The sequence below is a fragment of the Odocoileus virginianus genome, chromosome 17 (assembly GCF_023699985.2).
Source record: "Odocoileus virginianus isolate 20LAN1187 ecotype Illinois chromosome 17, Ovbor_1.2, whole genome shotgun sequence".
Lineage (NCBI taxonomy): Eukaryota > Metazoa > Chordata > Mammalia > Artiodactyla > Cervidae > Odocoileus > Odocoileus virginianus.
Genome location: NC_069690.1, coordinates 6739315 through 6799957, shown reverse-complemented (window position 1 = coordinate 6799957; position 60643 = coordinate 6739315). Strand labels below are relative to the sequence as shown.

Below are 60643 nucleotides of genomic sequence, written 5' to 3'. Positions count from 1 at the left end.
AAGTAGTTGTTTGTTGTTGTTCAGTCACTAAGTTGTGTCTGACTCTACGTGACCCCATGGACTGCAGCATGCCAGGCTACACTGTCCTTCACTGTCTCCTGGAGTTGCTCAAACCCATGTCCATTGAGTCGGTGATGCCATCCAACCATCTCATCCTCTGTCATCCCCTTCTCCTGCCCTCAATCTTTCCCAGCATCAGGGTCTTTTCCAATGAGTCAGTTCTTCACATTAGGTGGCCAAAGTATTGGAGTTTCAGCTTCAGCATCAGTCCTTCCAATAAATACTCAGGACTGATTTCCTTTAGGATGGACTCGTTTGATCTCCTCACTATCCAAGGGACTCTTAAGAATCTTCTCAAGCAGCACAGTTCAAGAGCATCCATTCTTCAGTGCTCAGCCTTCTTTACGGTCCAACACTTATATCTGTGGAAGTAGAGCATGCCTATTATGGCATAAAGTAAAGAGTATCCCCAGCTTTCAGTTAGTTCCAGTTAAGATAGAGACTCACAGGCTTAGATTCGGCAACCGTTATGGTTGCCACTGGGGAAGGATGGGGGGAAGGGCTAGTACAGAGTCTGGGATGGACATGTATACACTGCTATACTTAAAATGGATAACCAACAAGGACTTACAGTATAGCACAAGGAACTCTGCTCAACGTTATGTGAAAGCCTGGTTGAGTGGCTGGTAGGGAGAAGTTTAGGGGAGAATGGATACATGTATATGTATTGCTGAGTCCCTTTGCTGTCCACCTGAAACTATTAAATATTGTTAATTGGTAATACTCTATTATAAAATAAAAAGTTAATAGTTCCAGTTAGATCACTTTGCTTTCACAAGTCCTACATTAGTACATTAATATGGCAATGACTATTTTTCATAAGAACAAAAATTCTTTTCAGATGTCTCCAAGTTGTTGAAAACAGGGACTAAGGTAGGTGTTTTGTAAAAGCAAAATAGTGTAGCGTGAACTTCCAGAAATTGAGAGATACCTGTAATCTCATCTCCTTGGCTTTCACGATACTTCACTTCTTTCCTTTCCTGGTATTTGTCACTTTGTCCGTTGTTGATTCTCCCTAGTCACTCTCCCCTAAAGTAGAGTGTTCTCCTCAAAGTCCACCGTTTTTGTTATTCTCACCTGAGTATTCTGATTTCCAAGAATTCACCCTCTTTCTTCATCATCATCATCATCATCATTGCAGACATTTATTTCTACTTACTGTGTTCTTATGTTCCTTGTAATGCACCACAGTTGATAAACATATCAGGATGTTGCCTTTGGAGGCAATGAGCAGAAAATCCAACTTTTAAAAAATAAGGAAGATGGCAGAGGAGTAGGTGGATGTGGAGTACATCTCTCTCCATGGATGCATCAGGAATACACCTTCAGACATAGAAGTGCGTGCAGAACACCAGCTGAAAGCAGACAGGAGTACCTGACCATGGAAAAGAATATATAGAACCATGCAAAACTCAATAGGATGAAGGAACTAGGGGGAAAAACAGGAGTGTTAGTAGGACTGGACTTGTTCTCTGAGGGTAGGGGAACGGAAGCAGGTGTCCCATCCCCACATCGGGGCAATTGTCTTGAGTCAGAGGAGAAACATTTAAGGTTGAGAGTGAAACAGCTGATCTGTGGCAGCCTAAATGGAATGAGATACAGAGGGTCCTTGCCACAGCCATACATACCTCGGACAGGGACATAGGTCCCGTGGAAGGCACAGTGGCTGGGAGCTAGAGTTTGGGGATTGTGGGGCAATCCCAGGATGAGTGCTGCTGTTGACTGCGGATTGAGGGGATGTCAGGGAGGAGATGTGGTGGGAAATGCCTGTGGAGGAAAGCCAGGAACCGTGATAGCAAAGTGATACTGCTGACTCATGAGTAGGGGGTGGCGCCATCACCATAGTCTCTCTCTCTCCAAATGGCCAGAATGGGCAATTGAACAATAGAGAGGCTGGCCCATCAAACGTCTGATGCACTGAACTACAGAGTAGGACCCCAGCCAGGGTGCCTCTTTAGTGCGTGATGCACTGCTCTACAGAGTAGGACCCCAGCCAGGGGGGCCCCTCTGTGTGCCTGATGCACCGAACAGAGAAGGACCCCAGGCAAGGGAGCCCTCTAGGTGCCTGAATGGGCAGAGCAAGGAGAAAGACTGGCCAAAGACGCCTTCTGATCACCAATACAAGAGGCTAGAAAAAGACTCTGATTGGGCCACAACTCCTGGGGTGGAGGCAGTCCGTGTCCTTGCACACTTGGCGCCACCAGGGTCCCCACAAGCCAAGCAGCTGTGCCACCTTCACACTCAACCCTCACTAGGACAGAGCTGCCACAGGCAAAAAATGTCTTGCATCTACATGCACAGGGACGCGTCAGGCGTGTCCGACTCTTTGCGACCTTGTGGACTGTGGCCTGCCAGGCTTGTCTGTCAGGGGGGTTCTCCGGGCTAGAATACAGGAGCGTATTGGCCGATACTGGCTGCCATACCCTTCTAGAGCACTATAGTCCCATCTTCCTTAGCCGCCAACTCCGCTGAGTACCTGATGCTACCAGAACCCCTGCAGCCTAAGCAGCTGCCCCACCTCCACAGCTGGCCCTCACAGGGGCAAACCCACGTCCTCCAGGGCAGCCTCAGGAGCAAATCCCAGTGGACGACCCCCATGCAGAGGCAGAAATAAAACCACAATTGAAACCCAGGGGCAGTGTGGCTAAGGATAAAGACCCAAAACCTTCCCATTAGCTGTACAAGCTGTAGATTAAATCCACACGATCAACTAGGCAGACTGTGTCTATGGAATATATAAAAGATCATTGGGAGCTGCCACAAAAGAAAATGCACTAGTTCTCATAGCTGTGGACATTGGAGGCAAGAACACACAGGAGTAGGACCAGATTAGAGTCTGAGCTGCCCCCACAGCAGGTCCAGAGATCAGCACAGTGTGGGAGGGCATCCCAGGGAGTTGAGGTGGACTGTGACTCCCAGCGAGGGAAAGGTCTCTTGAAACATTTATTATTATTATGTTTTGACTTGTTCTGTAGATTCTTTCAATTTTTTTCTTTCTCAATCCCTCTCCTTTTCTCCCTCTGTTTTAGTTGTCGATTTTATTGGCACTATGAAATCTAATTAAGCTTCTGAGGTTTTTTTTTTCCTCAGTCACACTATTTATTGTCATAAACCTCTGCCTCTATGCTGGGCTTTTGCAGTTCTGGGGAGTTTTCCTTTTTTTTCTTTCTTTACTCTTTTTTCAATTTAAAATTTTAATTTTTTAAATCTATTATTACTTTTTCTACATTTCTTTCTTTCTTTTTTTCTATTCCTGAACTCATATAAGTCAGCTTTATTGAATTTTTAAACAGGAACGCAACTTTGCTTTCTTTGTTTTTGTTTTTTTACTCTCAAGCAGCATTTTATTTCTGCATTGTAAAGTTTTGATATCATCAGGGCATGAGTTTCCCATAAATTAATTTTCCAATAACAGCACTTATTCTTCTTTGATAGAAAGCTTAGTAATGTTACCTCTGTATTCCTCAGCATTCTTTTTTTTTTTAATTTTTAAAAAATTAATTTATTTTACTTTACAATATTGTATTAGTTTTGCCATACATTGACTTGAATCCACCATGAGTGTACATGTATTCCCCATCCTGAACACCCCTCCCATCTCCCTCCCCATCCCATCCCTCTGGGTCATCTCAGTGCACCAGCCCTGAGCACCCTGTATCATGCATCAAACCTGGACTGGTGATTTGTTTCACGTATGATAATTTACATGTTTCAATGCGATTCTCCCATATCATCCCGCCCTTGCCCTCTCCCACAGAGTCCAAAAGACTGTTCAATACATCTGTGTCTCTTTTGCTATCTCTCATACAGGGTTATCGTTACCTTCTTTCTAAATTCCACATATATGTGTTAGTATACTGTGTTGGTGTTTTTCTTTCTGGCTTACTTCACTCTGTATAATAGGCTCCAGTTTCATCCACCTCATTAGAACTGATTCAAATGTATTGTTTTTAATGGCTGAGTAATATTCCATTGTGTATGTACCACAGCTTTCTTATCCATTCATCTGCTGATGGACATCTAGGTTGCTTCCATGTCCTGGCTATTATAAACAGTGCTGCGATGAACATTGGGATACATGTGTCTCTTTCAATTCTGGTTTCCTCAGTGTATATGCCCAGCAGTGGGATTGCTGGGTCATATGGCAGTTCTATTTCTAGTTTTTCAAGGAATCTCCACACTGTTCTCCATAGTGGCTGTGCTAGTTTGCATTCCCACCAACAGTGTAAGAGGGGTCCCTTTTCTCCACCCCCCTCTCCAGCATTTATTGCTTGTAGACTTTTGGTAGCAGCCATTCTGACTGGTGTGAGATGGTACCTCATTGTAGTTTTGATTTGCATTTCTCTGATAATGAGTGATGTTGAGCATCTTTTCCTGTGTCTGTTAGCCATCTGTATGTCTTCTTTGGAGAAATGTCTGTTTAGTTCTTTGGCCCACTTTTTGATTGGGTCTTTTATTTTTCTGGAATTGAGCTGCAGGAGTTGCTTGTATATTTTTGAGATTAACTCTTTGTCCGTTGCTTCATTTGCTGTTATTTTCTCCCATTCTGAGGGCTGTCTTTTCATCTTGCTTATAGTTCCTTTGTTGTGCAGAAGCTTTTAAGTTAAATTAGGTCCCATTTGTTTATTTTTGCTTTTATTTCCAATATTCTGGGAGGTGGGTCATAGAGGATCCTGCTGTGATTTATGTCGGAGAGTGTTTTTCCTATGTTTTCCTCTAGGAGTTTAATAGTTTCTGGTCTTACATTTAGATCTTTAATCCATTTTGAGTTTATTTTTGTGTATGGTGTTAGAAAGTGTTCTAGTTTCATTCTTTGATAAGTGATTGACCAGTTTTCCCAGCACCACTTGTTAAAGAGATTGTCTTTTCTCCATTGTATATTCTTGCCTCCTTTGTCAAAGATAAGGTGTCCATAGGTACATGGATTTATCTCTGGGCTTTCTATTCTGCTCCATTGATCTATATTTCTATCTTTTTGCCAGTACCATACTCTCTTGATGACTGTGGCTTTGTAGTAGAGTCTGAAGTCAGGCAGGTTGATTCCTCCAGTTCCATTCTTCTTTCTCAAGATTGCTTTGGCTATTCGAGGTTTTTTGTATTTCCATACAAATTGTGAAATTTTTTGTTCTAGTTCTGTGAAAAATACAATTGATAGCTTGATAGGGATTGCATTGAATCTATAGATTACTTTGGATAGTATACTCATTTTCACTATATTGATTCTTCTGATCCATGAGCACAGTATATTTCTCCATCTGTTTGTGTCCTGTTTGATTTCTTTCATGAGTGTTTTATAGTTTTCTATATATAGGTCTTTTGTTTCTTTAGGTAGATATATTCCTAAGTATTTTATTGTTTTCAATGCAATGGTGAATGGAATTGTTTCCTTAATTTCTCTGTTTTCTCATTGTTAGTGTATAGGAATGCAAGGGATTTCTGTGTGTTAATTTTATATCCTACAACTTTACTATATTCATTGATTAGCTCTAGTAATTTTCTGGTGGAGTCTTTAGGGTTTTCTATGTAGAGGATCATGTCATCTGCAAACAGTGAGAGTTTTACTTCTCCTTTTCCAATGTGGATTCCTTTTATTTCTTTTTCTGCTCTGATTGCTGTGGCCAAAACTTCCAAAACTATGTTGAATAGTAGTGGTGAGAGTGGGCACCCTTGTCTTGTTCCTGACTTTAGGGGAAATGCTTTCAGTGTTTCACCATTGAGGATAATGTTTGCTGAGGGTTTGTCATATATAGCTTTTATTATGTTGAGGTATATTCCTTCTATTCCTGCTTTCTGGAGGGTTTTTATCATAAATGGATGTTGAATTTTGTCAAAGGCTTTCTCTGCATCTATTGAGATAATCATATGGTTTTTATTTTTCAATTTGTTAATGTGGTGTATTACATTTATTGATTTGCAGATATTAAAGAATCCTTGCATTCCTGGGATAAAGCCCACTTGGTCATGATGTATGATCTTTTTAATATGTTGTTGGAGTCTGTTTGCTAGGATTTTGTTAAGGATTTTTGCATCTATGTTTGTCAGTGATATTGGCCTGTAGTTTTCTTTTTTTGTGGCATCTTTGTCAGGTTTTGGGATTAGGGTGATGGTGGCCTCATAGAATGAGTTTGGAAGTTTACCTTCCTCTGCAATTTTCTGGAAGAGTTTGAGTAGGATAGGTGTTAGTTCTTCTCTAAATTTTTGGTAGAATTCAGCTGTGAAGCCGTCTGGTCCTGGGCTTTTGTTTGCTGGAAGATTTCTGATTACAGTTTGAATTTCTGTGCTTGTGATGGGTCTGTTAGGCTTTTCTATTTCTTCCTGGTTCAATTTTGGAAAGTTGTACTTATCTAAGAATTTGTCCATTTCTTCCAGGTTGTCCATTTTATTTGCATATAGTTTCTGATAATAGTCTCTTATGATCCTTTGTATTTATGTGTTGTCTGTTGTGATCTCTCCATTTTCATTTCTGATTTTGTTGATTTGATTTTCTCCCTTTGTTTCTTGATGAGTCTGGCTAATGGTTTGCCAATTTTATTTATCTTCTCAAAAAACCAGCTTTTGGTTTTGTTGATTTTTGCTATGGACTCTTTTGATTCTTTTGCATTTATTTCTGCCCTAATTTTTAAGATTTCTTCCCTTCTACTAACCCTGGGGTGCTTCATTTCTTCCTTCTCTAGTTGTTTTAGGTGTAGATTTAGGTTATTCATTTGACTTTTTTCTTGTTTCTTGAGGAAAACCTGTATTGCTATGAACCTTCCCCTTAGCACTGCTTTTACAGTGTCCCATAGGTTTTGGGTTGTTGTATTTTCATTTTCATTTGTTTCTATGCATATTTTGATTTCTTTTTTTATTTCCTCTGTGATTTGTTGGTTATTCAGCAGCGTGTTGTTCAGCCTCCATATGTTGAAATTTTTAATAGTTTTCTCCTGTAATTGACATCTAATCTTACTGCATTGTGGTTAGAAAAGATGCTTGGAATGATTTCATTTTTTTGAATTTACCAAGGCTAGACTTATGGCCCAGGATGTGATCTGTCCTGGAGAAGGTTCTGTGTGCACTTGAGAAAAAGGTGAAATTCATTGTTTTGGGGTGAAATGTCCTAGATATCAATTAGGTCTAACTGGTCTATTGTATCATTTAAAGTTTGTGTTTCCTTGTTAATTTTCTGTTTAGTTGATCTATGCATAGGTGTGAGTGGGGTATTAAGGCCTCCCACTATTATTGTGTTAATTGTTAATTTCCCCTTTCATACTTGTTAGCATTTGTCTTACATATTGTGGTGCTCCTATGTTGGGTGCATATATATTTATGATTGTTATATCTTCTTCTTGGATTGATCCTTTGATCATTATGTAGTGTCCATCTTTGTCTCTTTTCACAGCCTTTGTTTTAAAGTCTATATTTTATCTGATATGAATATTGCTACTCCTGCTTTCTTTTTGTCTCTATTTTCAAGGAATATCTTTTTCCAGCCCTTCACTTTCAGTCTGTATGTGTCCCTTGTTTTGAGGTGGGTCTCTTGTAGACAGCATATATAGGGGTCTTGTTTTTGTATACATTCAGCCAGTCTTTGTCTTTTGGTCGGGGCATTCAACCCATTTACATTTAAGGTAATCATTGATAAGTATGATCCTGTTGCCATTTACTTTGTTGTTTTGGGTTCGAATTTATACACCCTTTCTGTGTTTCCTGTCTAGAGAAGATCTTTAGCATTTGTTGGAGAGCTGGTTTGGTGGTGCTGAATTCTCTCAGCTTTTGCTTGTCTGTAAAGCTTTTGAATTCTCCTTCATATCTGAATGAGATCCTTGCTGGGTACAGTAATCTGGGTTGTAGGTTATTTTCTTTCATCACTTTAAGTATGTCCTGCCATTCCCTTCTGGCCTGAAGAGTTTCTATTGAAAGATCAGCTGTTATCCTTATGGGAATCCCTTTGTGTGTTATTTGTTGTTTCTCCCTTGCTGCTTTTAATGTTTGTTTTTTGTTAATTTGATTAATATTGTGTCTTGGGGTATTTCGCCTTGGGTTTATCCTGTTTGGGACTCTGGGTTTCTTGGACTTGGGTGATTATTTCCTTCCCCATTTTAGGGAAGTTTTCAACTATTACCTCCTCAAGTATTTTCTCATGGTCTTTCTTTTTGTCTTCTTCTTCTGGGACTCCTATGATTCGAATGTTGGGGCGTTTCACATTGTCCCAGAGGTCTCTGAGGTTGTCCTCATTTCTTTTAATTCTTTTTTCCTCTCGGTTTCATTTATTTCTACCATTCTGTCTTCAACCTCACTTATCCTATCTTCTGCCTCCGTTATTCTACTGTTGGTTCCCTCCAGAGTATTTTTTATCTCATTTATTGCATTATTCATTATATATTGACTCTTTTTTATTTCTTCTAGGTCCTTGTTAAACCTTTCTTGCATCTTCTCGATCCTTGTCTCCAGGCTATTTATCTGTAATTCCAATTTGCTTTCAAGATTTTGGATCATTTTCACTATAATTATTTGGAATTCTTTTTCAGGTAGACTCCCTATCTCCTCCTCTTCGGTTTGGTTTGGTGGGCATTTATCATGTTCCTTTACCTACTGAGTATTTCTCTGCCTTTTCATCTGTTTATATTGCTGTGTTTGTTGTGGCCTTTCCGTATTCTGGCAGTTGGTGGTTCCTCTTTATTGTGGAGGTTCCTCGCTGTGGGTGGGGTTGGATGGGTGGCTTGTCAAGGTTTCCTGGTTAGGGAAGCTTGTGTCGGTGTTCTGGTGGGTGGAGCTGGATTTCTTCTCTCTGGAGTGCAATGAATTGTCCAGTAATAAGTTTTGAGATGTCAGTGTACTTGGTGTGACTTTGGTCAGCCTGTATATTGAAGCTCAGAGCTATGTTCCTGCGTTGCTGGAGAATTTGCGTGGTATGTCTTGCTCTGGAACCTGTTGGCCCTTGGGTGGTGCTTGGTTTCAGTTTAGGTATGGAGGCTTTTGATGAACTCCTATCGAGTTCTCTGGTGTTCGTATCAGAAGTTCTCTGGTGTTCTCAGGATTTGGAATTAGGCCTCCTGCCTCTGGTTTTCAGTCTTAATCTTACAGTAGCCTCAAGACTTCTCCATCTATACAGCACCGATGATAAAACATCTAGGTTAATGATGAAAAGTTTCTCCACAGTGAGGGATACCTGGAGACGTACCCAGAGTTACATGGAGAAGAGGAGAGGGAGGAGGGAGATAGAGGCGACCAGGAGGAGAAGAGGGGGAATCAAAAGGGGAGAGAGCAAGCTAGCCAGTAATCACTTCCCTATGTGCTCTCCACAGTCTGGACCCCTCAGAGATGTTCACGGAGTTACACAGAGAAGAGAAGAGGGAGGAAGGAGACCGAGGTGGCCAGGAGGATAAAAGGGGGGATCAAAAGGAGAGAGACAGATCCATGCCAGTAATCAGTTCCCTAAGTGTTCTCCACAGCCTGGAACACACAAAGAGATTCACAGAGTTGGGTAGAGAAGAGAAGGGGGAGGGAGGAGATAGAGGTGACCTGGTGGAGAAAAAGGAGAGTCCAAAGGGGGAGAGAGTAATCAGGCCAGTGACCCTGCTCCCAAGTAAAAATGGGTACTGAAGATTGGGTTCTTAAAGGTACAAAGTTGATAACATACACCAAAAAGCAAAGATTAAAAATCTTGAGTAGAGGTTAGATTCTCAAAAGTACAATATTTGAAAAAAAAAAAACCAAAAAAACAAAAAGACAAAACAAAAACAAACAAAAAACACCACAAAGGCACAGAAATTATAAAATATATATATATATGAAGTTTGCTTTAAAAATAGGGTCTTTTTTAAAATTTTTTTTGCAAGGTAATAGCAGGTTATAAAAATGAAAATTAAAGGAGTAATGGAGACAAAAATAAAAAATAATTTGTTTTTATTTTTTTTAATTAAAAGAATGATAATAGTAAAAATATATCTAAGGCTTTCTCTGGAGTTGTTGTGGGCAGTGTGGGCTCAGTTCATTTTCAGATAGTTCTTTGGTTCAGCTTGTACTTCTCATGGTCTGTAGGCCCCTTCCTATGTGGTTGGTGGTAACTACAGGGTTTTAATCTATTGCACCTGTCGCTTCCAAAGTGGTTCCCTCTGTTTATTTTAGCTTCTTCTGTTTTCTGGTCTCTTCAGTGTCTAATTTCCACCTTGACATAAGGGGTGCAGTGGTGGTCACTTTTGTTTTTGTTTTTTTTAGGCTAGCTTGTTCAGTCGTGCTGTGGGGAGGGAGGAAGACTACAAACAAATATCACCGGCGTGTGTGGGCCGTGCTCACAGTGTCTGGGCCACACTGGGTTTGCCCCTGCTCACGGCGTGTGAGCTTTCCCAGTCTACACTGCTCAGGCTCCAGGTTGCTCTGGCAGGAACTGTCTGATGCAGGCTCTGGTTTACATGCACTTCCCAGGTCTAAGCCACTCAGGTTCAGGTTCTCGGGTACTCCGCAAAGGCGCAGACTTGGTTGGGCCTGCCTTTTGTACCCGTCCCAGGTTCAAGCCGCTCAGGTGACCAGATTCTTGGCGCACATAGTCGCCCCCAGTTGAAGGCTGTGACATCTCCCCTCCCTCGTCCCAGCCTTTCGGTTTTCTGGGTGTACAGCGGTCGCACTTTCTTCTGGGAAGCTGATCTCTGGCTGCGAGCCTCCCGGCAGGTGGCGGATGTCGACCGTCCAGAATCCCAAGAAGTCTTGGTTAGCAACGAAGTCTGCTTGCGATTTGGTGTAGGATGCCTCTCTGGGTCCACGATTGCCCCCTTCTGGCTCTGGCTGCCCTTGCCTGCCCCAGTCCGCTAGCTCTGCTCAGTCCTTTGTTCTGTGAGCCTGCCTGGAGGTGTCTTAGGTTAGGGCTTTTTGCGGGATCACGGGATAGCTATCCCACAGTCTGGGTTGCTGTCGCAAGCTAGTTCCCTCAGATTGCCCTCAGGGCATTCAGGCCTGGTCCTTATCCTAAGCAATACCGCCCGCTCCTCCCTATCCCTCCCCCACTTGCTAGTGGGGGATGTGAGCATCTGGGCTGTTGCACCGCTAGGAGTTGCTGTTAGGCACTTAATGTGTGGGTTTTAATTATTTATTTATTTTTCCTCCTGGTTATTTTGCCCTCTGAGATTCCAAGGCTCGCCACAGATCCACCGGAGAGAGTGTTTCCTGGTGTTTGAAAACCTCTCTTTTCAGAGACTCCCTTCCCAGGACGGATCTCTGTCCCTACCTCTTTTGTCTCTCTTTTTATCTTTTATATTTTGTCCTACCTCCTTTTGAAGACAATGGGCTGCTTTTCTGGGTGCCTGATGTCCTCTGCCAGCATCCAGAAGTTGTTCTGTGGAATTTGCTCCGTGCACAAATATTCTTTTGATGAACTTGTGGGGGAGAAAGTGGTTTCCCCATCCTATTGTTTTGCCATCTTAGAACCGCCCTCTACATTTATTTCTTTGTTTGCTTTTCCTACTGATCTTGTCCCCTTGCAGTTAATCTTTAAAGTATATAAATCTTCTTCATATACCTCTATTTAACTTTGCATATGTATTTTTTCTTTCCTTTCCTCTCAACTTATTTGTTAGTTTTATTTTCACTGCTTTATTCTCCACTTGACACCTTGCTTTAGTTTTGCTTTCCAGTTTGTGCTTTAGTTAGTTTTGTTCTGGTAGACATAATTTTGGTTTCCTTTTTTTTGCTGGGTCAATCCATTGTACTTTGCTTTTGTTGGGCTGTTTTGATTTTTCTCATAGGTGTATATGTATATGTCTATGTTCAGTCACACCTTTTATTGTTGTTATACACCTCTGCCTTTATGTTGGGCTTTTGCGGTTCTGTGGAGTTTTCCTTTTTTCCCCTTTTTTCTTTCTTCTTCCATTTTTTTTCTCTTTTTATACTTTTAATTTTTTAAACCTATATTTTTCCTACATTTGTTCCTTTGTTTGCTTTTCCTACTGGTCTTTTCCCCTTGCAGTTAATCTTTAATGTATGTAAATCATCTTCATCTACCTCTATTTAACCTTGCATATCTATTCTTCCTTTCTTTTCTTTCTCTCCTTTCCTCTCAATGTACTTGTTAGTTTTATTTTCATTGCTTTATTCCCCACATGGCAACTTGCTTTAGTTTTGTTTTCCAGTTTGTGCTTAAGTTACTTTTGTTCTGGTAGACATAATTTTTGGTTTCCATTTTTTGCTGGGTCAGTCTATTGTACTTTATTTTTGCTGGGTTGTTTTGATTTTTCTTATGGGTGTATATGTATATGTGTATATTCAGTCACACTTTTATTGTTATAAACTTCTGCATGTACGTTGGGTTTATGCAGTTCTATGGAGTTTTCCTTATTTCCCTCTTTTTTCTTTCTTCTTTCCATTTTTTTGTTTTCTCTTTTTTATAATTTTAACTTCTAATTTTTTAAACCTATCATATTTTTTCTACATTTATTCCTTTGTTTGCCTTTCCTACTGATCTTTTCCCCTTGCAGTTAATCTTTAATGTATATAAATTTTATTTATCTACCCCTGTTTAACTTTGCATATGTATTTTTTCTTTCCTTTCCTCTCAACATATTTGTTAGTTTTGTCTTCATTGCTTTATTCCCCACTTGGCACCTTGCTTTAGTTTTGTTTTCCACTTTGTGCTTTAGTTAGTTTTGTTCTTAACTGGTAAATGTGATTTTTTATTTCCTTTGTTCACCAGGTCAATGTATTATACTTTATTTTCATTGGATTATTTTAACTTTGCCCATGGGTGTGTATGTATATGTGTATATTTCATTGTTTTAATTATCATTTGCCTGATTTTGTAACTGCCATTTGTCTGGGGGTCATCTTTGGTTGGGCTTCCCTGGTGGCTCAGAGGTTAAAGCGTCTGCCTGCAATGTGGGAGACCTGGGTTTGATCCCTGGGTCGGGAAGATCCTCTGGAGAAGGAAATGGTAACCCACTCCAGTATTCTTGCTTGGAGAATCCCATGGACAGAGGAGCCTGGTAGGCTACCAGTCCGTGGGGTAGCAAAGAGTCGGACACGACTTAGCGACTTCACTTTCACTTTCACTTTCATCTTTGGTTTCTCGTTTTTGGATATTTGTTTTAACGTCACTTAATGTCATAACAAACCACTTGTGGAATCTTCATTTCTGACCAGAGATCAAGCCCTGAGCCTTTGGAATGGGAGCACTGACTCCAAGACCCTAGACTACCAGAGAACTAACGCTAGGGAATATCAGATAGTGAGAACTCACACAAAGGAAACCACTTGAATACAAGACCTGGCATCACCCAACCACCAGTGCAGGACTCCTGTCCCTGTGCAGGACACCTCATCTAAACAGCAAGCAAAACAAAATACAAACCAAATCATCAGCGGACAGGACTACTACCTCACTCAGGCTTGCCCATCAGAGGAAAAACAAGCAAACAAAAACTCAGCACAAATCTCATCCTATACGAAGCTTGCACAAACCACTGGACCAACCGTGAAAGTGAAAGTGAAGTTGCTCAGTTATGTCCAACTCTTTGCGACCCCATGGATGGTAGCCTACCAGGCTCCGCGGTCCATGGGATTTTCCAGGCAAGAATACTGGAGTGGGCTGCCATTTCTTTCTCCAGGGGATCTTCCCAACCCAGGGATCAAGCCTGGGTCTCCTGCATTGCAGACAGACGCTTTACTCTCTGAGCCACTAGGAGGGCAGAGAAGAAAAAATTCAGCCTTGAAACCTGGGAAAAAGAGACCTCAAACAAGAGACCTCAAACAAAAAAGAGGCCTCAAGTTAAAAAAAAAAATAATGAAAAGGCAGAGAAATACTACACAAATGAAGGAACAAACTAGAAACACAGAAGTCCAAATGAAGAGGAAATAGGCAATCTACCTGAAAAAGAATTGAGAATAATGATAGTAGAGATGATCAAAAACCTTGAGAACAAAGTGGAGAAAATGCAAGAATCAATTGACATAGACCTAGAAGAATTAAAGGATAAACATACAGAGACAACCAACACAATTACTGAAATTAAAAATACTCTAGAAGGAATCAATAGCAGAATATCTGAAGCAGAAGAACCAATCTGTGAACTGGAAAATAAAATGGTGGAAATAACTTCTGAAGAGCAGAATAAAGTAAAAACAATGAAAAGAACTGAGCTGATAGTCTCAGAGGCCTCTGGTATGATATCAAACACACCAGCATTCAAATCTTAGGGGTCCCAGAAGAACAGGAAAAAAAAGGGTATGAGAAGATTTTTGAAGAGTTTGTAGTTGAAAATTTCTCCAACATGGAAAAGGAAATAGTCAGTCAGGTCCAAGAGGCACAAACAGTCCCATACAGGATAAACCAAAGGAGAAATGTACCAAGACACATACTAATCAAACTAACAAAGAATAAGCACAAAGAATATTAAAAGCAGGATGGGAGAAGCAACAAGTAACATACAAGGGAAACCACATACACTTAACTGCTGATCTTTCAGCAGAAACTCTGCAGGCCAGAAGGGAATGGCAGGATATATTTAAACTACTGGGAGGGAAAAATCTACAACCAAGATTACTGTACCCCGCAAGGGTCTCATTCAAAATTGATGGAGAAATAAAAAGCTTTTCAGACAAGCAACCTTAAGAGAATTCAGCACCACCAAACCAGCTTTACAACAAATGTTAAATGGACTTGTATAGTCAAGAAATATAGGAGAAGAAAAAAGAACTACAAAATCAACCCCAAACAATTAAGAAAATGGCAGTAGGAACATATATATCCATAATTACTTTAAATGTAAATGGATTATATGCTCCAACCAAAAGACACAGACTGGCTGAATGGATACCAAAACAAGACACATATATATGCTGTCTACAGGAAACCTACTTCAGGCCTAAAGATACATATAGACTGAGAGGATGGAAAAAATATTCCATGCAAATAGGAAGCAAAAGAAAGCTGGAGTAGCAGTCCTCATATCAGACAAAATAGACCTTAAGATAAAGAAGATTACAAGAGATAAGGAAAGACACTACATAATGATCAAGGGATCAATCCAAGAGGAAGACATAACATCATAAATATCTATGTACCCAACATTGGAGCACCTCAATACATAAGACAAACACTAAGAGACATAAAAGGAGAAATTGACAGTAACACAATGATAGTAGGAGACTTTTAACACCCCACTCATACCAATGGACAGATCATCAAAACAAAATTAATAAAGAAACACAAGTCTTAAATGATACATTAAATGAGATGGATCTCATTGATATCTTCAGGACATTCCATCCAAATGCAGAAGAATACACCTTCTTCTCAAGTGCACATGGAACATTCTCCAGGATAGACCACATCTTGGGTCACAAATCAAACCTCAGTAAATTTAAGAAAATTGAAATGGTATCAAGCATCTTCTCCAACCACAACACTATGAGACTAGATATGAATTACAAGAAAAAAAACTGTAAGAAACACAAACACATGGAGATTAAACAACATGCTTCTAAATAACCAACAGGTTACTGAAGAAATCAAAAGGGAAATAAAAAATTTTTAGAAACAAATGACAATGAAAACACCACAACTCAAAGCCTATGGGATGCAGCAAAAGCAGTTCTAAGAGGGAAGTTTATAGCAATCAATCCTATCTTAAGAAACAAGAAAAACATCAAATAGACAACCTAACTTTACACCTGGGACAACTGTAGAAAAAAGAACAAAAACCCCCAAAATTAGTAGAAGGAAAGAAATCATAAAGATCCAAGCAGAAATATTATGAAAAAGAAATGAAAAGAAACAGTAGTAAAGATGAATAAAACCAAAAGCTGGTTCTTTGAGAAGATGAACAAAATTGACAAACTTTTAGCCAGACTCATCAAGGAAAAAAGAAGAATCAAGTCAACAAAATTAGAAATGAAAAAGGAGAGGTTACAACAGACAGTGCAGAAATATGAAAGATATAAGAGACTATTATGAACAACTATATGGCAATAAAATTGATAACCTGGAAGAAATGGACAGATTCTTATAAAAGTTCAATCTTCTGAGACTGAACCAGGAAGAAATAGAAATTATGAACAACCCAATTACAAGCACTGAAATTGAAGCTGTGATCAAAAATCTCCCAAAAGCCCAGGACCAGATGGCTTCACAGGAGAATTCTATCAAACATTTAGAGAAGAGCTAATGCCTATCCTTCTAAAACTCTTTCAGAAAATTGCAGAGGAAGCAACGCTTCCAAACTCATTCTACAAGGCCACCATCACACTGATACCAAAACCAAAGACAACACAAAAAATGAAAACTGCAGGCCAATATCACTGATGAACATAGATGCAAAAAATCCTCAACAAAATGTTAGCAAACTGAATTTAGCAACACATCAAAAAGCTCATACACCATAGTCAAGTTGGGTTTATTCCAGGAATGCAAGGATTATTCAATATATGCAAATTAATCAATGTGATACACCATATTGACAAATTCAGATCGAAAGATAAAAACCATGTGATCATCTCAATAGATGCAGAAAAAGCCTTTGGCAAAATTCAGCACCCATTTATGATTAAAATTCTTGAAAAAAATGGGCATAGAAGGAAACTACCTCAACATAATAAAGGCCATATATGATAAGCCTACAGCAAAGATTATTCTCAATGATGAAAAACTGAAAGCATTCCCCCTAAGATTAGGAACAAGGCAAGAGTGTCCACTTTCACCACTATTATTCAACATAGTTCTGGAAGTCCTAGCTCCAGCCATCACAGAAGAAAAAGAAATAAAAGGAATCTAGATTGGACAAGAAGTAAAGCTCTCACTGTTTGAAGATGACATGATACTGTATGTAGAAAACTATAAAGATAGTATCAAAAAATTACTAGAGCTAATCAGTGAATTTAGAAAAATTGCAGGATACAAAATCAATACACATAAATCGCTTGCATTTCTATATACTAACAATGAAAAATCAGAAAGAGAAATTAAGGAATCAATCCCATTCACCACTGCAACAAAAAGAATTAAATATCTAGGAATAAACTTACCTAAGGAGACAAAAAATTATAAGACACTGATGAAAGAAATCAAAGATGATTTGGAGGGATATACCGTGTTCCTGGGTAGGAAGAATCAATATTGTGAAAATGACTATATTACCAAATGCAATCTACAGATTCAATGCGATCCCTATCAAATTACCAATGGCACTTTTCACAGAACTAGAACAAAAAATTTCACAATTCATATGGAGACACAAAAGACCCCAAATTAGCCAAAGCAGTCTTGAGACAGAAGAATGGAGCTGGAGGAATCAACCTTCCTGATTTCAGATTATACTACAGAGCAGCAGTCATCAAGACAGTATGGTACTGGCACAGAAACAGAAATATAGACCAATGGAACAAGATAAAGAACCCAGAAATAAACCCATGTGCCTATGGGTACCTTATTTTTGACAAAGGAGGAAGAAATGTACAATGAGGCCAAGACCCTCTTTAGTAAATGGTGGTGGGAAAAATGGAGAGCTATGTGTAAAAGAATGAAATTAGAATACTTCCTAACATCATACACAAAGATAAACTCAAAATGGATTAAAGACCTAAGTGTAAGACCAGAAACTATAAAACTCTTAGAGGAAAACATCGGCAGAACACTTGATGATGTAAATCAAAGCAAGATCCTCTATGACCCACCTCCTAGAGTAATGGAAATAAAAACAAAAATAAACAAGTGGGACCTGAGTAAACTTAAAAGCTTTTGCACAGCAAAGGAGACTGTAAGCAAGGTGAAAAGACAACCTTTAGAATGGGAGAAAGTAATAGCAAATGAAACAACTGACAAAGGATTAATTTACAAAATATACAAACAGCTTGTACAACTCAATGCCAGAAAAACAAACAACCCAATCAAAATGTGAGGAAGAGACCTAAGCAGACATTTCTCCAAAGAAGACATACAGATGGCTAGCAAACACATGAAAAGATGCTCAGCATCACTCATTATTTAGAGAAATGCAAATCAAAACCTCAATGAGATATCACCTCACACCGACCAGAATGGCCATCATCCAAAAGTCTACAAACAACAAATGCTGGAGGGTGTGGAGAAAAGGAAATGCTCTTGCACTGTTGATGGGAATGTAAATTGATATGGCCGTATGAAAGATGGTATGGAGATTCCTTAAAAAACTAGGAATAAAACCACCATATGGCCCAGCAATCCCACTCCTAGGCATATACCCCGAGGAAACCAAAATTAAAAAAGACACATGTATTCCATTGTTCATTGCAGTGCCATTTACAATAGCTAGAACACAGAAGCAACCTAGATGTCCATTGACAGATGAATGGATAAAGAAGTGGTGGTATATATATACAATGGAATATTACTCAGCCATAAAAAGGAACACATTTGAGTTAGTTCTGATGAGGTGGATGAACCTAGAATCTATTATACAGAGTGAAGTGAGTTAGAAAGAGAAATATAAATATTGTATTCTAATGCATATATATAGAATCTAGAAAAATGGTACTGAAGAATTTACAGGGCAGCAGTGGAGAAACAGACATAGAGAATAGACTTGTGGACATGGAGAGAGAGGAGGAGAGGGTGAGATGTATGGAAAGAGTAACATGGAAACCTACATGACCACATGTAAATAGGTAGCCACCGGGAATTTGCTGTGTGGCTCAGGAAACAAACAGGGGCTCTGTATCTACCTAGAGGGGTGGGACGGGGAGGGAGGTGGGAGGGAGGTTCGAAAGGGAGGGGATATATGTATACCTATGGCTGATTCATGTTGAGGTTTGACAGAAAACAACAAAATTCTGTAAAGCAATTATCCTTCAAAAAAAGAAAAAAAAAGAAACATTTTCATCTTACATACCAAGTTATCCCAAGGAAGGGAAATTCCAGGATTGGCTGACTCAGTGACTTAACATTGTAGTCACTGGGTCTTTCCACCTTCTCGGTGGTCTTGCCATTCTTGCCCTGTGAGCTTTGTCAGTTTCGTTAACTTCCTGGTTAGAAAATGACTGCGGTGGTTGCAGGCATCCCAACATCTGTTTCTCTCTATCTCTTTTTAAGAGCCAGGGAGTCTTTTCTAAAAGCAGATCTCCCCCTTAAGAACTGGGTCATATGTCCACCTATAGCTGCCAAGAGAATGGGATTCCATGTTGGTTATCCCTGAGTTGGGGTGGGATCACCTTCTCTGACTACTTGGTTATTCTTTGGGGCACAAAGATGAAAAAGGGAAATGGGATCTACAGCTGTCAGCTGTACATGTGTCCTGGTTATCTACTGCTACGTAAAAGCACAAAAACTTAGAGATGAAAACAATACCAGTTTTGCTCTGGACGCTGCGGCTTGCATAAGGTTTGGTTGAAACAGCTCATTTCTGCTTCACTTGGCATCTGTGGTGGTGGCTTGAAGGCTGGGCTATAATTGTCTTCAGGCTGACTCACTCACAACATCCGACAGTTAATGCTAGGGGCCCTTTCCTGGCAGCAGGTGGATTTTCTCTGTGTAGGACTGAAAAAAGAGCTGAGTTCCAAGGGCAAATGTCTCAACAACCAGGCAAAAGTCATATCACCTTTTATGCCCCATTTTGGCTGCTTTCTCGTCAGTGGAAGCAAGTCACTAAGGTCAGACCATGTAAGTGGAATTCGATTTCATTTTTTGATGGGAGGAGAAGCAAGGAGTTTGTACATCATAACGTGTATTATCGGATTAAACCCTTCAAGCAGCCCTGTGAAGTAGGTTCCATTCTCTGTCTTTTTTATGGATGAGAAGACAGGTTCACCTTAGAACCTTGAAAACATTATGCCAATTAAGAACAAACCAGCACAAAAGGACAAATAGTGTATGGATTCCGCTTCAATGAAGTACTTAGAATAGGCACGTTCATAGAGACAAAAAGCAGAACAGAGTTGACTAGATACTGGAAGAAGTGAGAAATAGGGAGCCATTGTTCATGGGTTAGGAGTTTTTGTTTGGAATGATGAAGAGGTTCTGGAGATGAGTAGTGGTGATGGTTGCATTATGTTTGTGAGTATACTTTGTTGTTGTTCAGTCACTAAGTAGTGTCTGACTCTTTTCAACTCCATTGATTGCAGCATGCCAGGCTTCCCTGTCCTTTGCTGTCTCCTGGAGTTGGCTCAGATTCATGTTCATCGAGTAAGTGATGTTATCTAACTATCTCATCCTCTGCCACTCTCTTCTTTTTCCTTCAATCTTTTCCAGCCTCAGAGTCTTTTCCATTGAGTCAGCTCTTCGCATTAGGTGGCCAAAGTATTGGAGCTTCAGTTTCAGCATTAGTCCTTCCAATGAGTATTCAAGGGTTGATTTCCTTTAATCAGCTCTCAAATTGATTTCCTTGAGAGTCCAAGGGACTCTCAAGAGTCTTCTCCAGCATCACATTTCAAAAGCATCAATTCTTTGGGGCTCAGCCTTCGAAAAACCATAGCTTTGACTAGACAAACCTTTGTCAGCAAAGTGATATCTCTGGTTTTCAATACACTGTCTAAATTTGTCGTAGCTTTTCTCCCAAGGAGCCAGCGTCTTAATTTCATGGCTGCTGTCCCTGTTCACAGTGATTTTGGAGTCCAAGAAAATAAAATCAGTCATTGCTTCTACTTTTTCCCCATCTGTTTGCCATGACGTAATGGGACCAGATGCCATGATCTTAGTTTTTTAAATGTTGAGTTTTAGGCCAGCTTTTTCACTCTTCTCCTTCACCCTCATCCAGAGTCTCTTTAGTTCCTCTTCACTTTCTGCTGTTAGAGTATATCATCTCCATATCTGAGGTTGTTGATATTTCTCCCTACAATCTTTATTCCAGCTTGTGATTCATCCAACCTGGCATTTCTCATGATGTACTCTGCATATATGTTAAATAAATAGGGTAACAATATACAGCCTTGACGTACTCCTTTCTTGTTTTTGAATCAGTCTATTGTTGTGTCTGGTTTTAACTATTGCTTCTTGATCTGCATACAGGCTTCTGAGGAGGTAGGTAAGGTGGTCTGGTATTGCCATCTCTTGAAGAATTTTCCACAGTTTGTTGTGATCCACACAGTCAAAGGTTTTAGTGTAGTCAATGAAGCAGAAGTAGATGTTTTTCTGGAATTCACTAGCTTTTACTATAATCCAACAGGTGTTGACAATTTGATCTGGTTCCTCTGCCTCTTCTAAATCCAGCTGTACATCTGGAAGTTCCCCGGTTCACATACTGTTAAAGCCTAACTTGAAGGACTTTGAGCAGCTTACTCACTTAGAAAATTGAAATTATTATCTGCTCTGCCTTGTTAATTGGGTTTTGTGAGGAATAAAGAAAATACTTCATATAAAATTGCATTATAAATGATCAAATGCTCTACAAATGTAAGTTATCATGCTCCTTAATTCCAGACCATATGATTCTTAGTTAATATATTCCGGTTTACTTACTTTCTTACCACTCTTCAAATAACAGGTTCTTACTAGTCTTACCTCTTCCCCCTGTTGTCTGGGTGTTTCATTGGTCCAGAGTCTATTGCCATTACCTGAATCATGTTCACAAGCTTTGGTGTCAGATCCAAAAAGTCACTGCTGCTCTTACCAAATTAAAGCAAGCCTCTTGCATTATTTTAGAGCTTATTTTTTTCTAAGGAACAGGAACTGACTGCAGCTCAGCCCCTCCTTTCCCAAAGGAAGAAAGCAAGTTATTTAAAACAGTGCTTCTTAAACCATTTGTAGTGAAATAGCAGATGTTTTGTTTCTTTTTAAAAATTTCCAATACACTATAAAATATTAATAAGGAGAAACCCGAATTAAGTACAGTCAAGAGACAAGAAGGGACAGCTCTGGGACCCTGCGATGAAAGCAGAGCCCAAGAGGAAGAAGAAATATTCCTCTTTTTTCCTGGTGAGGACTCAGCCTTTGAAAAGCCACGGAGTCTGTGTTGACTACAGCCCTCCCAACCGTTTCCTTCGCCCCCCACCCGCCCCCAATAAAAGTGTGTTCCTTGCCTTCCTCATGGTTGTAGACCTTGAGTTGCAATTCTCTACTGATTGTGTATAAATGTACCTTTGCTGGAGAACTACCTGGTAGTTCAGTTTTAGATCAACAGCATAATTTATCAATATTTTAATAAAATATAATAAAGAGAAAAATGGCATAAAGAGACATGCACAATAAAAGACATGATTTTATTAGGATTAGATCCAATAGCCAGCTATCAAAATAGCTATACAAATTCAAACTCTTACTCTCAGTTTCTGCACTTATTTCCTGGTGGATTGAAAGAAAATAGTCTAAAGTAGTCTGTGGGTCAGATTTTGAGGAGGACAGATTTTAAAGGTTACAAAAGGGACTTCCCTGGTGGTGCAGTGAGTATGAATCCTCCTGTCAATGCAGGGGACGTGGGTTTGATCCCTGGTCCAGGAAGGTTTCACATTAAGCTCAGGCACCATGACTGCAGAGCCCACGTAGTATATCCACACACCTGGAGCCTGTGCTCTGCATCGGGAGAAGCCACCACAACGAGAGGCCGGAGCACCACCACCGAGAGTACTGCTTGCTGCAACTGGAGAAAGCCCAAGCGAAGCAATGAAGACCCAGTGCAGCCAAAGATAAGTAAATAAAATAAAATTCTTTTAAAAGGAAAGGTTACAAGAGCATTTTGTGAAAATGAAGCCCAGTGGAAAATCTGATTGCTTGCTGGTTGGTGGATGGGCTTCCTGGGTCCAGTCAACTGCAAGGGAGGAATTGTGACATGTCTAAACATGGCCGTAGCAGTGGGAACATTTTCCCCTCTTGACTCTTCAGCTGGTCTAATAACTAAATTGATAAAAGATTAATAGAAAAACACAAAATTATGCACATATGGGGCCTAGTAAAGATATGGAGTCCCAAAGGACAGTCGGGTAATTGAAGCTTCCGTAACATCCTGAGCTAAGGGAAGAGGCAGGGGTCAGGTACAAAGGGGAGGAAAGCCATTTGTAGGAAGGCAGAGGAGATGCTTGAAAATCAAATGTCCTGTTACACTAAGTTTCTTAGGTAATAAGCTATAAATCTGGTAATTGTTCTCTTTTTGGTACAGGCTCCTTTCCAACGTAGATTCAGGCAACCGAGGGGGATGTAAGGGCTTCCCAGGTGGCGCTCGTGGTAAAGAACCTGCCAGCAAAGGAGACATAAGAGATGAGAGTTTGATCCCTGGGTTGGGAAGATCCCCTGGAGGAGGAAATGGCAACCACTCCAGTATTCTTGCCTGAAAAAATATTGTGGGCAGAGGAGCCTGGTGGGCTGCAGTCCATGGAGTCGTGAAGAGTTGGACCCGACTGAAGTGACTTAGCATGCATGCACAGGAAAAATAAAGAAATTTTCTTGAATCTATTGGCTTTTTGACTACTGTTAGCCCAAACTAAAACTCATGCCAAAGTGGCATATATGGGGTACCCACTCTGTTCCTGTTCATGGTCCTTGGCAGAGCTTTGGCTGGAGCATTTCCCAGAGAATGGAGCCTGAGATGTATGCAGCCTGAGATGCATGCAGCCATGCTCCACGAGCGCACACGGGCCCGGCGAGCGCACAGCACTGCAGTTTGCCTGGGTTGCTGAGTGCAGCCCCTGTTCAAATACTGCTGGGTACCCACCTGTGCTGGAAACTGGAGGCTGAGTAAGTATTCCATAATTCCTAGAATTTTCACAAAGACATGCAAATACTCATCAGTTTGAATGCAAAGATGACCAGGGTGAGCAACCTGTTGTCAAGAAGCTCAGTGTACACAGATTTCTCATAGATGACTTTGCCTCTGTCTGTTCACATGTAATACAAAATTTTTATTTTCTAGTTCCCACGAATTAAATTTCTACCTATAGGCAATGTGTAGCCCTTTCAGCTTCTTAAAAATCTCTTAATTTCTTCCATGTGTATCATCCTTGTTTCTTTGTTTGGGGGAGTCCCTTTGAGGACTGTGCCCAGCACAATGGTGAAAGTGAAAGTCGTCAGTCGTGTCTGACTCTTTGTGACCCCATGGACCATACAGCTCATGGAATTCTCCAGGCCAGAATACTGGAGTGGGTAGCCTTTCCCTTCTCCAGGGGATCTTCCCAACCCAGGGATCGAACCCAGGTCTCCCACATTGCAGGCAGATTCTTTACCAGTTGAGCCACAAGGGAAGCCCTAGCACAATGGTATATCTGCCTATACTCGACTTTTAAAAAATAATTACATTTATTAATTTTGGGCTGTGCTGGGTCTTTGATGTTGTGTGAGGGCTTTCTCTAGTTGCAGAGAATAGGGGTCACTCTCTGGTTGTGGTGTGCAGGTTTCTCACGGCTGTGGCTTCTCTTGTTGCAGAGCACAGGCTCAAGGCCCAGAGGCTTCAGTAGTTGGTGCATGTGGGCTCGGTGGTTAGGGCTACTGGGCTCTAGAGCACAGGCTCAATAGTGGTGATGCATGGGCTCAGCTGTTCTGTGGCATGTGGGGTCTTCCTAGGTCGGGGATTGAACCCGTGTCTCCTGAATTGGCAGGCAGAGTTCTTTATAACCGAACCAAAAGGGAAGCCCCTATATTCAACTTTTTTAATACTGTTGGTTGTGATGTTGATGATGAAAAAGCAGCAGGGATGAGGACCTGGGATTAACATCCAGCCCTGAATTATCAATCTGTAAAATGAAGTTCATAATGTCTACCTCACAAAATTGTGTGTTGTGAGATAAGAGTAAATAAAAGCCTATGGCACAATACTCAAGTGCCCAAGCTGTAATTTCAGAAGTCAAAACATGAGGAGTTCTCTGGCAGTCCAGGGGTTATGATAGGGTAGAATAGGATAGTTATAAAGACAGTTGTAGAAGTCCCAGTAGGGGACTATAGATAGAGAAACCCAGGAAGCTTTGGGAGACCATTCTGGGTTAATGGTCTCTCAAGAAACCTATCAGAACATCATGGAACAAAGTGGGCTTACTTAACTATAAAGCCATAAATAAAAGCACAAGATATGCCCTGGGACATTAGGTGAAAGGAAAATGTCACCACTCTTCTGATTTAATAAGCACTATGGCTGGGGCTTCCCAGGCGGTACAGTGGTAAAGAATCCACCTGCCAAGGCAGGAGACGCAGCAGACATGGGTTCAGTCTCTGGCTTGAGAAGATCCCTTGTAGTAGGAAGTGGCAACCCACTTCAGTGTTCTTGCCTGGGAAATTCCATGGACAGAGGAGCCTGGTGGGCTACAGTCCAGGGGGTCTCAAAGAGTTGGACACGACTGAGTACACACTCACCAACATGATAATCCTAGTTTGACCTCATAGGGTCAGACACTTTTCTGCCCAATTCGAAGGAAGTGTTAGTGATGTAAAGCCTGATGTCTCCTCGAAGAAGGTGGTCTTTTCCCCTCCCCTAATTTCCTTTGACTATAAAATTGTAGCCCACTTAATCCTTGGGGTAGAGCTCTGTCACCTGCCCACTTGCATCTCTTACAAGCATCCTATATTAATAAACCTGAAAGTGTTAGTCTTTGCAACCCCATGGACTGTAGCCCGCCAGGCTCCTCTATCCATGGAATTCTCCAGGCAAGAATACTGGGGTGGGTAGCCATTCCCTTCTCCAGGGGATCTTCCCGACCCAGAGACTGAATGCGGGTTTCCTGCATTGCAGGCAGGTTCTTTACTGTCTGAGCCACCATGGAAGCCCTGCTTCTTGCCTGTCACTTTGCCTCTTGCTGAATTCCTACTGCTCTGAGACACAAAAAACCTGGGCCTCAGTAAGTCCAGACACCAGGTCAGTCAGTTTAGTTGCAGTCATGTGCAACTCTTATGCGACCCCATGGCCTGCAGCACGCCAGGCCTCCTTGTCCTTCGCCAGCGCCTGGAGCTTGCTCAAACTCAGGTCCATCGAGTCGGTGATGCCATCCAACCATTTCATCCTGTCGTCCCCTTCTCCTCCTACCTTCAGTCTTTCCCAGCATCAGAGTCTTTTTCCAGTGGGTCTGCTCTTTGCATCAGGTGGCCAAAGTACTGGAGTTTCAGCTTCAGCATCAGTCCTTCCAATGAATATTCAGGACTGATTTCCTTTAGGTTTGATCTCTTTGCTGTCCAAGGGACTCTCAAGAGTCTTCTCCATCACCGTTCAAAAGCATCAGTCTTCAGCACTCAGCTTTCTTTATGGTACAACTCTCACATCCATACACAGCTACTAGAAAAACCATAGCTTTGACTAGACGGACCTTTGTCGGTAATGTCCTGCTTTTTAATATGCTGTCTAGATTCGTCATAGCTTTTCTTTCTAGGAGCAAGCATCTTTTAATTTTATGGCTATAGTTACCATCTGCAGTGATTTTGGAGTCCCCCAAAATAAAGTCTCTCACTCTTTCCATTGTTCCCCATCTATTTGTCATGAAGTGACAAATAGGGACCGGATGCCATGATCTTTGTTTTTTGAATGTTGAGTTTTAAGTCATCTTTTTCACTCTCCTCTTCCACTTAATCAAGAGGCTTTTTAGTTCCTCTTCGCTTTCTGCCACAAAGGTGGTGTCATCTGCATATCAGAGGTTATTGATATTTCTCCTGACAATCTTGATTCCAGATTGTGCTTCACCCAGTTTGGAATTTCACATGATGTATGTACTCTGCAAATAAGTTAAATAAGCAAGGTGACAACATACAGCCCTGATGTACTCTTCCCAATTTGGAATCAGTCCACTGTTCCATCACAACAGGTATGTGATTCTAATTATAAGACTGTAGGGGACTTCCCTGGTGGTCCGGTGGTTAAGAATTTGCCATCAATGGAGGGGCCTGTGGGTTTGAACCCTGGCTGTGGAACTGAGATCCCACATGCGTTGGGGCAAGCCTGTGGCCATGCCTACTGAGCCTGAGAGGCACACCCAGAGAGCCCAGATACCAAGAGCCCTCATGCTGCAACTAAGACCGGGCACAGCCGGAAAACAAAAGGCAAGACCGTGGGTTCACGGCCTGAGCAGGGTTTGGCTGGGTCCCAATCCCGGCCACATGGGCTCAAGTCCGAATCTGGGGTGCACGGCTTCAGTCTGGACTTGCTGCTTCCACTGCCATGGCCTGGATTCAATCCCTGGTTGTGAAACTGAGATCCTATAAGCTGGGTGATATAGCTGGAAGTTAATAAAAGAAGGTGAAAACATGGAAGTGTCAGGGGCTAGTTTCTTAACAGAGAGGCTTCCTTATGAACTTCTGTAAGTATAACGGAACTCATGTTTAAAATCATTGATCCAGAAAATGTGCATTATGATTGGCATTGTTAAGAAAAAAGGCACATGAGCAATGAGTTTTAAGTTATTTAAAAAAAAAAACTGTAAAAATCAAATTTTTGTAAAGATGACCGTTTCAGCTGGACCGTAGACTCTCCTTCCTCTAATGAAATGAATAAAAAATGTTATTTGCCATAAAATGCCATGTGAAAGCCAGATCACAGTTGTTAAACAATAAAGCTTTATAAAAATTCAAATGGGGACTTCCCTGGTGGTCCAGTGGTTAAGACTATTTCCAGTGCAGGGGGCCCAGAGTCCATCCCTGGTTGGGGTGCAGGCAAAAAAATTAAAAAAAAAAAATCAAAGGAAGGAAGTGCAAATTTCTGCCAGGTATATGATACCTTCACTTTTCCCCCTATTAGAATCGTAAGTCAGTGGGAGGCTACAGTTAATTAGTTGCCAACCCATATTTTTTTTTGTTTTATTTTTTTATTATTTCTTTTTCTCTTTTTTTTTTCCATTTATTTTTATTAGTTGGAGGGTAATTACTTTACATCATTGCAGTGGTTTTTGTCATACATTGAAATGAATTATCCATGGATTTACATGTATTCCCCATCCCGGTCCCCCCTCCCACCTCCCTCTCCACCCCATCCCTCTGGGTCTTCCCAGTGCACCAGGCCCAAGCACTTGTCTCATGCACCCAACCTGGGCTGGTGATCTGTTTCACCCTAGATAATATACATGTTTCGATGCTGTTCTCTTGAAACATCCCACCCTCGCCTTCTCCCAGAGTCCACAAGTCTGTTCTATACATCTGAGTCTCTTTTTCTGTTTTGCATATAGGGTTATCGTTACCATCTTTCTAAATTCCATATATATGTGTTAGTATACTGTAAGGTCTTCATCTTTCTGGCTTACTTCGCTCTGTATAATGGGCTCCAGTTTCATCCATCTCATTAGAACTGATTCAAATGAATTCTTTTTAATGGCTGAGTAATATTCCATGGTGTATATGTACCACAGCTTCCTCATCCATTCATCTGCTGATGGGCATCTAGGTTGCTTCCATGTCCTGGCTATTATAAATAGTGCTGCGATGAACATTGGGGTGCACGTGTCTCTTTCAGATCTGGTTTCCTTGGTGTGTATGCCCAGAAGTGGGATTGCTGGGTCATATGGCAGTTCTATTTCCAGCTTTTTAAGAAAGCTCCACACTGTTTTCCATAGTGGCTGTACTAATTTGCATTCCCACCAACAGTGTAAGAGGGTTCCCTTTCCTCCACACCCTCTCCAGCATTTATTGCTTGTAGACTTTTGGAAAGCAGCCATCCTGACTGGCGTGTAATGGTACCTCATTGTGGTTTTGATTTGCATTTCTCTGATAATGAGTGATGTTGAGCATCTTTTCATGTGTTTGTTAGCCATCTGTATGTCTTCCTTGGAGAAATGTCTGTTTAGTTCTTTGGCCCATTTTTTGATTGGGTCATTTATTTTTCTGGAGTTGAGCTGGAGGAGTTGCTTGTATATTTTTGAGATTAATCCTTTGTCTGTTGCTTCGTTTGCTATTATTTTCTCCCAATCTGAGGGCTGTCTTTTCACCTTGCTTATAGTTTCCTTTGTTGTGCAAAAGCTTTTAAGTTTCATTAGGTCCCATTTGTTTATTTTTGCTTTTGTTTCTAAAATTCTGGGATGTGGGTCATAGAGGATCCTGCTGTGATTTATGTCGGAGAGTGTTTTGCCCATGTTCTCCTCTAGGAGTTTGATAGTTTCTGGTCTTACATTTAGATCTTTAATCCATTTTGAGTTTATTTTTGTGTATGGTGTTAGAAAGTGTTCTAGTTTCATTCTTTTACAGGTGGTTGACCAGTTTTCCCAGCACCACTTGTTAAAGAGGTTGTCTTTTTTCCATTGTATATCCTTGCCTCCTTTGTCGAAGATGAGGTGACCATAGGTTCGTGGATTTATCTCTGGGCTTTCTATTCTGTTCCATTGATCTATATTTCTGTCTTTGTGCCAGTACCATACTGTCTTGATGACTGTGGCTTTGTAGTACAGTCTGAAGTCAGGCTGGTTGATTCCTCCAGTTCCATTCTTCTTTCTCAGGATTACTTTGGCTATTCGAGGTTTTTTGTATTTCCATACAAATTGTGAAATTATTTGTTCTAGTTCTGTGAAAAATACCGTTGGTAGTTTGATAGGGATTGCATTGAATCTATAGATTGCTTTGGGTAGTATAGCCATTTTGACAATATTGATTCTTCCAATCCATGAACACGGTATATTTCTCCATTTGTTTGTGTCCTCTTTGATTTCTTTCATCAGTGTTTTATAGTTTTCTATGTATAGGTCTTTTGTTTCTTTAGGTAGATATACTCCTAAGTATTTTATTCTTTTTGTTGCAATGGTGAATGGTATCGTTTCCTTAATTTCTCTGTTTTCTCATTGTTAGTGTATAGGAATGCAAGAGATTTCTGCATGTTAATTTTATATCCTGCAACTTTACTGTATTCATTGATTAGCTCTAGTAATTTTCTGGTAGAGTCTTTAGGGTTTTCTATGTAGAGGATCATGTCATCTGCAAACAGAGAGAGTTTCACTTCTTCTTTTCCTATCTGGATTCTTTTACTTCTTTTTCTGCCCTGATTGCTGTGGCCAACACTTCCAAAACTATGTTGAATAGCAGTGGTGAGAGTGGGCACCCCTGTTCCTGATTTCAGGGGAAATGCTTTCAATTTTTCACCATTGAGGGTAATGCTTGCTGTGGGTTTGTCATATACAGCTTTTATTATGTTGAGGTATGTTCCTTCTATTCCTGCTTTCTGGAGAGTTTTAATCATAAACGGATGTTGAATTTTGTCAAAGGCTTTTCCTGCATCTATTTAGATAATCATATAGTTTTTATCTTTCAATTTGTTAATGTGGTGTATTACATTGATTGATATGAAGATATTAAAGAATCCTTGCATTCCTGGGATAAAGCCCACTTGGTCATGGTGTATGATTTTTTAAATATGTTGTTGGATTCTGTTTGCTAGAATTTTGTTAAGGATTTTTGCATCTATGTTCATCAGTGATATTGGCCTGTAGTTTTCTTTTTTTGTGGCATCTTTTTCTGGTTTTGGAATTAGGGTGATGGTGGCCTCATAGAATGAGTTTGGAAGTTTACCTTCTTCTGCAATTTTCTGGAAGAGTTTGAGTAAGATAGGTGTTAGCTCTTCTCTAAATTTTTGGTAGAATTCAGCTGTGAAGCCATCTGGTCCTGGGATTTTGTTTGCTGGAAGATTTCTGATTGCAGTTTCGATTTCCTTGCTTGTGATGGGTTTGTTAAGATCTTCTATTTCTTCCTGGTTCAGTTTTGGAAAGTTATACTTCTCTAAGAACTCGTCCATTTCTTCCAAGTTGTCCATTTTATTGGCATAGAGCTGCTGGTAGTAGTCTCTTATGATCCTTTGTATTTCAGTGTTGTCTGTTGTGATCTCTCCATTTTCGTTTCTAATTTTATTGATTTGGTTCTTCTCCCTTTGTTTCTTAATGAATCTTGCTAATGGTTTGTCAATTTTATTTTTTCAAAAAACCAGCTTTTAGCTTTGTTGATTTTTGCTATGGTCTCTTTAGTTTCTTTTGCATTTATTTCTGCCTTAATTTTTTAAGATTTCTTTCCTTCTACTAACCCTGGGGTTCTTCATTTCTTCCTCCTCTAGTTGCTTTAGGTGTAGAGTTAGGTTATTTATTTGACTTTTTTCTTGTTTCTTGAGGTAGGCCTGTAATGCTATGAATCTTCCCCTTAGCACTGCTTTTACAGTGTCCCATAGCTTTTGGGTTGTTGTGTTTTCATTTTCATTTGTTTCTATGCATATTTTGATTTCTTCTATGATTTGGCCAACCCATATTTTATTATTTTTTTAACTTTTTATTTTGTACTGGGATATAGCCGATGAACCACACTGTGATAGCTTCAGGTGAATAGCTGAGGACTCAGCCATACATACACTTGTATCCGTTCCCCTCACCCCAGAGCCTCCCTCCCACCCAGGCTGCCACATAACATTGACCAGAGTTCTGTGTGCTACACAACAGGTCCCTAGCCAACTCATTATTTTAAAATTGTGGTTAACACAAAGCCCACAAGTTCTGCACTCACTGGGCCTGCTCCCCTGCAGTCAGCGCTCTAGTCTGTATGGTCCCACCACCCCCACCTTCATCACTTGCCTCTCCTCTAAGCAGCTGAATCTGCAACCTCTATGTTGGCATGTCTCCCACTTTCACAGCGGGGCTCAGGCAGAACAAGTAACTTGCCTCATGTTAAACAGTGGCAGAGGCTGAGTTTTCAACCTAGATACTGCAAATAAATTCTCTTCTTCCACTGTATCAGCTGATAATGAGACAAATTCACCTCATTTATTTGACTTCCTTTACTGCTCTACTCTGCCCTGTCAGTCTGTATCTTTTTTCCATTCAAGTGGATCTGACCCTGGACTTGTCGCACACTGTAACCTCTGCCCTGCTGTAGAAGTGCCATCTTCTGTGAAACTAACTCAAACCTGTTTTTCTCATTGTTGTATCAGAAAACAATACAGAATCAGACTTTTCAAATGCTATGCTTTACATTTTACTAAAAAACAAGCAAACATCTTCAACATCAAATGCTTTAATTCACATTTCTCTGTCAGGCATTGACCACATTATAGACCCAACACAACGAAAGCAGTTAACACAGGGTGACTTGTGATAGGGACGCAGTACGGAGGCCAAGGGGCAGAAGGTGCGCAGGACCAGCTGGCTGCTTGAGCTGCTCGTCCTTGACACTGTGTTTCACAAGAGCCAGTTCAGTCCGTTCACCTGCAGGCATCAGGGCCAGGGATCTGGCTGCTCTAAACTTGCATAAAACAGAATTAAAGTCAGGATTCCCATTTATCTGTTGGGCTCATTCATCAAATTGGAGAGAAAGAGTGCCAGAATGGGAGTACTAAGAACAAGTGTTCTCATGAGCCATCGTCACCCAGGTCCACAAAGTGCCCTTCCTTACTATAGGAATCTGCTCAGACAGCCCGGGCTCCTCACCTGATCAGGAAGGCCCTCTGCCTGGACAGCGGCAGAGCAACAAGGAAAGCAACCTAACTTTCCAGCTCTCTTCCAAGTTTTCGGTCAGTCATCAAAAAGCCCCACAAGATGGCGACTTCCTGTAGTTTACCTTCTAAAGCGCATTCTGCTTTGACATTTCCCTTTAGCGGTGAAGTGGCTTGGGGGATGTTTGCAGAGACTGAGGAAGTGTCCTAGGTCTACCATCAGCAGTACACTTAAATTTATAGCCTTTAGGTGACATTTTCTGCAGACATTTCTGTAGATGACTAACCTCAATCATTAAGTTTTGTCAACGTCCATATTAGAGGGTGACTTTTTGATTCTTTCTCCAGAACCTAAGAATATACCTTTTTGAAACCTGTGAGCCTCATGCACTGACTGTACTGTCAGGGCCATGAAGGTAAATGTGTGTGTATTTACAAAACTAAAATGAATTAAATACACAACCATTTCTATACTTTACTAAAATTAGAAGTATGAGGAACAGAGGCTAAGTCAGTGCTTTACTATTCAACAAAATGCCTTCAAAATGTGAGAAGTAGCCAAGTGGCCATATTCCAAGCAGCAACTGACATCCAAAATACTTTTTAATGTAAAAATCAGTAGAAAATTAAGCAGGTGACAAAATCATTATAATGGTTTCCAAACTCTTTGAAAGAATACTGGATTTTTTTTTTTTGAAAAAAGGAAGTGCTTTATCTACTGAAATCTGATCTAAAGCAGCACCCTAGCATGGGGAGAAAGCAGAGGCCCTCCAGGGGTCCATTCCACTGGCCCCAAAGCACTGCCTGTCCTCCAAGACTCCACGGATCACAGCCCCAAACCCACACAACTCCACAGGAAAACCTGGGGCCACCAACTTTTATGTAATACAGCTTATCAATTTGGATAGGATATGAACACGTTTTTCAGAGTTCCTTTAAAGGAAAAACAATTTAAGAATATCCAATTAATTCAAATTTTCTGCATGGTATTTTATCAGGCAAAAGCCCCAGGTGAACACAGGAAGTACAGATGAGTAACTTTAACATTTCAGTTGCATAAGAAGCACCACGGGTGCAGACGTCCCTTATCTCCAGAGACCCTGCTTCCTGAAGTCAAGGGCTGGTTCCTGGGCTCAGGCAGCCACACTGTCAACCAGCTCCCATGATGATTCTGATACTACAGACAGCCTGCAGAATGTATTCTGAGGAACAGGAGACAAGCCTCCAAGGGAAAATCTGAGAAAGGCAGGGATATACTTTTAAAAGGCAAAACCAAAACAACCTCTTCTGTCTTGTTGCTGAGAACAGACCTTCATTCAGATTGAGATAGAGGAACAACACTATTTTTTCTTTTTAAATTTCTAGAAATTTGTAATAAATCTACCTACATTCCTATCCCAAATTAGGTATAATTTCTTTAAAAAAGTATGAATATAAAGTGCTGGTTCTTGTTTCAGTATTATCAGCTTGAGGGAAAACCACATAAAATTATCACCCATTCTGTTGACCTTTTCAGCTGAACAAGTACAAATTACGTATTCGGATCCACGTGTATCTGTAAATTAATATCACCTTTAAATTTTTTGGTCAGTGCAAATTTAAAATTCCATAATATACATTAAGTACAATTTTACTTTATATTACAAATGCACACTATTTTTCTTTTGACATTCTGGTAGTATTCATTTTTACAGCAAAAAGGACTGTTTACAATTTCTGAGTCACAGTATATTTTCCAACTCTAGGTAGGCAAACATTTCAAAAAGCAACTACTACACATTTTTGACACATCCTAAAAAAATAAAAATAAATAATTTTGACTATAAAAGTTTATAAACGTTAGCTACAGTAAGGGTTCACAGCTAACAGTCGTAGAAAACTTAAAACACCTTTAGGATCATGTAATCTTACCATTAGACAACTTGTATGTTACAACACAAGTCAGTTTGATTTCCATTAAACAACAACAAAAAAATTAAACTGAAAATTCTCATCATCTACTTATGGGATCCCTAAGAGCTGCCAGGCATTCAGTATTTAAGCTACTAAGCAAGGATCTAGGAACTGTATTAGAACAATAAAAGGAGAAATCTGAAAACAGACATGAATACAAGCTTTAATTCACATATTTCTTCCTGAGAATTTAGAAGTTACTATTTTTTTTTAATCAGAATAGCTTAAAATGGAAAAGAAAAATTCTATGGCAAATCATTTTTTGTAAAGTGTGGACTCTGGTAGTGTCAACAATTGCTACCCTAATATGTAACTTGCAAACATGAATCTTATAAATTGTATTTATTTAAAACAAGGTACATGCCTATACATTTATTTGAAATGCTGGGTAAATGTGCCTAAAAAGTTAGAGAATTTTTCTAAAATAGGTTTTATGATATGATATTCTGAAGTAACTTTCCTAAAAAAATTAAGTCTGAATGAGTGAATAAGGTTAACAGATAAACTTTGTGAAGGTCAAATTTCAGTGGATTATGAAAATGAAAGACCAATTTTTTTTTAAGTAAATAAGGGTGTTTTATATGACTCTGTTCTAAATCCAATGTAACATTATAGCTAGAATACAGTTTAAAAAAAAAACTATATAGTTATTTTGATTATTTTAATTCTGACACCCCCAATAACTATTTACTTTGATTATTCTATAATTAGCACTATGAATTATAGATAAAATATAGCCTAAAGCAAAGTGAATCTAACAGTATATTTGTAAAGTGTGATATTGGTAACAACTTTGATCACGAATTAAAGAATGAAGCTCATTATACTCAAAACATGACCAGCCCATCTGCAGACTCTCCCACCGCCACCACAGGTAACTACTGTGAATGGTGTGTGAATAAGGTGAAAACAGATCTTCTCACAAAATCTTATAATACTAGAATTTAGCTGCTCACACTGAGATCTGGAAGAGATTACTTTAAGCAAAATAAAAGCATTCTAATATAACTGACTACTACTGTATACATTTCTTAGTTATTCCTTCAGAACATGGCCTGGGCCTGAAGGTGACTGAAATTTAAGTTTCTGGCAACTTATAATAGACAATACAACTCATTAACAGATCTTTAAGGGGAGCTAATGGTGTTTGGTGGAAGATACATTCTGATTCTTCAGAGATTAATGGCATAAAAGACCACCAAATCCACAAATGGGCCATCTGTCCTAAAAATACCAGGCTGGAGGCCCCCTGGGGCAGCCTCGCTGTGGAACCTGAGGGAACAGGTTGGGGAGCAGCAGAAGTGCACCCTCAGAATATTTCTGAAGAATGAGAATATCCAGATAATATATCTATCAGAAGAATTAAATTAGGGTTTTAATTATTACTTAGGCTACATTTCTATCTGCGAGTTAGCAGAATTTATGATCAATTTAACTTATTAAATAAAGTAACATATTGTAAACACTAAACACAGGTATACCACAGTGAAGAAAATAAATAAGTAAAAAAAATATATCTCTCATTTTAAAATAAATATATAAACATTTTAGCAGAGGATTCTATATCCATTTCCCCAAGGGAAAATTCTGTTAAGTACTTTGGATATACTCTTGTATTTCAAAATACTGCAAGACCACCAAATTTTTAAAATGTTATCAATTAGTACTGCACTTGTTTTGAGCAATTAACCTGACTGGTAAATTTTCCTTAGTACATTTTGTCTGAATTTTTGACACTGTCTTTTAATCAAGAGAAGTTGGTGAACAGTCCGATTTGAAACTTCTACCTTTTTTTGTTTTTGACTGCCACCCGGCAGGGGGGATCTTAGTTCCCTGACCTGGGATTGAGCCCCATACCCTCTGGAGTGGAAGCATGTTGTCTTAACCACTAGAATGCCAGGGAAGTCCTGAAACTTGTAACTGTCAATGCAAAGTGCTCTGAATATTGATTTTTATAATTCACCTAGGTGGTTCCCTTTCATCTATACTGGAGTATAACAAGATGGCAGATTTCAGCTCAACTCGGTCATTAACAGTTAACCAAACAATAGGAGACTGAAAGTGTCCTTAAAATAAAATTTAAAACAAAAAATCTGAGTGTTGTCTTCCTTTTACATTTCTCCTTTTAGGGTTTCCTGGAGATAGATATTTATGTGTCTACTTGGTGCTGGGCTGCAAGAAGTCTTAAGAGGCGTGCTGCAGGAGGATGCCCAGCATGAACCATGCTGGTTTGACACCGACCATCTCCTTTCAAAAAAGCAAGTCATTTTTAAATGTTACAGTGTCATCACATTAAACATTAAAATGGCAATGATTTTCCACCCACACTTTGCTGGATATACGTGTCCAATCCACTGTGTGGTTCAAGAATAAGGAATAGGAGGGAGCGCACATGTCAGCGAGCCTACCCATGGACACAGCCTTTGTGGAACGTTCTGTGACTTTTAGCTAGTGCTGTATGGTCAAATGTTTGCTGCAGAAAGACCAGGCATTTGTAAACAACCGGAGGTCTGGCTGTTTTTGGAATGCTATTTACATAAATGTATACCCACTCTACTATTGATGAAATGAAGACTAAACTAGTTGACAGAGTTCTATTTTGGATGAATGGGTATCTGGTTGTTTGCGAGGATTCTACACTAAGTCCTCACATCTTCCTCCATCTACTCAGTTTCCTTTGTATCCTCTTGGTCTGAAGTACTAGAGACGTCGTCATCCGTTTGTTCTCCAGAGAAATACAACATCAGTGCGTGTGTCTTGTGGGTTATGGTGACAGTGCAGGGCCCCTGGGCCCACGGCTCCCCATCTACCTGCATTGGCATCATCGAGCACTTCAAGATCAGCTAGAATTACGGGTAAAAATGAGAAAACAGTTAGTCCCCAGAAAGCTCAGAAAAATCTTCCTTAATAACGTCTTGAGTCCTTTAACCTTTCTTAGGGACATTTCTTAGCATTTCACTCTTAGAAAATTAATCTGAAATATATTTTATTCTTTAATTGTTTAAGGGATTCCTTTTCACTGAACACTTCACTTCTTCAACTGGACTGAGGGCCATATTTCCTGTCTTTCCCCATCCTACTCAGCCCTGGTAGAGAAGGACTGATAGCACGGGTTATAAACAACATGTTGGTTTAGGGAAAGCTATAGTGTATTATCTTCTAAACCTCAATGGCTTAGAAATGGGACAAATTAGTCCGTTGTAGCAATATTTCACCTACTCGCACTGTATGTGCTTGTCCTATTCGAAAAGGATTCGCCAGTTTCACTTGAATCTGAGCACAGTGGAAAGACCCATATACTCCAACAACTTCCAATAAACCGTCATCATGCCTAAAATTGGACAAAGGAAATATGGATTATGTGATGCGGTAAAATAAAACCAGCCACAATAGGACAATTACTTTTCAGCATACGTGGACCATCAACTTCTTAACTATTGATATTAATGAGGCATACAAAAAAGAAAATCTGTGGTAAAAATGTTAAAGTCTACAAAGAACAGACGGCCTTAAAGAAACCAGTGACATAAAAAACCACTTGCAAATGTCCATACCTGGCTAGAGGGTAGGTCTCGTCTCCCATCCCTTCCCACAGTCTGCAGCCGCCACCCCAGTAGCCGATATTCAGAACGATAATGCCTTCCAAATTCGGCAGTTCTACTCGCTCACCATCCAGCTCTAGCTTTAAAGAAATAAAAGGAGTAAGTGACTTTAGGGCACACTACTTTCAGACACAGCCACTCAGAATCCTGTCCACGTTCACATACATGTGAGAGTTGGTAGGAAGACTGCTTCCTACCCAGGTAATCTAGCCTTTCTCATTTGTTCAATGTTTATTGTAATAAATGAGTCATAACAGTGAATTTTTTAAAATCAAAGATATCCTTTTTCTTACATCCCATTATTTTTTTCAGGCTTTATCTAACTTGCTGTTTTAATAGCATCTCACACTGCCAACCCCTTCCTCTTTCCCTGAAATATTCTCTTCCTTTGCTTTCTTGGGAACCAGACTACTTCTCTGGGCGCCCCTCTGCCACTGCTGAGAGCTCCACTCCCAACCTCACACTGAAGGCATTTCACACAGCTATGTACTGGGCTTCCTTCTCTTCTCTACACACTCTGGATTGAAACCTGAGCCACTTCTGTCTTGCTAATTGCCATCTCTGTGCTGATGGCTCTATTTTTTGTTGGTGCAGAAAAGTGAACTGGGTTAGATCTGTATATCCAACTGCCCACAAAAAGCTTCCCACTGACTGTGGCTCCTAAAGCTCTCATGCACAAAGCTAAGCATCTTCTCTGCCATCTGCTTTCCCAGGAAGGGTGGCAGCAGCGGTCCTCACCCGCACTGCCTCACTGGAAGCCTGGAGATCACCTCTGACCTTTGTCTCCACCTCCACACCGATCAAGCGCTACTTCCGCGTCCCCAGCCCTCGCCGACACTCCTGGCTGCTTCTCTGGCTCTGCTCTCCCCTGACTCGCCTCCCAGAGGCTGCTGGACTGACGCTTATCTCACTACATCCTTCAGTGGCCGGGCTGTGTGCACCATGAACCCAAGTGCCTTAACGGTTTCTCTGTCACCTTGGCCTCTGCCTAGTTCTCCATCCTTAGCTCTTACCTCTGTCTCTCCTGCAGGCCACACTCCAGCCTGCACACACTCAAATATGCTATGTTCTCTCCTGCCTCTGGGCCTTTGCCCATGTTGTTCTTAGCACAGAATAATTTTTAACTCCTTCATTTAGCTAAGTTTTAATTTGCAGATGACAGTTTGTAACATCTTCCAGAAAGACTTCCTCGTCAGTCACTTTCCCTAACAGTTTCCAGTCTGTGGGTTATGTTCAGTTCAGTTTCATTTCAGTCACTCAGTCATGTCCAACTCTTTGCGACTCCATGACTGAACCACGCCAGGCTTCTCTGTTCATCAGCAACTCCCGGAGCTTGATCACACTCAAGTCCAATGAGTCAGTGATGCCATCCAACCATCTCATCCTCTGTTGTCCCCTTCTCCTCCTGCCCTCAATCTTTCCCAGCATCAGGGTCTTTTCCAATGAGTCAATTTTTCACACCAAGTGGCAAAAGTATTGGAGTTTCAGCTTTAGCATCAGTCCTTCCAATGAATATCCAGTATTGATTTCCTTTAGGATAGACTGGTTGGATCTCCCTGCTGTCCAAGGGACTTTCAAGAGTCTTCTCCAACACCACAGTTCAAAAGCATCAATTCTTCAGTGCTCAGCTTTTTTTGTGGTCCAACATCCATACATGACATGGAAAAACCATAGCTTTGACTAGATGGACCTCTGTTGGCAAAGGAATGTCTCTGCTTTTTAATATGCTGTCTAGGTTGGTCATAGCTTTTCTTCCAAGGAGCAAGCATCTTTTAATTTCATGGTTGCAGTCACCACCTGCAGTGATTTTGGAACCCCCAAAAATAAAGTCTCTGTTTCCACTATTTCCCCATCTATTTGCCATTAAGTGATGGAACAGGATGCCATGATCTTAGTTTTCTGAATGTTGAGTTTTAAGCCAACTTTTTCACTCTCCTCCTTCACTTTTATCAAGAGGCTCTTTAGTTCTTCGCTTTCTGCCATAAGTGGGATGTCATCTACATATCTGAGGTTATTGATATTTCTCGCAGGAATCTTGATTCCAGCTTGTGCTTCATCCAGTTTGGCATTTTGCATGACATATTCTGCATATAAAGTAAATAAAAAGGGTGACAATATACAGCCTTGATGTACTCCTTTCCCGATTTGAAACCAGTCTGTTGTTTGTCCAGTTCTAATTGTTGCTTCTTGACCTGCATACAGATTTCTCAGGAGGCAGGTAAGGTGGTCTGGTGTTCCCATCTCTTGAAAAATTTTCCACAGTTTTGTTGTGATCTACACAGTTAAAGGCTCTTGCATAGTCAATAAAGCAGAAGTAGATGTTTTCCTGGAACTCTCTTGCTTTTTCTAGGATTCAATGGATGTTGGCAATTTGATCTCTGCCTCTTCTGCCTTTTCTAAATCCAGCCTGAACATCTAGAAGTTCATGGTTCATATGCTGTTGAAGCCTGGCTTGGAGAATTTTAAGCATTACTTTGCTAGCATGTGAGATGAGTGCAATTGTGCAGTAGTCTGAACATTCTTTGGCATTGCCTTTCTTTGGGATTGGAATGAAAACGGACCTTTTCCAGTTCTATGGTCACTGCTGAGTTTTCCAAATTTGCTGGCATACTGAGTACAGCACTTTCATAGCATCATCTTTTAGGGTTTGAAAAAGTTCAATTGGAATTCCATCACCTCCACTAATTTTGTTCACAGTGATGCATTGTAAGGCCCACTTGAATTTGCATTCCAGGATGTTTGGCTCTAGATGAGTGATCACACCACTGTGGTTATCTGGGTCATTAAGATCTTTTTTGTATAGTTCTTCTGTGTGTTTAATTCCTCCAAGACTGCATATTTTTCTTACATTATTTCTTATGCCATATTAGTGTGGTTTAAATGTCTTTCTTCTCTCCAGACTGCAAACTCAGTGACAGTGAGAGATTTGTCACTGTATGTCTAGTACCTAGAACTCTGCCTGGCATTTAATGAGTGGTTTCACAGGTGATTTTTGTATAAACAGACGACTAGACAAAAAAATGTGCTACCTTATACACTTCACTCTACCCAAGTAATCCAAGTCCAGGAAAAAGGAAATACGATAGAGCAGAAGGAAACATCCTTCCCGGCCAGCCTCACCACTCCCCCTGTGCTGTGAGCTCAGAGCCCGTCCAGCCACAGCACTTTCTGGGCTGAGTGTGCAGTCAGGCTCCTCCTCTCGGCTCACTTCCTACTCTCTCCCTGAGCTGTTTGCTGTTTGGCTCTTTCCTTACTTTGTTTGGCCGTGTTGTACGGCACGTAACAGATGCATCACAACCACAACAGGAATTAAACTTTGGGCTCCATCTTCCTGAGAGTCCATGACTCAGGCACCGCTGTCACACGGCTTCACACTGGTCATCACGCATGAGCAGATGCTGTTCAGTGTAAGAGTCAAACAGACTCTGGAGTCACATAAACCTGGGTTCAAATGCTGGTTACCTGTATCCTTGGGCATTCTGTGAACCTGGGCAAGTTATTTAATTTCAAACAGCTTCACAAGTGATGGGAATACAGTAGTATCTGCCTTACAGGCTGTGGTGAAAATTTAGTGGGAAAATGTGTATAAAGCACTTAGAAGTATCTGGTACACAGTAAATACTCCATATATGTTATCAAAATATGTTAATAGAAAATTCAGCATTTTTGTTTAAAAAAAAGTTCATAGTCCAGAGACCACCTAAAAGTTTAAAAGCTTACCTCAACTTTTTTATTCAAATCTTTACATTCTTGCACTAAACAATCTTTGGTTCCATAAAATAAGTAAACAGCCTATAAGAAATGGACAGAAAATATGATATTACAGCAATCTAACAAGCCCTGTAAGCTAGAAAAAGACACTGAACCAAAGTTCCCTGATGTGATGACTGAGTCGTGTATCCACAGAGTGGACTAGAGAACTGATGGGAGAAGGCACCATTATTACTAGAGAGCTCAGCCCATTTTTTCAGGGGAATGTAGGATTAGGTGGTTTGTGCTTAAATGGTGCTTTCTCCCAGTTTATCCCAAAAGCTACACCTTATAAAGAAAATTTCACCTTTTCCTAGTACTTAACATTACTTAATGAAAGTAATACAGGCAAATGTAGCAAGCATTTTATAATCACTTTTGAATATAGAAAGGTTGATGGAAGCATTGAGATGCTAATTACTATACTGTATAAACAGTAATACTATTGCATTGGTAACTATATTAATAAAAGGGAACTATTTGTAAATTTCAAATATTTGTAAAACAGAACCAGGAACAGATAATCATAAAACAGAACCAGCATCTATTTGTCACATCCTGTTGCTCAATCACCAAAAGTCATTAAAAAAAATTCCAAGACAAATGCTCTACCAAAGGAATCAATTATACTAGAAACCAGAGATGATCTCAGTTAAAACTGTGGTTAAACAAACTGCTCCTTTTCTTACCTCATTTGCTGTTTAGTTTTTTCAGGCCTATGGAATCTATTTTTCCACTCATGACTTCATCAAAAATTTATCCTGCCTAAATTTACTTCCAATTCTAGTTGCCATTTAAGTAAGATAAGCTATCATATATTCCATTTAGTATGCTCTAAAACATTGCAACTCTGAGTTAAAAAATTTTGTCATGGTTATAAAATACTTTAATAAAATACATTTAAGGATCTAATTTGACAGTCTTACACAAAATGGAGCAGGCAAATGTTTGTTAAGTTAGTTCTATCTCAATCTAGGTGAAAGAGTGCTAGGTATAATTGAACTATTGATTTTTACTGTACCTTAGGTGATAAGCAGGAAATGTTATTTTATCCAACACACCTTATTAAGAATTCTGCTAGAAAACAGAGATGGGGCCTTCTCACGATGAGCGTGAAAATTGAGGGCCATGAGAGCATCAGGTCCAATAGAAAAATAGTTGTTCATTGTGAATTCCTGTGGAAAAGGGTAAACAACAGATTATGCTTCCATCCATGCCTGTGTCATTTAATAAATGTATAAATCTTAGTCTTTATGATCTTTATGAAAATTGAGTCATTTACTTTTTGCCTAAGCTATTTTATGCTATCCAGTGATGTTCTAGAGATAAAGCTTCAGTTTAAAGGCTGATTCTTTAAGACGTAATTTCACTTTGCATTTCTGGTTGATATGCTACCTAAACAGCTCTACTCTACACCCAGGCTTCCCCACCCTGTGTTCTCATTATACTTGCTTGCTCCTTCCAGCACTTCTCAGGTGCTCAGCCTTGTCAGTCTCCATTAGGCTACTGGTCCCTGCTCAGTTTTCTTACTTCCCAAGCCAGCCTGGGTTCCTCAGTCGAGCTGCACTTGGTCTTCTCCCTGAGCAATAGCTTGCACTTCTGACTTGTTCAGTGGGTCACAGACTAAAGGTTGACATGCCCCCAATATTAACGCATTTTCTTCCTATTCAAACCTGAAACCCTATTTTTCTTATTTTGGTTAATGTCATTTTCACACATCCTGTCATAAAAACTAGAAATCTTGTAGTAGAGTTTTTTTCCCCCGCTCCCCCTAATAGCAATCAGTTGCCAAGTCTTGATCAATACTACTTCTAAAATGTCTCTGAACAGGGAAAGTGCTGAGTCATGGTGAGGAAGGTGCTGAGTTATGGTAAGGAAGTATGTAGTCCTCCTTCGAAAATTCCCTTTGTTTTGTCATGGTGCAGGTTTCTTACCTATTTTCACATTATCTCCAGTATTTTTTCTTTTTATTATTTTCTTTCTTGTTTTTATATATTGTTAATGTTAAGTTGGGGTTTAGCTGCTTTACAATGTTATATTAGTTTCTGCTGTACGACCAAGTGAATCAGCTGTATGTATGCACACACACCCTCTCTCTCAGACATCTCTCCCCATTGCCACTCCCCCACCCCACCCATCTAGGTCACCACAGAGCACCAAACTGAGCTCCCTATATTGCACAGATGCTTCCCACTGCCTAGCTATTTTACACATGGTAGTGTGTATACATGTCAGTGCTAATCTCTCAGATCATCCCACCCTCTCCTCCCCTTGTGCCCACAGCACATGTCTGTATGTCTTTATGTCTGTATCTCTACTCCTGATTAGTACCATTTTTACAGATTCTACATATATGCATTAATATACAATATTTGTTTTTCTCTCTCTGACTTACTTCACTATGTATGACAGACTCTAGGGCCATTCACATCTCTACAAATGACCCAATATTATTCCTTTTTATGGCTGAGTATAGAAAGAGTGCCTGAAGAACTATGGATGGAGTTTTGTAACATTGTACAGGAAGCAGTGATCAAAAGCATCCCAAGAAGAAGAAATGCAAAAAGGTAAAATGGCATTTTTATCTTCTCTGAGGAGGCCTTGCAAATAGCTGAAAAAATAAGAGAAGTGGAAGGCAAAGGAGAAAAGGAGAAATATACCCATTTGAATGCAGAGTTCCAAAGAAGAGCAAGGAGAGATAAGAAAGCCTTCCTCAGTGATCAATGCAAAGAAATAGAGGAAAACAATAGAATGAGAAAGACTAGAGATCTTTTCAAGAAAATTAGAGATACCAAAGGAACATTTCATGCAAAGATGGGCACAATAAAGGACAGAAAAGGTGTGGACCTAACAGAAGCAGAAGATATTAAGAAGAATATACATCTGGCAATATATATCTCTGGCAATAATACAGAGAACTGTACAAAAAAGATCTTAATGACCCAGATAAACACAATGGTGTGATCACTCACCTAGAGCCAGACATCCTGGAATGTGAAGTCAAGTGGGCCTTAGGAAGCATCACTATGAACAAAGCTAGTGGAGGTGATGGGATTCCAGCTAAACTATTTCAAATCCTAAAAGAGGATGCTGTGAAAGTGCTACACTCAATATGCCAGCAAATTTGGAAAACTCAGCAGTGACCACAGGACTGGTAAAGGTTTGTTTTCATTTCAATCCCAAAGAAAGACAACGCCAAAGAATGTTTAAACTACCACACAATTGGACTCATATCACACACTAGCAAAGTAATGCTTAAAATTCTCCAAGCCAGGCTTCAACAGTACGTGAACCATGAACTTCCAGATGTTCAAGCTGGATTTAGAAAAGGCAGAAGCAGCAGAGATCAAACTGCCAACATCCACTGGATCATAGAAAAAGCAAGAGAATTCCAGAAAAACATCTACTTCTGCTCATTGACTATACTAAAGCCTTTAACTGCGTGGATCACAACACACTGTGGAAAATTCTTCATGAGATGGGAATACCAGACCATCTTACCTGCCTCCTGAGAAATCTGTATGCAGGTCAAGAAGCAAGTTAGAACTGGACATGGAACAACAGACTGGTTCAAAATTTGGAAAGAAGTACGTCAAGGCTGTATATTGTCACCCTGTTTATTTAACTTATGCGCAGAGTACATCATGCAAAATGCCGAACTCTATGAAGCACAAGCTGGAATCAAGACTGCAGGGAGAAACATCAATAATCTCAGATATGCAGATGACGACATTCTAATGGCAGAAAGTGAAGAGGAACTACAGAGTCTCTTGATGAAGGTGAAAGAAGAGAGTGAAAAAGCTGGCTTAAAACTCAACATTCAGAAAACTAAGATCATGGCATTCGGTCCTGTCACGTCATGACAGATAGATGGGGAAACATGGAAACAGTGACAGACTTTATTTTTGTGGTCTCCACAAAATCACTGCAGGTGGTGACTGCAGCCATGAAATTCAAAGATGCTTACTCCTTGGAAGAAAAGCTATGACCAACCTAGAAGCATATTAAAAAGCAGAGATATTACTTTGTCGACAAAGGTCAGTATAGTCAAAGCTATGGTTTTTTCAGTAGTCCTGTATGGATGTGAGAGTTGGACCATAAAGAAAGCTGAGCACCAAAGAATTGATGCTTTTGAACTATGGTGTTGGAGAACACTCTTGAGAGCCCCTTGGACTGCAAGGATATCTAATCAGTCAATACTAAAGGAAATCAGTCCTGAATATTCATTGGAAGGACCGATGCTGAAGCTGAAGCTCCAATACATTGGCCACCTGCTGCAAAGAACTGACTCACTGGAAAAGACCCTGATGCTGAGAAAGATTGAAGGTAGGAGGAGAAGGGGATGAGAGGATGAGATTGTTGGACGGCATCACTGACTCAATGGACATGAGTTTGAGTAAGCTCTGGGAGTTGGTGATGGACAGGGAAACATGGTGTTCTGCAGTCCATGGGGTCACAGAGTTGGACACGACTGAGCAACTGAACTGAAATAATGTTCCACTGTACACATTTACCACATCTTCTTTATCTATGCATCTGTCGCTGGACATTTAGGTTGCTTTCATGTAAATAGTGCTGTAATGAACACTGGCATGTATCTTTTCTAATTATGATTTTCTGCAAGGAAGACAATACAGATGGCGAAGAGGCACATGAAAAGATGCTTAACATCACTAATTATTAGAGAAATGCAGACCAAAACTACAATGAGGTATCACCTCCCACTGGAAAGAATGACCATCACCATAAAATCTACGAACAATAAATGCTGGGGAGGGTGTAGAGAAAAGGGAACCCTCTTGCACTGTTGGTAGGAATGTAAACTGATACAGCCACTATGGAGAACAGTATGGAGGTTCCTTAAAAAACTGAAAATATACCTTGGGTTTTCTTAAGTTGTAGTATCCTTTATTTGTTACTTGAACTTTCCATCTAAAAAACAAAAGTTAAAAAAAATCAGTAATTACTAACATACTGTCAGTTAATTATAATTATTACCAATCAACTCTGGATGCCTGGTAGATAAGGTTCTTCTATTAAAATAGCTTTTGGGAAATAAATACATTTAAATTACTATGTAAATCTTGAGAGGAGTACTCAGCCTAATGTATGACCTAACTTATGATTTACAGAACAACACAGTATACAGCAATAAAATAAAACACCAGTGTCCATACGTAAGTACAACTGACACAGTCTTTTACATTTAAACTACATTTAACTTTATAACTACACAAGTCTTCATTTATAATTCAAGTAATATTCCCAAACCTCAAGAAATCACTTTTGAGGGTAAGTATAACTTACCTATCTAGCTTAATTCCATCTGCTTCCATCACGTTTCTTAAGACTTGTGCAACTGGGATTTCTCCCGCATAACCTGTACCCCACCCCAAGGTATTGGATAGATCATTGCCTGTTCCCAGAGGCAAGACTGCAACTTGTGGAATGTATTTCTCTTGTCCCTACAATACAGAAGATTATTTTAGAATTTTCTCTTCAGACTATTTGGAGGGTAATAATATTTGGTAAAATTTAAAACCAAAGCAATAAAGATACAAATAATAACTGCTCAATTACAATATTCAAAGTTGGCAAGGTCTTCTAATATTCACCTGCATAATAAAAAAATATAACCACAAATACTGTGTAACTTTCTTGGAAGTGTTTCTGTGAGAGGCAAGGAGGTCTTAAGGATGGATACCTTAATCTTCATTTCGTCAAGGGCATCCAGGACCCAGCCAACAGTCCCATCCCCTCCACAGACAAGCACTCGAGCTGAGTCATAGGGAAGAAGAGTACAAAGTTGTAGGGCTTTGATGGGGGGAGTTTTAGTAACATCAAAAACCTGTAACATGAAAGAAAAGGAAAAAATTATTTTACCCAACACTGTCACCCACCTGTGAGGATAAGTTCCCTCTAGATGAGGACCTAGATGTGCTTAAGTAACAATGCTGGCATTTATCTTTATGCTGGGCAGTATACCAGACTATAGTCACTGTGGCTCATCCTGAGTGAAGTGAGTCAAAGTTGCTCAGTCGTGTCCGACTCTTTGCGATCCCATGGACTATACAGTCTATGGAATTCTCCAGGCCAGAATACTGGAGTGGGTAGCCTTTCCCTTCTCCAGGGGATCTCCCCAACCCAAGGATCGAACCCAGGTCTCCCATATGGCAGGCGGATTCTTTACCAGCTGAGCTACAAGGGAAGCCCTAATGCTGCCCCTGAAAACACGAGTAAACAGCATTCTACTGGAAATGGAGACACAGGAAGGTTAAATAACTTGTCCATGCTTCCTCTGATAATTAAGTGCTGACATAGAAATCGAATCCTATGTTCTATCCACTATACAATACTGCCACCTTTATGTTCACATAAAACCAGGCTGTGCTAAGTTCACTTTAACTAGTGCTTCCTATTCTATATAAGATTTAAAAAATCCATTACTAGTGCAAGTTAGTATACATTTCTGAAAAACAATTTTGCAATATGAGTAAAATGACATAAAGATGAAAAGATCCATGATACCTATAATTCTATAAATGATCTAGGAAAATATTTCAAAAGATGAAAAACCTTGTGTATAAAGATATTCAGTGTAGCATTATTTATAATCATACAACTGTAGAGACAAACTCGACTTCCATCAGCAGGAGACTGTATAAATAATGGATACATCCACTTGATGATTTCTTATTCATCACATATAATTATGAGGACTAGGTTGCAACATGGGAGAATTTACTTTTACGTAAATGCAAACAGATTACTTTTAAAGAAATGCCAACATATAAATGTATGCACAATTCATGAAAAGAACACAGACAAATGAAAACAACTTTGTGTATTTGTGTAGAGGTACTCAGGTGATTTTCTTTTTATTTTTAAATTTTATTTATTTTGGCCTTGCTGCAAGGCTTGTGTGATCTTAGGTCCCCAACCAGGGATTGAGCCCAAGGCCATGGCAGTGAAAGTGTCAAGTCCTAACCACTGAACTCCCAGGGAACTTCCCTTTCTCTTTCCTTTAAAAATTATTTTTATATTTTCTTAAGTTGTATAATGTTGAAAGGGAAAATTACAAATTAGAAAGAATGATTGCTGCACAATGGTTGTTTAGTTTTTCAAAGTAGAAGTTGCTAGCATGTCATCTCAGTCTCAATGGCGTGAACCTTTTATTCTTACTTTTAAAATTAAGGTATAACTTACATATAATGAAATTCACTGATTTAAAGTGAACAATTAACTGACTTTTAGGAAGCTTAGTGAGCTGTGCATTATTCAGTTTAGAACATTTTCGCTGCTCCAATAAGATTTCTCAATGTCCATGTGCAGTCACTCCTAATTTCCAGCCCTAGTCTTAGGCAATCACTGATTTACTCTCTGGTTCTATAGATTTACCCTTTCTGAACACATCGTATAAAAGGAATCATACAATATTGATCCCCTGCATTGTGCTTCTTTCACCCAGCCTGTTTTTGAGGTTCATTTAATTTGTAGTATGTGTGTACTGGCATTCCTTTTTATCACTGAATATTCCATTCATATGGGTACGTCACATTTTGTTTCATCCAGCCACTGACTAATGGGCAATAGTGTATTTTCACTTTTGGGCTATCATGAAAAATGCTGCTATGAACATCTGCATAAACGTATTTGTGGGATATATGTTTTCGTTTCTGTTGGGTAGATTCCTAGAAGTGCTATGTGGTATGGGAAATTTAAGTTTGAATTTTTAAGAAATTGTCCAAGTATTTGCTAAAGTTACTGCACCATTTACATCCCCACCATGAGAATCCCTCTTTATCCACAAATTCGGATGGCTCGATGCTATTTTCATAATTATTATTCTTCCCTATAACCAGGTGATTACTGGCTTAAAGCATTAACAACCATTACAATTTAGGGAAAATGTAAAACTAAAAATCAAAAGATTACTACAGAAAGAAAGGTCTCCTCTTTGGTTACCTGGACGGGATTTAGGAGGATCCTGAATTCTCCCAGCAATCCTTCTCCCATGTTAGTTCCACTACGAGAGTTGGCCAGAATTATTAATGGAGTCCATTGCTTCCCAAGTTTAGAGGCCAGCTAAAAAAATTAATGTGAGTTACAAAGACCTTAATATCTCAAAGACAGTTTTTCATTTCTTATTAACAACAGTGCTGTAAATACGCTGAGAGAAAAATCAACTATCCATATCAGTACAATATAAAATTCAAAGAATTCTAAGAATGGAAAGAGATGAACTAATTTAATTTCTGCTTAATATATTAATTTAAATCTCTTCTACATTATTCTAGATAAGTTATCCAGTATACACTTGGGTACTCATGTTAGAAGGAACTCACTTAACAAGGAATTCCACTGCTAAATCAAATTACTAGAAAGTTTTGACTTAAATTGAGTTAAAAATCTGTCTTTCAGTAACTTTTTACTTTTGATTCCTGAAGTAAGGAGTAATCTCATTTGTTCTTCCATATAACTGTTGTGTTCAATCACCTGAAGCATTATATCATTTATTAGTCGTGCCTCCCAGGCAACACACTTCAGCCCTTCATAGAAGGGACATTGATCTTCTCTGCTCTTTTAACCCTGACTGTGCTTTTCTGGATGTACTCTAATTTTCAAGCTTCTTAATTTTTTTGAATGGTGTATTCAGAAATATATTCAAGAATCCAGATTTGTACAAAGCCCTAAATCAAATTAAATTCATGTTTCTCTAATCTAACCACTTCTTTCCTCTCCCCTTCTCCTTGTGGGTATAAACATTAATGAAGATGTTCCCTGGTTTTAATTAGTGATCCTCAATCTCCTATGATGTCAGACTGAATTCAGATACATAAGGGGTTGTGCATTTTTTAAAAGTATCACAATAACATTAAACATAATGTTTTTAAATTTTAAAATGTCTATTTTGGATTTCCCTGGTGGGAATGTTCACTATTATTTGTGGGAGGATCTAATGTGCAACGTAAATTCTTATCTCCAGGCACCCTATATGAGGTTCCAAAGGAAAACATTCTTCAGAACAACGTGTGAGGAAAATCTGTTTTCTTTTTACTGACAATAATCATGAGTCCCAAACCTGGCTGTTCATCAGTCATCTGAAAACTTAAAACAAATACAGATTCCTGGGACTTATGGCTACCTGCTCCAGTATTCCTCCCTGGAAAATCCCACGGACAGAGGAGCCTGGAGGGCTACAGTCTCTGGGGTCACAAAGAGCTGGACACCACTGAGCGACTGACACTTTCACTTTCACAATATGGGGTGGTGGTTTAGTTGCTAAGTTGTGTCCAACTCTTGCAACCCCATGGACTGTAGCCTGCCAGGCTCCTCCATCCATGGGATTCTCCATGGAAATGGGTTGCCATTTCCTTCTCCAGGGGATCTTCCCGACCTGGGAATCGAACTCGGGTCTCCTGCACTATAGGCAGATTCTTTACTAACTGAGCTATGAGGGAAGCCCAAAATATAACACATCCCAATTTCTCTTTAGACCTGAAAGAACTCAAGTGCCAAAGTTCATTACACATTTTTAGGAAATGGGTAGGGTATTATGGCTTACCATAATGATTCTTCGCACACACACAGTGCTCAGTGTTTTACACTGACTTAAATAACTTTGTGGAAATCAACTATGTAAAGAAAAATAAACTCTGATTACCATTTCATAATCTGTTTTTTTGTCTTTACGCATATGATTAATGGAGGTTAAATAACTTGGTGGAATGATGAGGTTTTTGAATTCTCCAAAATCACACTTTTCATTCCTTAAGCTATTTTTCATACACTCATCATGTACTGTTTTCTGACACCAAACGCACCTGAGGGAAGGAAAAAAACAGATAATAATTAACTGGAAACTATAATCATACTAATCTGCAAACCAATCATTTTTGTCAAAAAAACAAATTGTAATCTTATCACCAATGAAAAAATTTGGCAAATAAAAATTTATAATGGCTTTCTACACAGTGAAAATAGAGCAATAAACTTTGAATAAATTTGCTTAACAGTAGTTCTTAAAGCGTGGTCTGGGGAAGATAATTTCAGGGGCTCTGAGGTTGAAACCATTTTAATAGTAATATAAGATGTTATTTCACCTTCATATCTATCAAAAGCATCCAGTAGAATTTTCTGGAAGCTTTGTGATATGTGCCAAGCTGAATGCAGAAAGAGATACAAGCCTCTAGCTGACTTCTACACCAAAGAAATGTACCAAAAATATAAAATGATGCCACTTTTCTCTATTTTCACAAAATATTTTGTTACCAGTATTATTTTTAAAGTGAATATTTTAACCGTTTCTCAGTTTTAATTTATAATGTGGTAAATATCAGTAGATGTAATTCACATAAGCAAAGCTGGTCTGGAATAATGGTTCTATGTACCATGTATTTAGGCTTTGACTGGAACAGGCCTAAAGGCCTGCAGCTTAAACACCACACTGGTCCCAGTACTTGAAGGGTTTCTCAAGGTCCAGTCTGAAAACCTCCTGATTCATAACCATCTGTGAACACTTCGGCAAAGATAGCAAAACTGTCAATTTCTTATTGGTAGTTAATATGAAACTAATCTATATGTTTACATCTAAATTACAGGCAGAGACATTTATGTTCAAATTTGTCTCTGTGTTTAAATCATATTTGAAACGAGAATAGTGCTGGCAAAGGTTTTAGGTTTCTATTATTAATCTGCTAAGTATTTAATCCACTCACGGATAAGGCAGATCTGACTGTACAGACAAGAGCAGGCCAACAGAAAACAATGACTATAACTAAATAAAAAAAAAAAAGAGGATACAAACTCTTCCACCCCAAGGTCAACTCTCTTGGAGTTCTATTTTAAGGTTGTTTTTTTCCGGTTGGATGTTCAGTTTTGTCAAGTAATTACTGCTATTAATTCAAGAATCCTAATTACTGCTGAAATTATAATGATCTGCATGCTCTGTTAAAGGGAAAATGTAAAATAACTTGCATCATAGACTTTGTTAACACTTGCTTTCAACCTAAGCTTGAGAAATTACAATTGATTGCTTATGTATCCAAAGTATGTTACCTCCACCTACGGCTCTACCATACACTTTAAACTAGTGTATTGTTATTGAAAATAATCTGAAAGGAAACCCCACTGAATTATTTCACGGTTTCCTCTGGGAAGAAAAGTGGGACTGAGGAAGGAGAGGAACACTCACTTTTTACTCTACGTTCTTTTGTATTGTTTGAGTTTCTAAACATCAGTATATATTCATAGACTACTTGAATAAATTTTTAAAAGTGTATTTTAGGTGATATTGGCTTGAAAGTGATAGTGTTAGTCGCTCAGTCGTGTCTGACACTTTGCAACCCCATGGTCTGTAGCCTGCCAGATTCCTCTGGCCATGGAATTCTCCAGGTAAGAATACTCTAGTTGGTAGCCATTCCCTTCTCCAGGGGATCTTCCTTGACCCAGGGATAGAACCCACGTCTCCTGCACTGCAGGTGGATTCTATACCGTTGAGCCACTGGAAGCCCAAATTAAACTAGTATCTGCAACAAAGCACAAACCAAATTAAGGAATAATTCACCGTATCAGTGGAGGAGTTTTGATTTTAAGAAGACTTCTCATTTGTATTCAAAATAATGTGTTAAAAACCAAGATAAAGGAAAATGCACCTAAAAACTAATTAAATGTGTCTTTGGTTACCAAAAAAAAAAAAAAGAAGACTTCTCAATTTTGAAGAGAGAATAAAATTTTCTGGTATGGGAGGCACTGCATGCAAGTGTGTATTCTAGAATCTAGATCTTCCCAACCCAGCAATTAAACCCAGGTCTCCTGCATTGCAGGCAGATTCTTTCCTGTCTGAGCCACCAGGGAAGCCTGTTATGCTTGAGAATTTAGAAAATATAGAAGGACATAAAAGTCATCTAGAGATAGTTACTCTTAACTTTTTGATATATTTAATCTCAGTTTTATGGTCCTCATATATTTATTTTTCATGTTAGGGGTAACAATGTATATATGTCTGGAGGTACTTTTCCTCAGAAATTGTATCATGAATTCTGTCTTAGGCCATTAAGTATTTTTTTTAAAAAAACATGGCTTGTAAAGATGTATCACATCACATGGACATAACATAATTCACTTAATCCTCCCCCCTCTAAAAAATTTAGATAGTTTTTCTAAGTATAAACAACATGATGCACAACCTTAAACATAAATGAGGTTATTTCCCTGGAATCTTTAGAAGCCAAATTACTGAATCAAAGGGCATGCGTTTTCCTAAGTTTCTTGAGATGTCTGCCCAGAATGCTTGATACCAGCAAACAAAGGTGTCCATCATATGTAATACTTGCTCAACACTTTTCCTTGGTAATTTGATGAGTGGAAAAGTACTTTGTTGTTTCAATTTGGAGATCTTTGATCACTAGATGAAGCTGAATATTTTTCTGCCTTCTTTTGTGAACTGATTCATAGCCTATCTTTTACTAGGTTTTAATAACTGCACACACTGTTAGTTATGTAGGATATCAACTTTTCTGTCATAGTTCCTGCAAATATTTCAGTTTTCTCTTAAATTTACTATTTAATGTACTTAAGTTTATTTTTTGCTAGACAGATCTATATTCCCATGGTGGTTTATTTAAATGCTTTAAAGCTTTGAAGACCTTTACCTTTCCAAATTAGATAAATATTCGCCTATAGCTATATTCCCCCTCACAATTCAGCTTTAATCCAGTGCTTCTTAACCTTCTGGGGCTACAGATTCCACTGAGAATCTCATGAAAGTGTTAGGCTTTCTGGAACCTTATCTATGAACTAACAATTCCTGCTTCAATCCATTTGGAGTTTATTTTGGTACAGAGTGTGATATGAAGAGTTAACTTTTTTCCCCTAAAAGAGCACTTGTCCAAGCATGACTGATAAAGTTATCTTTCCTATCCCACTGATTTGTGACACCTTTATCATTCACTAAATTCTCATAAATTTCAGAAAAGACTATTTTAACCAAGATGATGGCTATTATCAGCCTTTGCTCTGTATAAGTAAAGCCAACATACTCACTCCTTCGTCAGCACTCTGTTTTTCCTGAGAAATACCATAATCAAAATCGAGACCTGTTCTCTCTCTATATTTTGTACCTGGTGTTTTACTTGATCTAGATTTCAAATCTGATAGGAAAATAAGACATTAATAGCAATATTCTGATATTTTAGTTTTAGCAGTCATGTTTTTGAGTGATTGTTTATGATCTTTATTCTTTCCCCAAATCTCTATTTTGAAAAAATTTAAACTCTTACACAGAAGGCAAAAGAATAGCAAAATGAATACCTTTAAATCCAACCCTTAGCTCTGATTCTTAATTAACATTTTTCTCCCATATTTTCTTTCTTTCAAAATAAACTCATGGAAAGAAAATTGTGGGCATTATGAAATTTCACCTTTCAATACTTCAGCAAGTATTTCCAAAAATATAAGGGTAGTCTCCTTGCTTTTTCCAGTGTTTTGCATTGGAAATTTTTTTTTTAACAGCAACACAGGTAAGCCCACCACCCACATTCCAGCATTAGTAACTTACTGTAATTACTTTGCTTCATTTCTGTCTATCCATTTCATGTGTGCTTAGTCACTCAGTCATGCCTGACACTTTGCGAAACCATGTACTGTAGCCCGTCAGGCTCCTCTGTCCATGGGATTCTCCAGGCAAGAATACTGGAGTGGGTTGCCAGTCCCTTCTCCAGGGGATCTTTCTAACCCAGGGATCAAACCCGGGGTCTCCTGCCCTGCAGGTGGATTCTTTACCAACTGAGCTACCTGGGAAGGCTCTTTTTTTTTTTTTTTTGGTGCACAAAAGTAAATTGCAGACATTAGAATATCTCCTAAATACCTCAGCAAGCTGATGAAATCTACAAATACGTACAGTTTCCGAGTTCTGACAGGTAAATATAATCATGTAACTTATTCTTATGAACACATAGAACATTACCCTATGAGCCATTTTTGTGCAGAAATATGACTGCTTTATTTTTAAAAAAAGTTCACAAGCGAAAAAAAAAAAACACTTGCTGGCAACACTGCTTATTATTTTCTCTAAAGTGGCCTGTTAGTAACTTTACCAAAAGGTACTAGCTCTCTTAGTATGCTGGAAGAGGCAACAGAATTATATGTGAAACTGAGATGGTCACCTAAGAAATTCATGTTAGAATGGGGTTCAAACTACAAACATATCTGCCTCCTAATTTTGGGAATATGTTTTATTGGAATATAGATCCTCATTCATTTATGTACTGTCTCTTGCTAGTTTTGTACTATGATGGATGGTACAGTGAATTAATTATGACAGACAAAACGCTCTGCAAAGCCTGAAATACTTAGCTTTGGCTCTTTATAGAAAAAGTCTGCCCACCTCTGCTCCAGAAGATAACTTGGTATCTTTGTTTCACATAATTAATGAAATGAATAAACACATACCAATAGAACATAAAATCAAAAAGTTAAGATCAAAGCTTAAAGTTGCCAACATCGCCTTCTAAGAGTCAGAAGTTCTGTATTATTAATCACAGTGGGTATGTATGTGGGGTGGGGTGTAGTGAAGAAAAGGATATAAATATAAGTGTTTTATAAATAAAAATATAATATAAGCCAAAAAGTTTTCTTAATAAGAGACAGAACACAGTTTTATTCAATAACGTAATAAATACTTAAAAAAGAGAACCCAACTTCCTATTTTAGTCAGACGAGAGGTTAGAAGGAAGAAAAGCAGCGTGGGGTGAGAGATGAGGATACTAGGTGCAACACACTCTGCCATGGGTGGGGTGGAAGCAGGAAAACACAAAAAAGAAAGAAGGCTACAGGGAAAATAGGATCCAACACAGTGCCTGGCACAAAATAGATGATTAATATGTGAAAATTATAAATAATGACAATATAATAATAAATAATGACAATGGGACTAAATTAAAAGTCCTTTGTCACTTATTCTGTAGTGTTTAACTGGGTTGCAGGCTTTAAAATCAGTTATCACATGGCCCTTTGAAATTCTATCTAGTTGAGTAGTCTTCATGGTTTACTTGAAATCTTGGACTTCCTAAGAATGTGAGGCAGACACAGAAGGAGCCCTCCCCAGGGCTGGATAAAATCCAAAGGAGGACAGTCTGGTCTGTGTTTAAAGGTTATAAATATTTAGTTTCTTTATCTGAAATATCTCATTCCTGCAGAAGGTCACAGCAGACGGTAATCCTACATAAAATGATCAGCTAAAATAAATCAGAGCATTGTAGAACACATACTATTAATACTTCAGGTCACTGCTCTTTTCTTCTGGGAATAATAAACATTTCCTAAATTGTACAGAAACCATTTTTACCACGGGTTAAGGGTTCTAGCATGCTAGGAAGAGACTGCTCAGTAACCCGGAGAACAAGCTAAGAAGGAAAAGGAGATCTTTAACGACAGAGGCTTGTGTTTAAGAAGTACATAAATATAGCAGTAATTCTTAAACTTTAGAATCACCTGCAGGGCCTGTTAAAGCGAAGATTATTGGTTCCCAGCCCAAGTTTCTGATTCAGTGGGTCTGGGGTGAGGCTAACATTGCCAGGAAAAATAGAAGATGCTCAGTTAAATCTGGATTGTAGATAAACAACAAATAATTTTTTGGTCTAAGTATGTCTCAAATAATGCAAATCTTTTTATTTCATTTTGTGTTAGATGCAAATATCTGGTTTTTATTCTGTGTGCTAATCTAACTCTGTGTTAGAATTTGCATTTCTAACAAGTTTCTGAGTGATACTGATGCTGCTAGTCTGGACCTTACTTTGAGAACCACTGATACACAGGATATTATGTCATCATCAAGAAGGAAAAGTTAGGGCCAGGGATGAGTGGATTAGGGAAGGATTCTTGGAGGAAAGGGCACAAGATAGTCATTACGGATGCCAAGAAGCTAGCCAGGAGGAGGATACTTCAGCCGTGAGGAAAAGAAGGGTAATATGAAAACTTGACATTTAAAGGAAACCACAACCAGCCTGATGCTGCTGGTGCACAAAGCTTAATGCAGGCAGTGGGAGGTAAGACTAAAAGGGCAGCCACGGTCCAGAGAGCACAAGGACCTTATATACCACGTTAAGCACCTGGAGTTTACACTGAAAGACCATCACTGTAAGTGATGGGGGTTATGGAAGGGTTTTAAACAGAGCAGAGACCCCATCAGATATGTATTTCTAGAAAGATCACTTAATTGGAGAATCAGAGCACTGTGATTATTTGTTAAGGAGTAACTGAAATGCAGTTAAGATATTTATAGACGTCATTTTAATCTAATTCTGCACAGACAAAAAGAAGGAAAGGAAGTAAAACAATACTTAATTCATGTCTTCTTTTAAACCAATCCCAAATCTCTAAGACTAAAGCTTAACTAAGAAGAGAATTATGAAAAATTTTTTAAAAGATACTGGTAACTGAGCTCTCACTGAAGTCAAAAGGACACCTAAATTTGAAAGATACCAAGTAAAAATGGTTATAAAACTGTAGTTGTTGAAAGTCTATTTTTAAAGTCTTAATCTGATGTGTAAGATGTTTTAAAATAATTTAAAAATAATTGTTGATATAACAGTGCTCATGTTAATTTTAAAAAAAGGACTTTTAAAAACAAAATACAAACAAAAAAGTAACCTGCTATCTTATGCCAGTTTTCTATTTCTGTTCTTAAACATGGTTAGGAGCTTTTCAACCTGTCAGAAACAAAATACAACACAATGAAGGTGTCCAGACTTAAGGCAGAGACAAGACTGTACTAGGGGTTAGAAATTCCGGAGGCCAATTCTATTTTACCACTGAGTAAAATTCTCCATCAAATTATCTTAAATGTAAAATGAATTAGCACAGATAATCTGCAGAGAAGCATCCCCTTTTATTACCAATGTCTAATACGAGCAAAGAACACCTTCACCTATTTTCAGACAATATTTAAGTACACAAATGTGTATTTAAAAGCTATTAAAATATTCTTGGCTTAATCAAAGTCCCTTGGCTAAGATGCCAAAGGTCCTGAAAGACCATCTGGCAAAAGGAGTATTCCTTTAAGTGTTCTTTTGGAATATGCACTATAGCACCAAACCTATACTAAAAAGATACCTAAAGTGCTGCCCTGGAATGACACCTGTTTTCATTGTACATTCATAATACAAAACCCAGGATGAATCAGTTTTGCAATTTTAGGGAAAAATTAACTGGTCCATACTTCGTTTTTCTTTATGCAAAATGGAGCTAATCAATAATTAACAAAAGTTAAAATATAACATACATTGGCCATAAAGTCTGCAGCACTTAGAGACCTCTGGATGAAAGTTAAGAGCCAAGTTTTATTAGCCAAAAAGGGTAGGTTGGCTAAGAAGTGTGGGCCAGAAGCACTCGACAAATAACTACTGCAAAGCTGCCCCGTTCTACCATTCCAGGGCTATATATTAACTTGTTTCCTCTAAGTGGGCAGGTGAGGTCTTTTGTGGCGATCAAAGCCGGCTGCTGACACCCACTCTTTGAAAAGCTTGACTTCCTCCAAGCACTGTGGAGCAATCAGGACCCACTGAAGCCGTACCTGTAATCGCAGAGCTTGGGCTGGTTGCCGCACTGTTGCTTGCAAACTACACAGTAACTGCACAGGGGGACGTTTCCCCGGATCCAGTGGTGGGGCATGGCGTCCAAGGCTTTGCTGTCACTCTTGAGCATGATCTCCTTGCAGGGGAAGCGCTTGTCGGCCTTCTTGAGGCAGCCCTCGTCCACGCGCAGCCCACAGCAGTCGCAGAAGGCGCCCTGCAGGATGTGCTGCGCGCACACACAGCAGTAGGTGGGCTGGCTGAACAGGTCCGTGTCGCGCCAGCCGTGCTTGCTCTTGCGGAAGATGTCCCTGCGGTGCAGCTGCCGGCGCGACCGCTGGACGCTGCACCACAAGGTGATGAGCACGGGCAGCAGGACCGAACACAGCGTCCACAGGACTAGGTGCCCGTCCGCAAACGGGCTGGCGGGGGGCGCCGGCCGCTCCTGGCCTTCCATCTCCTCCAAGGACGGCGTCTGACTGGGAGAGACGCGGGTGGGTCCCCCACGGGCTCGCTGTCCCCCCTGCCGCCCCCCTCCCTGTCTGTCCAAGTGGCCCCGCTCGCCCCGCCTTGCCCACGGTCGGACCCCAGAGCCTCAGGGTCGCCGACCCGCCTCGCCGAGGGGGCGGCGCCCGGGGCCGTGACGCTCCCCTCCCCCGCCCAGTCCTCTCCAGGCCGCGGGGAGGGGGGCGACCCCACTGTGGAGGCCGCTCCCCACGAAGGCGGCGCGGCGCCCCTGCTTGGGGCGCCGTGGCGCACGGGCCGCGCCCGCAGCCGTTAACCCAGGCCCGGCTCACGCGCGCCTCGGGGGCTCAGGGCCCCACGAGCCCGCCCACCGCGCGGCCTCAGCGACTAGGGTGCCCTCCCCGCCGGCGCGCCCGGCCTACCTCGTGTGGGGCTGGGGGTTCGGCTCCGGGGCCCAGGCCTCGGGCCTTGCTGTCGCCCTCGCGTAGCCGCGAGGCCCGCCGGGCGTGCGGACTCCGCGGGAGAGGCCGGCGCCGCCGCGGTCGCGGGTTATGAGGCGGGGCCTCAGCCGGAGCCCCTGGGCTACAAGGAGGTGTGAGGTGCGCCCGCGAAGCCGCGGGGCCTGACGGGGCGGTGCCTGACGGGGCGGGGCTAGGTCGGGGGCGGGCCTCGGCTGGAGCGCCGGGGCTGAGGGGAGGTGTGAGGCGAGGCCGCGGGGCCTGAAGGGGCGGGGCCTCGCGGACAGGGCGGGGCTAGATGGGGGCGGGCCTGTGGGCGGGGCTTAGGGAGGACAGTGGGCGGAGGAACAGTAGAGGGGGCCTTTGAGGTCTCCGAGCCTGTGATCACAGGGAGTTCTGGCGTGAATGTTTTGTTTACACAGTATACGTTTTTCTATGACCTGTAGCCTCACCCCTCCTCACTATCAGAAGAAGGTGGAACCTGGCACAGTTCTCAACACGGAAAGGGAGAAAAGTGGCAGTTTTGAGTGTGTTATGTACTGATTGAAGGGGACAATCCAAGTCAAAAATTG

The 60643-nt window shown here is 40.0% G+C and overlaps 1 protein-coding gene across 2 annotated transcripts; it reads right to left on the bottom strand.

The window, feature by feature from the left end:
- Positions 1-31839: 31839 nt before the first annotated feature.
- Positions 31840-60290, bottom strand: DGKE (diacylglycerol kinase epsilon). 2 transcript variants are annotated; one of them, XM_020903253.2, is made up of 12 exons: positions 60036-60290; positions 59151-59627; positions 51243-51402; positions 49544-49663; positions 47283-47426; positions 46886-47043; positions 46459-46510; positions 42640-42753; positions 41549-41620; positions 37781-37908; positions 37446-37557; positions 31840-37069 (listed from the first exon to the last, which is right to left on the bottom strand). In XM_020903253.2, exons 2-12 carry the CDS (start codon positions 59603-59605, stop codon positions 36890-36892), a joined length of 1695 nt encoding a protein of 564 aa, XP_020758912.1. In that variant the 5' UTR covers positions 59606-59627; positions 60036-60290; the 3' UTR covers positions 31840-36889. The 2 variants fall into 2 exon arrangements, with proteins under 2 accessions (XP_020758912.1, XP_070334584.1); XM_070478483.1 differs by having other exon boundaries at positions 59151-59623.
- Positions 60291-60643: the final 353 nt, after the last annotated feature.

Bases quoted from the DNA above. Each gene is read 5' to 3' on its own strand.
- DGKE (XM_020903253.2), bottom strand. From the start codon at position 59,605: ATGGAAGGCCAGGAGCGGCCGGCGCCCCCCGCCAGCCCGTTTGCGGAC. The intron at 46,511-46,885 runs GTAAGTTATACT...TTTGTTTTTTAG, and splicing joins GATGGAATTAAGCTAGATAG to ATGGAAAGTTCAAGTAACAA. The intron at 42,754-46,458 runs GTATATTTTCAG...CCTTTTCCACAG, and splicing joins ACAACTTAAGAAAACCCAAG to GAATTCACAATGAACAACTA.